Source organism: Quercus lobata, chromosome 6, assembly GCF_001633185.2.
Source record: "Quercus lobata isolate SW786 chromosome 6, ValleyOak3.0 Primary Assembly, whole genome shotgun sequence".
In the NCBI taxonomy this organism is placed as follows: domain Eukaryota; kingdom Viridiplantae; phylum Streptophyta; class Magnoliopsida; order Fagales; family Fagaceae; genus Quercus; species Quercus lobata.
Window position 1 is genome coordinate 1,486,426 of NC_044909.1, and position 60,948 is coordinate 1,547,373.

Genomic DNA, 60,948 nt, shown 5'->3' on the forward strand with positions numbered 1-60,948 from the left:
TTCAATTAGAAGTAAAGTGCATTTTGTCAAAAAATTAGCCAATTCTACATTTACATATGTTCCTAACATGATTCACATATGTTCTAACAATCTCCCATTTTGGCAATCCATGAGAAAATCACAACAAACAAATGAACATATAAGAGAAGTCATAAATCACTCAACTCATACTTGTTGAACACAATAAAATCTATCATAACACAAACTCTTGAAAAACTTTGCAAGAAGAGAGTTCATGACAAAAAAGACTTTGACAACCTGTATTTCTGAAACACTTTAAATAAAATTCATCACGACATCTTAGTGTGAGACAGAAATAAAAGATTGCATACAATAAATAAAAAGTATGTGCATAAAGAGAGAAAAGAAACAACATATGAAGAGATAGGTGAAAGAATGTAATAACAACCTCAATATATATATATATATATATTAAAAAGAATACAAGGTTTGCTATCACAATGTATCTCAAAAGTAAAGAAAAGAAAAGATACAAAGAGTCTTCACTACATCCTTCAAAAAGAAAACACTCCTCCTAACAAATATATCTCCTATAACTAACTCTCCTACTATGTACATGACTACTTTCATATCCAAAACTACTTCCTCTTTTTGTCACGAATGACAAATGGTAAGTCACTGAGAAGTAGTCATCTCATCATCACTGGAAGAGCTAACATCTTCATCCTCATCAGCAGCACCATCAAAGTCACCATCGTCATCCTCGTCCTCAGAAGCCTCGAGAGAAGGAGAGGGAGACTCTATGAAGCCACCAAGGTGAGCCTGTCGTCGTGCAATATGATTGAGAGGGTGTTTACCTGATACAACTCAGTAGTGAGTGTATCAAGGCGAGTATCCATGCGTTAAAACTGTGCCATGATCGCCTTGAGGGTCACATCACTCGCAGAAGTAGAAGGAGCAGATGTGGATGGAGTGGAAAAAACCAAAGGAGTCGACGTCTCAGTCCATGATCGCTTCGGTCGAAGCTGGGCCTTGCTCTGTCTAACGGTAGTAGCGTCTATGGCACACATCACTAAAACGTAAGGAGACTCGAGATAGGAGATAGACGCATGACGGAGAATCCTCGTGATAGCAGAAGAAAAAATGAGCTTATCACGAGTCGCTGTATCCTTATAGGCATCTATAAGGGAGAGTATGAAGTGAGAGGGAAAATCTATAGTGAGTCCCTCAATAAGGGATAACAAAAATCGAGCACAAGGCTCAGTAATTGAATTATAGTGAGATAAGGGATGTAGAACAAATGTCATCACCATATTTAGGAACCTCGAACCTATAGTAAAGCTCGAGGAAGGGGTGTTTTGTCGTTCACCCCAAGATAAAGGTCGCGAAGCTCCTTGGTTACAAAATCCTATAGCGTATAAACGCAGCAGTTTCTTGAAAAGAAAGATAAACTAGGGCATATGTTTCCGGTCACAATATGCTTGCAAAAAAATTTTGCATTGAGGTGCATCAATTGTGACGGCCCTTAAAATAATCCTTATATATGTTTAGGGTTGTGAGAAAAGAAAGCCTAAACATGTATCCATGGATTGGAGTGAAATTAGATCTAAAAAACTGATTTTCATATATCTCGATAGATAGGTTATCTGTTGAGAGCTATCGAGCATTGAGCTTAAACAGCCTTTTAAATCTCGATAGATACTAGTTGTTGAGTTTTAAAATCCAGTACTTTTTCACTTGATTCTTGGACAGATTTGCATGGCTTTAACACTAGAATTTGAAACCTTGTTCCTTGAAGTATTAAGCACATTTTAGATCTACCAAATTATAAGTAAAGTGCGTTTTGTCAAAGGATTAGCCAATTCTACATTTACATATGTTCCTAACATGATTCACATATGTCCCAACAATATATACATAGTCATGGAGAGAGAGAGAGAGAGAGAGAGAGAGAGAGAGAGAGAGAGAGAGAGAGAGAGAGAGAGAGAATTCACGAGTACAGCAGCTATGTGTGGAGGTAGTTGAGCTATAGGTAGAAGTTGTCTCTTTGATTCTCTTTGGTTAGAGTTTTTATTTTAATTGGCAAATTTTTCTTTAACTTGTAATTGGTAAGTTTGTTGTTGGGCTTCCCCCCCTCCCCCCAAAAATGATTTAAGATCGGCAATTATTAAATTTTGTTGTTGGCTTTGCTTTAGAAAAAATTAGATCAATAAATTTTATTGTTGGACTTTTTCTTTTTGTTTAAAAGGGCAAGGATGTAATTAAGAGAGGCCAAATTTAATTATATTGGGCTTACTTCAATTACGTAAAAAAAAATTTAGGGTGTTTACAATTTTTTTTAGGATACACTATTTTAAATATGCTACCACTAGTAGTGGGTTTCCAATAAATATGACACCTCACGAGAGGTGAGTTTTCATGCAACTACTTGCTAAGATTCCAAAAGTAATCTACAAGGCATATTTTTAAAGAGAAAAAAAAAAGATTATGTTAATATTTAGAGAAATGATATATCTGAAATCTACATGTACTTTATTTAAAAACGTGTTAGTTGTATCTTATGACTCACAAAACTAGATATCTTAAATTTCGTTCATCTGCTAATCTAACTCATTATATGTTATGTTTTCTTGTGCTATGTGATTGGCAGCCGCACTACATATAAATCTGAATGTGACTTTATACAAGGAATTGTTAAAGAAATATCAAGTGCTACATTTAATCGGAGACCATTATATGATGCTGAATACCTGGTTGGAATAGATTCTCGTGTAGCGTACATAAAGTCACTTTTAAATATTAAGTCAAATGAAGTTCCCATTTTAGGGATTCATGGACTTCCTGGAGTAGGTAAGACTACAATTGCAAATGCTGTTTATTGCAAAATTGCTTATCAATTTGAAGGAAGCTGTTTTTTGGAGAAGGTTAGAGAAAAGTCTATAAATTGTGGCATGATACAACTACAAGAGAAACTTCTTTCTAAGATCTTACAAGATAACTATTTGAAGGTAGACAGTGAATTCGAAGGAACCAATTTGATAAAGAAGAGAATTTGTTGTAAAAAGGTTCTTTTAGTTCTCGATGATGTGGATAATTCAGTGCAAATAGAAAAATTGCTTGGAAAATGTGACTGGTTTGCTTCAGGGAGTATAGTCATTATAACAACAAGAGACAAACATGTGCTATCCACTCTTCCAAAAGGTCATCTAATTTACAAGGTCAAAGAACTTGGTCCATGTGAAGCTCGTGATCTTTTTAATATGCATGCCTTCCGCACAAATGAGCCCAAGGAAGATTATTCAAAACTTGCAAAGCTGATTCTATCTTATGCTAAAGGACTTCCACTAGCTCTAAAAGTAATGGGTTCTGCTTTGTGTGGAAAAAGTATAGATGAATGGAGTAATGCATTTGAAATGTATAAGAACATTCAACATGAAAAAATTCAAGAGATACTCAAAATAAGTTTTATTGGATTGGATAAAAATGAAAAACATATTTTTCTTGATATTGCATGTTTCTTTAAGGGATTCAGCAAGGATTATGTTGTAAAGATATTAGATGCTTGCGACTTATATCCAAAATTTGGTATTGGAAAGCTTATTGATAAATGTCTCATAATCGATGAAGATGGCACATTGTGGATGCATGACTTGCTACAACAAATGGGTAGAGAAATAGCTCAAGAAGAATTTGAAAGGCTTGAAAATCACAGCAGAATATGGTGTCATGAGGATGCTTATAAATTATTAACTAGAAATAAGGTATAAGTTCTTTTGCTTAACCTTTTATTTTTCATTTATTTTTTCCTTTTCAATATTGAAGAAAAAAAAAAAATATATATATATATATATTGTTTAAAGTTTCTAAAATAATTATACTTTTGTCGGATTTTGTTATGAACTGCAACTAATTCTTTGTCTTATCTAGGGGTCGGATAAAATTCGAGGGATAATGTGGTGCGAACCTGAACCAATAACAGTATCATTAAAAGCTTCAGCTTTCGAAAAGATGGAAAATCTCAAATTTCTTATTGTTGAGAATGTACAAATTTCCCAAGAACTTGAATATCTTTCCAATGAATTAAGATTGTTTAAATGGTCAGGATATAATTTTTCCTTGCCATCCAAATTTTGTCCTAAAAAACTTGTTGGACTGGAGGTGTCGAGTAGTTGCATTGGGTTAGAGAAATTATTCGAGCAGGTATGAGTTTTTTATTTGTGAATCTTCATTTCACTAAATGTTATTTTTAAAATTAGATGAAACGATTTTATTTTATTATTATTATTTTTTTAGGGGTGCAATTACAAATATTTGAAAAGTATCTATTTGGAGGATTGTCAATCCATCACAAGATTACCTGACTTATGCGCTCCAAACTTAGAGACATTGGACATTTCTTATTGTGACAATTTAATTGAGATTCATGACTCTATTGGACTTCTTGATAAGCTTGAATGTTTGTCCCTCTGTTACTGCATGAAACTTCAGATTCTTCCGGGCACCCTCAAGTTGAATAAAAGTTTCTTTCTAGATAACTGCCCAAGGCTTGAGAAGTTTCCCAATGTTCACCCTGAAATGAAATGTTTAGATTTCTGTGTGAATGAAAGTAATATCAGAGAATGGCCTTTATCACTAAGATATCTCACCGAAGGGATTATCCAATTAGAGATACAGCGATGTGAAAACCTTGGGAAGTTTTGGGATAGCACCAATAAATTGCAACTGCTTGAGGAAACAGATACCCCTATTCACAACTGCTTTGTTATTAATCCGGATGAATGTGGAGATCTGACACTCGAATGCTATAGAGAAATTTTAATTGATTTAGATTTTTGTATGAAGAATGATTTCTTCCCGGCATTGAGATATGTAACTATAGAGGACTCCAATATTGTTAGTATCCCCGAAGGCATTTCTAGATTATCTAGATTAGAATATATTCACATACGTAACTGTAAGGAGCTTCGGGAAATTCAAATTCCAAGGCTTCCACAATCTATTAGATGTGTGAGAATAGAAAAATGCCCATCGTTGCTTCCACAATCATCAAGTAGATTATTGAATCAGGTGAGGTCTCTCTCTTTGATAATTAAGTAGTAAAGATACAATTTTTTTGTTAACTTCTTTCACAAACTTCAATTTCTTGTTTTTGTTTAATGCAAGCAGTTTGGAAAAATTCTAGAGATTCTACCGAATAGAGTCCGTGAAGGTGCAAGAAGCGACATATTAATGGATCTCTTTGACGACTCTGAATCTGACTCTGACTCTGATTCTGAAACTAAGAAGTATTACATTTTTCTACCAGGAACTGAGATTCCAAAGTCGCTTAAATTCAACCATCAGAGTTTTGGAAATTCCATATCATTCAAGGTTGGTTGCAAATTTCCAAAATTGGCCGTCTGTGTTGCTCTTCGTTCTAGGGGAGACGCTTGGGTTAGCGTTTTCGTCAATGGTTGTCAGCAGTATAGCTGTTGGACAAGCACAGAAGGAAGCTACGGGGAACTGTGGTTAGGTTATGTATCTCTAGGGCAGTTGAATAAACCAAATCCATCTGAACAGAATCGGGTGGAGGTTAAGGTTGAAATTGGTTTTGGTTTTGTAAAATGGTTGGGGGTGAATGTAGAATGCATCTGCTGTCCTCAGAAATCAGATATTACTTACTTGCCGCTTCCGAGTGACAGGAATGGTTGTGGGTCATCCTCAGTTTTGAATGACACTGAGCTCCCGCCTTTTCAACCTGTTTTCCCCATTTCTAATGGGTTTGAACCTGGTTTGAAGGGCTTTCTTGGTGATTTGAATTTGTCATTAGCGGCCCCTAATAACTCTGAACTCCTTGCATTGTTACCTGGTCCAAATATGGATCATGAGGTTTCCAATACCGTAAATGATTTGGGGCTTTTGAAGGGCATTCATAACGATGGGTGCGATTTGAGTTTGTCACTAAATGATTCAAATGAAAGAGAAAGTGAGCCTCCTGTGTTCCCTGATTTGACAAATGGGTTTGACTTTGGCTTTGCCCAGCCCAATTTGGAGTTAGGCTCAGGTGTTAGTAGTGGGTTTCATTTGGGTTCGTCTTCAATGGCCCATGCCAGTGTAAATGATGACTCTGATTTCTATATGGGTTCGTCTTCAATGGCCCATGACTGTTTAAATGATGACTCTGATTTCAATATGGGTCCACCACCGAAGAAAGCGAGGACATCTTGATCAGACTTCAAGGAATTATGCCTCTCTTTGTTTCCTTGATTCCCATCTGCTCCAACGCCAAGTTAGTCCCCTTCACTAGTAAGTATTACAACTCCAAACCCTCTCTTTTTTTGGTTGTTTGAATGGTAATGTTTTTGATATACAAGGAGTGCTTGCTTTGTTTGTTGGACATATATACATAAATGAAGTGCTGTTATGGTCTTTTGCTTTTATTCAAGTTTTTGTTGTGTTTTGCACGCTTGAATATTCTATTGAGTAATAGCTTACGGCCCTTGTAGTCGTGTGGTATTTGTTTTCCTTAAAAGCGGTTTATAAAGTAAAAGGTGTGATTTTGGAGTGAAAGTTGCTACGTTATTGAGATTGTAGCATGCTATGTCTGTTTTATTAAGTAATCGCAATAGAAAAATTCCAAGAGCAAATTTGCAGTTTAACAAAGAACAATTTGCTTATTCATTGAACTGTTGTGTGACATAATTAAATTCTGCAGCTTGGAAACAATTAAGCATCGGAATTTCTGAGGACTTCATCAAATGATTGGTCTGCATGACAGTGGACTTGCAGCTGTAGCAAGTGATTCTATTCAATGCTTCCGGTCATCATTTCATAATTGGCTCATATAACTTCTTTGCTGGTTAACCTCTACTCAATAATAGTTTGTGATCAACATGTAAATATTTCAAAATTGATTTTGATTTCAGAGTAAACCTGATTATCTTGTACTGCCAGGAACTGAGATTCCGAAGTTGTTAAAATTCAACCATCAGAGTTCTGGAAATTCCATATCATTTGGGTTGGTTGCTATAGATTTTGGAAATTCAACCATCATAATTGGCCATCTGTATTGCTTTTCATTCAGCTGAAGCACATATGTGCAGAATTTTTCATGTTCACTTTTCCATCAATGGTTGTAAATAAAAAAACCAATTATCTAAAGTACAGGAGAAAGCTATGAGGAACTGTGGTTATTTTCTAAATCTCTTGGGCAATTGAATAAACCAAATCTATCTGAACAGAATAAGGTTGAGGTTGAGACTGGGCTAAAGATGAAGCTTCTCTTAACTCTTGCTACCTTCATCATCCTTCTTCAATCTCTTCATCTTCATTTTGCAAACAACACATAATTATGATGTAAAAGAATATCCCTAAAGACATAGTGGCACCATTCTCTACCAAGGTGTGCCTCCTTTAGTTACATATTTGGGTGCCTCTCTCTCTCTCTTCATTCATTAGGGAATCATGAATTTTAATGCAATTATAAATTATAAAATAAGTATTTAATTTCTTTTATTCATTTATTGTAATGCAGTTACCTGGCCTTGTTGCTGTGAAGTAATTGGTGGTGCCCAAGATATCTTTCCACCTTGCAATTTGGTTTTCTTTTATTATGATATTTGTCATTTATTGATCATATTTGTCTGCTTCTGGTGCATAACGTTTGCTTAGCTTAACATCAATCAAGTGCCAAGTAAGGTTACCTTCAATGTTTTGGAATGGCTCAAGACCTCTGTTGTTAACAGTAAGGCCCAATTTCTTCCTTTCTTGATTTTATGTTTGGGTTATGTACCATATCCTTAGATATTCAATTTGGTTTTTTGTTTTTCATGTCCATTTTTTTGTTGCTTTGGTGAAGGCATATTAATATTGGGATATACTAGAATCTATGATGGTTTTTATAACATATATTTGCTATGAATGCTGAATCCGTGTATTATTACTTTTAGACCGAAAAACGAAAATCTTGAGTTCAATTTGAATGAAGATTCAAGATGATATTGAGGTTTCCATAAATAAATTTTTTTTTTTTTTTAAAAAGAGATGATATTAAGGTTATATATAGAAGCTGGGTGACCTGTAAATCAACTTGAAGGAATAGACTTAAATAAGATTCTTATTATTTCCAATCTTCAGGTTTTGATATATGAATGTGGAGTGAAGGTATAGAGAATCACTGTATTATGTCATAAAGAAAGCTACCCTAACTTCATTTATTATTTTCAGTACTACTAGCTTCCAAGCCGTGAACTCTAAGTCTTAGATATCCCAGAATATTTCCTCCCTGCTCACTTACAGTTTTTCAACTAAGGGAGATAAATTTGTAAAATAAAAGCCCACAATTTAAAACCTCCCCTAAACCCACGTTCTCAGTAGTTTACAACCTCATCATCTCTTATCCTTTTTGAAATTGAAATAGACGCAATCTCTTTTCTCTTAGCTCTTATCTTCTTGAAATTGAAACAGATGCAATCCATTATGTGAAACTTTTAAACATCTCATGAATTTTACAAACTCTGGGAGTTTCACAACAGCATGAGAAAATTTTCCACAATCAATGACTCAGACGGTATTTATTTTTTTGGGTTTTTTGGGGGGGGGGGGGGGTTGGTTTGATACTATTGTTTTTGGCTGCTTTCATTTTATACTGGTATTATTTTAACAGTTATTAGCAGCTCAATACTTTTTTTCCCCTTTTTTGCATTAGATACAAACTTTTTTTGGGTTGAATTTGTTTGATACAATTGCATCAGGTACTACATTCCTTTAACATTTATTAAATTATTGTTCTTTTTTAAATAAATTTATGAAAGTATCAGGCAATTTATAATCAAACGGAACACTAATGGGGGTGAGAATTTTTAGGAGGTGGTACACGGTTTTTTAGTGTTGCTACTTCAAGAGTAAGGTGAACAAGGATAGGACCTTGCTCCAAATATTTATCAAGAATGTGGGAAATAGTCAAACTTTATAACATCAGCAAACTCAATTCACTACAGATTTTCAGTGCACAATAGTCAATCCAAAGGTATGTTCCTTGCAATTTAAATTCTTAATACAGAACCTGATTCCATTATGTGAAATTTAAACATCTCACACTTCCTTATTCTTCATATTGAGCAGAGCAATCACCACTGGGAGTTTCAGCAAAAGGTACATTCAACGAAATTTAATGAAAAATACCATGTCATTAGTCAAAAGGTATATTCTATCAAGTTTTCTTCATTCTCTTACATATTTGATTTATGATTGGATTTATTTATTTTTTTAAATGCAACAGAGATACAATCGGGTTACATTTTGTCAACAATGGTTCCACTTTCTGCTCTCTGCCAGATCCCAACGCCAAGAATGTAATTTTGTCATCTTTTTAGGTTTTCAAATAATGTCATTGATTTAAAATATTTATTTGGTTTTCGGTTGTATCTATAGTTGTGCTAAGGTTTTCAGTAGTATCTCAAATTGGAAAGTATGGAAAATTATGACTCTAAATCCAAAAAGAAAAAGCCTTAGAGCATACGTGAAGTACATGTGATGTGGCTACTTATTATTATTCTTTTTTAACAGGAGTCAGTAAGTAATTGCTTAATTTCCTTCAATGTTTGATTTCATTTAAGGTGTAGTTACATTTTCCCTTCTAATTAAAGAATAATAAATAATGAATTGAGCCATGCAATGAGTAGTATGTAATGAGATTAATTCATATTTAGAAGAAAATGCTAAACTTTGCAGTTCTGTTGTAAATCAGATTGGCAGTAAATATGAACTAGATTTCCTAAAGTGAAGTGGTAGAAATTGATCTTGCATTCATATATTAGGTGTCTCAGGTTCAATTCTTAGACACTAATATACCTTAGATCTATAAAGGCAAGCTGAATCAAGTAATGCATACTGTGATAAATTCTTGAAAGGTCCTATTAGTCTAAAGGATTATTTTTGTTGTTTCTTTTTTTGGTTTTAGTTTGTCATGTTCAAGGGAGTTTAAAACCTCTGAGGCATCACTGTACAAGTTGTTTTGCAGATCCCCTGTTTTAGTGATGTTCTGGTGAATATTCAGGAATGGGAGGATCAGCACATACTCTACTTTGAAAATCTCTTTAACCAATTTTGCCTTCCATTTGATAATCACACAACCATGTGACTGGTTTAAATGACTTAATAGATTATGTGATTAAGAATACATGGATAGCCATCTAAATGGCTAGATAATGGATAGGAGGAGATTCCTCCAAACTGGCTTTGTCCCTTAATAATATAGTGCAATTTTTCGGTTCTCTGTATCTGTTTGTACTAATATGATTTTCTCATGCAATTTCAGACATTACTGCAGGATGGGCACCACCGCTGAAAAATGTAAGTTTTTGAATCTTTATGGTTTGTGCCATGTAACATGGCACTGATCTCAATTCTTCACTTGTGCACAAAATTTCATGGTCTTCTTGTTGTATGTAATCTATGTGCAAACGAGATATCTTGGAGCTACCTTTTTCCCAGCACATCTGTCTCATTTACTGTTATGATTGCTTTAGATGAGGAATTTGGGAAATGAAGATTTTTAAGCTTAACCCATGTCAATGGGAGTTAACGGAGAACTCATTCATTTCTGAATGTCCTTCATAGTATACTTGGTGAATTTCATACCTGTCTGGGGGAGAAATGAGTCAAACAATCAAAAAGTGTCAGATTGTCACATCTCATATGGAGGAACTGGGCTCTTAAATACAGTAGATCTCATGATTAAATATATGCATTTGTATACTTTCAGATAAAGACATCAAGTTGTAATTTTATCTCTTTACTCGTATTATGTTATTTATTCTGATAATATGTAGTTTGGCTAGAGGAAGTTTGGATATAACCCAGGGTGTATTGCGATAAAATCAGTTTGATGCACCATATTATCTGTCTGTAATTGACATTTTCATTGATGATCCCTATTAGCCTTTTTACTACTTGTTTACATGGATAATTAGTTTACTCAGTAAATTTACTCCATATCTTCAGTTTGAATGATTTTGGTTCTTGTTAACCCTTTTGCAGGGTGCTTCAAGTTGACAACCTCAAATCCAAAAACGGCAAACCAAAATATTCATTTTTATGGGGTTATGCTTTTTGTAAGTAATTGCCCATCTTGTCTTTAGATAAAAGGTTGAACATTAATTTTTTAGATGGTTCAGTGTGACTTGTTGTTTCTTGAAACAAGAATACATACATACTTATTTGGAGAACAATATTTACAATCTCCTGAGTTTTTATTCAGCATTAACAGTGATCCAAGTATTAACAAATGTATATCTTGTCCTTTAGGGAATTTTATGTGAAAAAATATCTCTCTTTCATCTATTGAGAAAACCCTTAGTTATCTTCATCAAAGATTATTTAGTTGGAATGCTTTTCAACCAATTCATTTGAAGATGTGTTTAAAACTATTTGCTTACCAGTGATTGACAAAATAATATTTTCTTGAATAATCTTGTTCTAATCAAAATTTAGGGGGCAACTTGGCAAGGGATGGGGCTGTAGTTTAAAGCTTTGTACACCCCATTATTCTCTTGGTTGTATAAAAAGCTCAATTAATCCCCAAATGAGTGTTTGTTTGCTCGTCACTTGTTAAATGACTGGCTTAGGTGTTATGACATAGGACAAAACCAAAACTTGATACCACAAAAATTGAAAAATGGAAACAATAAAGATCACCTAGGAGTCAGCGCCTAGTATTGTTTGGAGTCAACACCGAGCGAGATAGAAAACCTAGGAGTTAGCATCTAAGCATTGGTGGGAGTCAACACTAAACCATTGAAAAATTCCCAAGAGAAATTGTTATTAATCAAGCAAATTGTAAATTGTCTCCAAAGGCGTAAAATATAGATTACTATGACAAAAAAATAATTCTATTAGACTTCTGAAACCTGATTCTAGTTGATTTGGGAAATCCCAATGATTGATTCATAAAAATAACCTTGACTCTAGGAAATAAATAAAATAACCCAATTAACTTCTAAGACTTAAAATAAAATACAATTGACTTCCAAAAATAAATAAAAATAAATATTTCTTTGTGCTTTATGCACTATGATCTTTCGTCTTTACCTCAGATTTGGTGCAAGTTATTGTTACCAGTACATATGCATTTATGACTGCTTTGAAAGCCAATGAACAGTAAATTCATTCACTTGGAATTAGCATTTGACTTTGCAATAGAATTTGTAACCAGCACATGGTTTATAATTTGGATTTCTGCTTATTGTTTTTTTCATTGCATCTGAACAGCTTGCAACTTTTTTCTTATAGCTTGTTTATATGTTGGAGAATGTAATTGATCCTTGTAAATGACCAAATTTAACATCATTTTATCATATAATCATATGCTAAATTGTCTTTTCAAGTGCTATTACTATGAGTCATTTATCGGTTTTTGATCCTCTATGCATTAACTATTATTTTGAGGGAATATCACACACATTACAATAATTTAATGGGATCAAGGTGGCTCTATTTAATTGAGGGCATCTATGTGTAAATTTGATTTTAATGTTTGAATCTTTCAGGTACCAAGAGAGTGCAATTAAAGGAGCCAATTGTAGCAGTTCAAAGAGTTTCTTTGCTGATTTTTAGATGGATGGTGGTGTAGGTCTTTTAGCGGTTCAAAGAATTTCTTTGTTGATTAGTTTCATCACAACTTTTCACTTTAGATTTCTTTGGTAATCCTATCCATGACCTTCATTTGGCATCCTGACAAGAGAGTATTGTTTACCATGTCATTTACATGGTGGTGTTGGTTGATATTTTTTGAGAGGATTATGATGTATTTATTTTTGGTGGATCATGTTTCTTCCTTCATTTAAGTTTTTCTTTGTAATGTGTTATGTCTCTCTCTTTTTGTATTTAATCTTTTTTTTCCCTAGGAGGACTTGGTGAGGATCATAAAGCATTTAATTTTGGTGTATCATGTTTTTACTTATAATTTCTTTTCTTCAGTTTTTGGACTTCTCCCTCCCATTTGTATGAAACAAAGTAAGTTGAAGACTATTTGCTCAAGCTGGGAGAAAATTTAATGAGATAATTCCTGATTATCAAAATTTGCATTGTTTATTCTTTAAGTTGAAGAGTAAAGCAGATATCATCTTTATCCCATAATATCCTATCCTTTAAAAAGGTTATTGTTGATGACTTAGTTGGATATTTATCATTATCATTATGATTGATGGACAAGCATATCAGATAGAAGAGAATGAGTGATTAAACCAATCACAAGGGGTACTTTTACAGCTTCATACTGCCATTCATAGGCAAAAAAATTTATTCCCATGTCTAAATATAGCTAACCCTGATATGGATTGCAATGCCTTTCTTCCATGTAGATTTTGAATTTCTATCCAAAACAAAGGTTAGGGAATCTTGATGTTCAATGTTTAGTGCCAATACTGGCCGATTGACATTCTTTATCATACGTTCCCCTACAGGAGAAGGCTATAGGGGATTAGGGCACCGGTCAAATTTACCATCAAAATATACAGTTGCTAGTAGGCTATTGGCAATATTGCCCTTAAGGCCTTCGTCCCTGTCTGTCTTTTGCTGATTACTGGATTTTACGTATTCGTTGATTTTCTCCGCATAGCTTAGCAGTGCCTTGTGGTGGGCGGTAAAAAATATTTGAAATGGCAATGACTTGTGGGATGGAGGCTGTGTTTGATGTTTTTAGCTCAGAATGGGACAGAGGGTATACATCGATTTGATGTGGTGAGTGGTGACATGCACTCACTTCGCTATACTTCATCTTCATGTGCTAATTGAAGTCATTGGTTTTGTATGGGGCGCAATGAAAGGCATTGGTTTTCCATTACCTACATTATCTTCATGTGCTAATATAAGTCATAGGAAAAAGTTCCCTCTTTTTCTTGATATATAAATTGGAATAACTATCAAATTTTTGTGATATTCTGGCATCAACTTTAGTTTAAATTTAATTGTTGGGATAAGCGAAATAAGGACTTAGAGCTCCGGGGCAAAACGTAAAGTACTTTGGTGGGAATAGGTACTTCTAGATCTGGCAAGAAAGCTAATGTGGTTTATGATATACTGTTCATGATTTTTCTGGTACACTATGACACTAGATTTTGGGTTGTAGTCTTCTAGAAGCCAAAAGATTATATATATTTCTTTAATCATTGTATTAAAAATTTTAATTTCTTACTAAATGGTTCATGCATTACATTTACAGTACAAACGTGGGCAACAAAGAAACACTTGTTTAAGAAATTTAGGTTTGTTTTCATATATGTGTTAAAAGCAAATTGATTGATCTTGAATGTATGATTTGTTAAGCATCACCAGGGTGAGATCGGAGAAAGCTGCATTACGTGGTTACTTGGTCATGTGTACAAAAAAAAAAAAAAAAAAAAAATCTACTGGTATTGATTGATTTGGTTGATGAGTGTTAGAAAAAGGTGAATGCTAGGGAAAAAGTGCATTGTGAAATATGCTGAAAAGATTTGGTGTCCTATGACTTGGACAAAAACTTTTGCGCTACATTCGCTTGAACCAGCTTAATAGTTAGTAGGTTACTATCAAAAAAAAAAAAGGTTAGTAGGTTTCATAGTCTTGGTAATTGGGATAAGGCTTTGTCCAGGTTTTGGTGTCTTCGTGCCGGTGTGCTGGTTTTTTTTAATGATATCGGTTTATCTTGTTAAATTTTTCTTGATAAGTAATTGTCTGATCAATGTGTGATGCTTTTTAAGGTTACTAGTCGCATGTCCGTGCATTGCGCGTGATAATTTTTTTTAGGATGATCTCATTAAATATTTTATTAATACTATTATTTTAGTTATTAACTATTGGTTTTTCATTAGTTTTTAAGTTAACAAAAACCTTAAATATACCTTTTTTTACCTTTATACACACACACACACACACACACACACACACACACACACGCACGTATATATAGTGAATTTTTACATATACCTTTAAGAAAACTCTATACATTCCACTTTTTTGAATGCGTAAAATTATAGATTACTACTCCATAATTATAGTCGCTAATTAATTTTATATATATTTTTTAGTAATCTCATTTGTAACGTTTCTTACCATTATCATATATTTACTAACTGATGATTTGCATAACAAAGACAATAAATGAGAGGTAGTATTGTTCATTAGATTTTCAAAAGTAATGGTGTATGAAAATTTTATATATATATATTATAAATAAGGTTAAATGAAATGTCAAAAAATGGATTTTTAAATTTTCTAACTTTATTTCTTTTGTAATTTCTACTACTATCAGAGAACATCTCTTTTTTAGTTATGATTAATATGGTTTCCATAGTTAGAGTTTGATTAGTTTTAAATTTAAATTTAGTACTATGATTGTATTTAATTGTTGATTGTTGATTGTTGATTTAATTTTTTAAGTAAATTTAACAGTTTATGTTACTACACTATAAAGTTTTTAATGTTCTCCACACGGTAATCTCTATTTTATTTTTTACTTCTCCTTACAACCTCTTTGTTTTCCAATCAACGATTACTAATTGACGTTTGGTTTTTTATTTTTCTTTATCTACTCTTTATTACTTTTTATTGGTTTTTTTTCTAAACCATCTCTCTCTCTCTCTCCATTGGCAACTTATCGTTTTCAAAAATTTGACGATGATTCTATGACATTAAATATGCATTATTATTATTATTATTTAATTTAGTGTTTCTAACTTGATTTGTTTTATATTTCATTCTTCCTTTGATGCATTGGGTGTGAGAATGAGTGTTTCCCTAGCATTACTCCACTTAATGTGGACAATTTTATTTATTTAATTTAGGCAAAATATTATATTTTAAATTTTTTAAAATAGTTTCTCAAAACTTTTTTTTTAAAAATAAAAAAGGAGTGGAAATATAAATAATTTAATGATATATATGGGGGATGTGGCTGAATTTAAATGTTAAATAAAATAATATGAGAAAAAAATAAAAATAATATACATAACAATAAACACTAACTTATCCAAATAATTCTATGTAATAATATAATAATAGAACATTCTTATATACTATTTTTAATTATTTATAATGCCATATGATAATATTTAACAATCAAAGTCATAGAAAAAAAATAGAGTTCTAAAGAATACAAAACTTTATCAAGTTAAAATAGATATGCAAGAAAAATAAAAACAAAAATCCACCAAAAAATTGAGGGAGAAAGAGTGGGAAATAACCACTTTTTTGTGAGAGAAAATTATGTAAAAAATGGAAGAGTGAATGACAAATTTATACTAAGAGAATGATAATAAAAAGAAACAAAATAAAGGAAGATAAAAGGAAAGAAGAAGAGTGATATCAAGGTAGAATGTTTGGGGAAATGAAAAGGTAAAGAGAAGGAGAAAGGTTGGAGAAAGTGTAAATGTTAAAAAAAAATGAGTACAATTTGATGAGCACAATTTTATTTTATTTGAATTTAAGTAAAATATTACATTTTTTATTTTTTAAAACAAAAAAGAGAGAGAAAATATAAATAATTTAATGATAAGGGGGATGTGGTTGAATTTCAATATTGAGTAAAATAGAAGAGAAGAAAAAAAAAAATTTTAAAAGATATAACAATAAACACTAAATTATCCAAATTATGCTATGTAATGGAATACTATTTTATTTTTATCTCCTATCTTTAATTTTTTATAATGTAATCGGATAAAATTTAACAATCAAATAAAGATCAAAATAATAATAATAATAATAACTTAAAACACAAAACTAAATCATATCAACCTAAATTAGAGTTCTTAAAAACACAAAAATTTATCAACCTAAAGCAAAAATGCAATAAAAAATAAAAATCCACCAAAATATTGAGAGAGAGAGAGAACCTTTTTGTGAGAGAAAGCTATGCAAAGAATGGAAAAGAGTGACAAATTTATAGTAAGAGGGAAGGGATAAGAAGAGATAAATAAAGGAAGATGAAGGGAAAAATGAATAACAAAATTAAAGTAGAGGATAGTGGGGAGATGAAAGGGTAAGGGAAGAAGAAAGGTTGAAGAAAGAGTAAGTATTTAAAAAATAAGTGAATGTAAAAAAAAAAAAATTATAATAAAAAAGGAAATAAAAAAGAAATATATATAGAAGTTAAAACCGACAAAGATGAATATTTATAAATATATATATATATATATATATATATATATTTGTAAAAAAATAGGAATAAATAATAAATAATAATTATGTGGCGAATGACGTGACGATGAGGTGGCGTAACAAGAGCTCAACAGCAATAAATGCCACGCTTCAGCTTTTAGTAATATATAGATATAGATTGATGTGTTTCTTAGTTCAATGGATATGTTTGGATAGCCTAGTAATGAACCAATTATGAAAAGAAAAAGAAAAACTGGACCTTTTTTATGGTGTCAAGCTTTCCACTCTTCAACTTGAAGTATTTATTTTTCAGATTTTTGTATGAGTGGATGCTTGTGGTTGGCTGCATCCAGTTTTCTCCTTTTCTAAAATTTATAGACCAGCTGAATATATCTATGTATTCTTTGGGTGAGATTTTTTATACATCATTTCTACTTTAGGACTGGCATTTATTCTAACAAAATGTGTTCTTTATTAAAAAGAAGATGAAGAAGATAAGTAATTATCTTATTCTTCTCAATGCACATTATTTTCCAAAATTTTCAGGTTCTATATCATAGATGAAAAGGCACCTTTTTGCTTGGTCAAGGAATTGAGTTTTTGATAAATATTTTTGACACAAATTTTTTTTTTTTTATATTTAAACAAATAATATTTTTTTAGAGCGTTTCAACCTATAGCATCCACTCCTAATAATAGCTCTTTATCATCAGACTAAGACACCAATCAGTTTTTGGTGTAGGCGAGGATTGAACCTCAGATCTCTTATACAACCATAAAAAACTTTACCAATTGAACTAACTGAAACCCACAAGTAACACAAAAAACCAAAGCACAAAGACAATGTGCTAATTAAGGGCAAAAAAAAAAAAAGAAAAAAAAATTGGAAGTGCTTGAAAAAAAAAAAAGGGAGTGGACAACGATGGTGGTGAGATAGAGAAAGAGGGGGAGATAGAGAGAGTGATTTGCCAATTCAAATATGGGGAAAGTGGGAACTAAATTTAGCACAAAGTTTAGAACTATGGGTTTAGCACATCTTTTTATTGGGTTGTATTTTTTAGGACTTTATGTGATGATTTGTTGTTGTTGCAATAGAACCATTTTATTGTATCGAATGGAACAATTTGCCGCTGAACCCACATATTGTGGTAGGTTGAAGTTCTTGGAGGCTTTAGAGCTTGATTTTGGAAGAGCCCCGAGACTTCTAAATGTGTGTGAATATCTCTCCCCAAGAGAGAGGAGGGTCTCTATTTGTAGGGGTCTTGGGGAGATGTGATGACACGTGATTGGCTATCATTAATGACATGTGTCATAATTTAAATGAAGGGACTTTATGTCTTATTCTCCAATGGACACATGGCATTATTTGATTAGTCATAGTGGTTTAATTTAAAATAACATATGACAGCTTTTAATTATAATGCTTATGTCATTTAAATTAACACATGCTAACATTTGATTGATTCTTAGGTTTTCTATATAATCTTTATTCTTTGACACTTGGAATATTGCCATTGGCTTTTAAATAATGACAGTGGAACCCACTAAGTAGCACGTGGTATCTTGTAATTAGCTATTTTAAATGTATTACATGTATTTAGTGGTTTTACATGGCAATTTGTGATTGGTATAAAATTTGACTCTCTACAACTATATTTTCAAAAATAATAAATTAAACATTTAAAATATAAGGTTTTTAAAAAGTGATAACTTAAATTTGAGATTTCAACAAGTCTCGAGTTGAATTTCTCATTTGCATCTATAAGTAATTGGATTTAATTTTATAGGTTTTTATTTTATTTTATTTATAATTTAAGTATATTAGATTTTTGCACTTGTTATTTCTACTTCACTATGTGATTTTGTTAGTAAATTTAGCTTCATTGTGTTATTTCAACATATCTAAACTGAATGTTTGCTCTTTGTTTCAATTTTTATTTATTTATATTTATATTTTGAGTTTTATTTGGTAGTCATGCTTGAAAAGTTAGAATGATGATATAGAGTGTTTTATTTGTTACCTAACATTGAATTACTGGGTTTTAATGTTCTAGACCTATAACCTTATGGAAGCTTTGATGACAAATATACCTTTTGTATCTTGTTCTTCTTTATTTATTTGCTTGCTTAAAATGGTGTTTGATCACTAAAACTAAGTAAACAAAACATCGTAGCTAAACACATAAAATGTATGATGATAAAAAAAAGCAATGTGAATAACAAAGTCTTCGTTATGGATGGTTGCAGGTATTTGATAAAAAACTTCAACTACAGCATATGACAACATTTATTGTGAAAATTAAATATTGTGACAATGTTTTAGTAAAATTCAGTTACTGATTGTTGGAAGATGATATTTGTAAACTCAGTTTTGTGTAATCAAAATTCTTATATGAATGAGATTATAATTTTATGTCAAACATTTTTGGTACATGGTTTCATATTTCTACAAATAAAAAGCACTATCTTAATTTTCTCACTCGGGCAGCACGTGCATGTACCACCCAAACTAGTCTTTTAAAAAGTTTCTTAAAATAAGTGATAATTAGACCATATAAATAAGAATTTTACAAATGTATGCTTTTAGGACATACATTAGTAAACTATTTTAGAAAACTTTTTATTGAAAAATGAAAAAGTGACTAACTTTTTTTACACCTTTTCAATTTCTCATAAATTATTTTTTAAAATGGATGATTAATGTGTGCCCTAATGGGCATACATTAATTGAACTATAAAAATAAAAGGAAAATTTTTCTTTACTATGTAGTTGCAGCAAGGCAAATTTCTGTGATTGATGGAAGAAAAAAGATGTACATTGCATTGCACATTGTAGAAAAGTAAGAAAATTATTATCAGTCTCGTTAATGTATGCTCTTAGAGCATACATTAATTATCTATTTTAGGAAAGGTTTTACAGAGAATTGAGAAAGACATTAAAACAGTTAATCATTTTTTCATAAAAAATTTTCAAAAATGAATTATTAATGTATCCTTTAGGGCATACAATAGTAAAACATATTTTATTATTTCTGTCACCCTATCCAATCTCACAATTTTTGTTTCTAGTTTTCTTTCACTTTTAACTTTTCTTGACTTTTTTTTCTTAACCTTTTTTAATCAATGGTTAAGATAGAAAGTTGTTTTTTGCGACCATCAATATCAACCACTCTTTAGTTTCTTGAAAACTAGAGTATTGCATTTGATATAATTGGTATGGGTGGTCGAGATTTATAGTTGCAGCAAAAAGCAACTTTAAATCTCAATCATTAAATATAAAATATGAATAAAAAAAAGTAAAAGTAAAAAAGTAAAAAAAAAAAAAAAATTGTGAAGTACTGGAGTGAATTGTACGATGCAATTGAATTATCCCAATACAAGAAGTGAATGTACTAAGAAACTGTACCAAAATTTTGCCTAAGAAAATAAGATAATTTGGGAAGGGTGTTTGGAAATCACATAATTGTTTCGGTTTTAATACAAAGTTAAATAGCATAGCAAAATTAGTTAAATTTATATCAATTTTAAATAAAATAAAATCATAATTAGTTTTAGTTAGTATGTAAGTGAACTTCTTAAAAAAAAAAAAAAAAAATCATATTCTGGTGGAAATATGCCTATGAAAACATTTATAATATATGTGTGTGTGTGGAGAGAAATGTATATTTGAAATACCAAATTTAAAGCTGATTTTTTTAAAAAGGGAAATGCATTACAAAATCCTACAGCTCAATTGACACTTCTTAATACTTCTAACGGGGATGTCAATGGGTTAAATCCCTCTACCCTATTATTGTAACTATCGTATAATGAAAAAAGTTTATTTTTTTTAACAAAAAATATATCAAACTAGAAATAGTTTTTTTTCCTCTCTTGTAAATAAGTGGGTGTGAAGAGATTTGAACCAAAGTTCTCCTCACAAAAAACCGAATGGTTGGTGGCAACTCGTATGGTTGGTGGCAACTCATAGATAAAATGGAGAAATAATAAATAGACTCATTAATGCGCACACATCGCTTAAGCATCCACACAATTCACACACACGTCACAACCTGTCTCACTAAGAAACCATCAAGGCATCAAGTGGTTTGGGGTGTTGACCATCTAAATCTGGCATTAACAATCTGAAGGGTATCGAAGATGCTCATGTGGATAAAAGATCATATGAATTCGACAGTTGAATCTTGCGGTCAAGGAAATCAAAGTTTCCAAAGGCTTGTCCATCTTGAGCTAGTTCAGATTAAAAAATGTACTATTGAATTGGAAGATCATTGAAAAACATTCACATTGGTGAAAGAATCATTGAGATTTTACAGTCAAGGAACTCAAAGTTCTTTTAAGGGCAGAGACAATGACATGTGTCTAGAAGTGTACTAGGATTTTTTGTTTTGAGGGGCCAAATTGAAATACCAATATATATATATATATATATAAACTTTAATACTAAAGTAAGTGTTGATTCATAATTAATTGTACCCAAAATGAAAAACTTTGATGTATATATTGAAGAGGATAAAATATGAGCCTGACGGGCCTATGGTAATGGGCCTGACGGATAGGAACTGTTGGGCCAGTGTAAAGATGATCCAACGCTTTTCGAAGGCCCATCGCCGAAGGGCACAGTAAGGGCCCATGATCTAAGATCTCTATCGCTCGTTGCCTAGAAACGCCCTAGAATTCCAATATGGAAATCCGAGCACAAGGGTGATTCTAGAAGACACGCACACTGAAAATAGATCTCCTCAATAAGGAAAACCTTGCTCACCACGCTCAGAAAGACTTGAAGTAGAGTCCCATATGGAAAAGACTTGGACACCAAGAAGGAAAAGCCGACTCTCTACTACTATAAAAGCCCTAATACCCTCGCAAATCAAGGTACGCATAATTTACCCTCTCTAGCACTCTAGAGTTGTGAGAATAGTTCTAACTTGACCTTCGGAGAGTATTTGGCCGGCACTACACCAGTGCTCTCTAAGGTTTTCTTTCGATTATTTTTGTTGTCCAGGTTTGCTTCGAGTTGTGAGTGCTGTGTGACCTACTGATGATATTTTCGGCATCATCAGTTGGCGCCGTCTGTGGGAACGTAGCACATTATCGCTTCCTAGACAAAAGAGTTACATGGTACTCACTCGCTCAATGGTGACCACTAACGACGTTCAAGAAGAAGAAGTCCCTACGACTGCTCTTGAGAGACAGGTCAGGATGCTCGCCACAGCCGTGGAGCGCCTCACCAAACAAAACCACGACCTAGAAGAGCAGCTGAACCAGAAAAATGCGGCGACCAATAACCAAGGAGCGGATCAAGAAGGGACCAGCGCTGAAAGGAGGAATCACGAAGGACCACAGGAGAGCAACGCCCCAAGTAGACTAGAGTGACGGGACACTAGCATTCCTTCTCTGGCAGATACGGCTCTACCACCCATCATCGCGGAGATGCAGGCGATGAAGGAACAGATGGAAGTAATGATGAACGCTCTCAAGGGACGAGTGTCCAGTGATCTTGACGACCTTGTCAACCGGACTGACTCGCCATTTACGACAACCGTCAACTCTTTCCCCCTACCAAATAAGTTCTGTATGCCAAATATGGATAGTTATGACGGGGTCAAGGACCCTCTAGATCACCTAGAGACCTTCAAGACCCTGATGCACCTTCAGGGAGTGGCAGACGCGATTATGTGCAGGGCCTTTCCTATAACCCTAAAAGGCGCAGCAAGGATTTGGTTCAGCCGGCTAGCACCTAACTCCATCAGCATCTTCAAGGAGTTAAGCGCTCAATTTACTACGCACTTCATTGGAGGACATTGGTATAAGAAGTCCACAACTTGTTTAATGAATATCAAGCAGCGAGAGGAGGAGACATTAAGGGCCTACATATCACGCTTCAATAAAGAGGCGCTCTCGATCGACGAAGCCGATGACAAGATACTGGTAGTAGCATTCACGAATGGGCTGAAGGGGGATAAGTTTTTGTTCTCCCTATACAAAAACGACCCAAAGACTATGTCAGAGGTGCTTTACAGGGCCACCAAATATATGAACGCTGAAGACGCGTTATTAGCCCGAGAAGATAGGCCCAAGAAAAGAGACAGACAAGAAGACCCCCTACAGGACTAGGGGCGGAAGAAAGGCAGGATAGGAGACCGAAGGGAGGAGAGACGCCCTAAACCCATGGGCGGAAGGTTCACAAGTTTCACCCCGTTAACAGCCTCGATAGACCAAGTCCTAATGCAGATTAAGGACGAAGGGGCCCTGATGTTTCCAGGAAAGCTGAAGAGTGATCCCAACAAACGATCCAGGGATAAATATTGCCGCTTCCACTGTGACCATGGTCACGACACAGCCGATTGCTATGACTTGAAGCAGCAAATTGAAGCCCTTATTCGACAAGAAAAGCTGCAAAAGTTCGTCAGCAAGGAGAGAACGGATCCACCCCCGCAAGAACAACACCCTCGGTGAGAGAACGAGCGACCAAGACCTCCCATAGGGGACATAAGGATGATAATTGGAGGAACAGTTGCAGCCGGGTCTTCAAAAAAGGCCCGCAAAATGTACCTCTAGATGGTGCAGAGCATCCAGCTGACGGGTACCGTGCCGAAGATAGCAAGAAGAGAAGGCCCCATTATCGGGTTCTCAGAAGAAGATGCACGACGCCTACACCATCCACACGATGATGCCCTCGTCGTCAGCATGCGGGTAGGAGACTACAACATACACCGGGTGTTGATCGACAACGGCAGCTCAGCCGATATCTTGTACTATCCGGCGTTCCAGCAAATGAGGATTGACAAGGAGCGATTGATACCGACGAACGCCCCGCTCGTTGGTTTCGGAGGGAGCTGGTTATTCCCTTTGGGCGCGGTCACGTTATCAGTAACGGTTGGCGATTACCCCCAGCAAATCACCAGGGACGTAACCTTCCTGGTGGTCGATTGCTCGTCCACTTACAACATTATCCTCAGACGACCCACGCTCAACTCGTGGAAGGCGGTGACATCAACTTACCACCTGATGATCAAGTTTCCTACGAATTATGGAGCAGGAGAGCTCCGTGGAAGTCAAATGGCTGCACGGGAATGCTACGTGGCTATGATGGAGATGGAAGACCAAATCCAGGCCTTGAACATAGAAGAGCACCGAACGGTGGCAGAACCAACAGAAGCTAGAGGAGATAACACTCGACAGCTCCAATCCGGACCGAACAACCAAGATCGGAACGCTCACCAAACCCGCAATCCGTTAAGAGCTTATAACTTTCTTGAGGAGCAATCAAGATGTGTTCGCCTGGAGTCATGACGACATGCCAGGAATCAATCCCTCAATCATGGTACATAAATTGAATGTATTGCCCTCCTTTCCACCCGTCCGACAGAAGAAGAGAGTGTTCACCCCGGAACGAGACCAAGCAATAGCGGAAGAAATCCGCAAACTACAAGAGGCAAGCTTTATTAGGGAAGTCTACTATCCCGATTGGCTGGCGAATGTAGTAATGGTGAAAAAAGCGAACGACAAGTGGCAGATGTGCGTGGACTTCACCGATCTTAACAAAGTGTGTCCCAAAGATAGCTATCCACTTCCAAGGGTCGACGTCCTAGTAGACTCGACGACTCAACACCAATTACTAAGCTTCATGGACGCTTTCTCAGGTTATAACCAAATCCGCATGCACGAGGCTGATCAGGAGAAGACTTCGTTCGTGACCAGTCAAGGACTCTTCTACTATAAAGTAATGTCATTCGGCCTAAAAAATGCGGGGGCAACATACCAAAGACTGATGAACAAGATGTTCGCGCAGCAAATCGGGAGGAATGTCCAAGTCTACGTCGATGACATGCTAGTGAAGAGTCGGAAGGAGGAAGACCACTTGGAAGATCTTAGGGAAACATTCGGTACGCTTCGATCCTATAACATGAGGCTCAATCCGGGAAAGTGTGCATTCGGCGTAACGGCAGGAAAATTCCTAGGATTCATGGTATCTCAAAGGGGGATTGAGGCTAACCCGGACAAGATCCGAGCCATAATAGAGATGGCCCCCCCGCGAAATGTGAAGGAAGTACAAAGCCTTAACGGCAAGATAGCGGCATTGAATAGATTCGTGTCGAGAGCCACGGACAAATGTCTGCCCTTCTTTCGCACGTTAAAGAAGTCTTTCGAGTGGACGAACGAGTGTCAGCAAGCATTCGAGGAGTTGAAAGCATATCTATCTTCACCACCCCTATTGAGTCCCTCGCAACCAGGTGAAGAACTCTTCCTCTACTTGGCTGTCTCCCCTGTCGCAGTCAGCACGGCCTTAATTAGAGAAGAGGATAGGGTACAGAAGCCCGTATACTACGCCAGCCGGGCGCTCCGCGATGCCGAAGAAAGATACCCACCTATGGAGAAACTCGCTTTTGCATTAGTCATGGCGGCTCGCAAGCTCAAACCCTACTTTCAAGCCCATACCGTGAACGTAATGACCAACAAGCCCTTGCGAAGGGCATTGAGTAATCCTGAAGCTGCAGGTCGACTGACGTTGTGGGCGATAGAATTGAGCGAGTTTGATATTAAGTACTGTCCACGTGCAGCCATTAAAGGACAGGTCGTAGCCGACTTCATAGCAGAATTTACTCGTGACGAAGACAAGGGGGCAGAAGAGTCCCCTCAGTGGAGCATATATACTGACGGATCATCCAATCGGCGAGCCGGGGGAGCCGGCATCGTATTGCTGTCACCTGAAGGAGACAAGATTGAATGTATGGTCTGTCTCGACTTCCCCACCACCAATAATGAAGCGGAATACGAAGCAGTGGCGGCAGGCCTCGACCTAGCCAAAGCCGCTGGAGCCGAGAGCGTAGTCGTTTACTGCGACTCTCAGGTCGTGACCAATCAAATAAACGGAGATTATGAATGCAAGGGGGAAAGGATGAAGAGATATCATGATCAAGTAAGGGCGAGAATCGACGGGCTAGAAGCCAAGGTCATCCAAATCCCCAGGGGAGAAAATGAGCTCCCCGATCGGCTAGCCAAAACCGCTTCAGCAGAACATATGATAACACCGGGTAATGTACGTTGTTTTGTTCAACTTTCTCCACTAATAGACCCTGGCAACATGCAGGAGATACGCTCCGAAAGTAACTGGACTACACAGATAATTTCATACTTGAAGGATGGGTTACTACCAGATGAGAAGGAGGCAGCAAGAAAGCTAAAGGTCCAAGCAGCAAGGTTCGTCTTGATAAAAGACATCCTGTACAAGAGAGGTTTCTCCCGTCCATATCTAAGATGCCTCGGCGCCGAAGAGGCAGACTACGTAATGAGGGAAGTACACGAAGGGATATGAGGGAACCATTCTGGATCGAGGTCGTTGGTGCACAAACTGGTACGAGCTGGGTATTACTGGCCAACCATGCAGAAGGATGCCGAGTCTTACGTTAAAAGCTGCGACAAATGCTAGAGATTCAGCAATGTTATTGGACAGCCAGTCGAGGAGCTAACCCCTATGACGGCTCCATGGCCGTTCGCTCAGTGGGGACTAGATATCATGGGACCTTTTCTAACGGCGGTAAGGCAGTTGAAGTTCTTGGTAGTGGGTATTGACTACTTCACAAAATGGGTAGAAGCGGAAGCCTTGGCCACCATTACAGAGAAGAACATTAGAAGTTTTGTCTGGAGATGCATCATATGCAGGTTTAGTATTTCTAGAGTCCTTGTCTCAGATAACGGGAGGCAGTTCGACAACGGCTACTTCTGGGATTTCTGCTCACAGCTAGGAAATAAAAAACCACTACTCATCACCCGCCCATCCTCAGGCTAATGGCCAGGTTGAAGTCACGAACCGATCCCTGCTTAAGATTATCAAGACTCGGCTCGAGGGGGCAAAGAGCATATGGCCCGAAGAATTGCCAAGCATACTATGGGCATATAGGACAACAGCGAGGACCCCAACAGGAGAGATGCCGTTCCGACTAACGTACGGGAGCGAGGTGGTCATCCCGGCAGAAGTTGGGCTTACGAGTTACAGGGTTCACAACCATGATGAGAGCAGGAATGACGAAAGAATGAGGCTACAGCTGGACCTGATAGATGAGGTTAGGTCGGCGGCGGAGCAAAGGATCGCTAGATACTAGGATCGCATGGCCAGACAGTACAACTCTCGGGTCCGACACAAAGACTTCCAAGTAGGAGACCTCGTACTCAGGAAGGTCATGGGTGCAACTAGAGACCCTACACAGGGAAAGCTCGGCCCCAATTGGGAAGGACCTTATCGAGTTACGTCATGGAAAAGGAAAGGAACCTACCACCTGGAGATGACAGACGGAGAGAAGCTGCTGCATCCATGGAATGCCGAGCACTTGAGAAAGTACTACCAGTAATAGTAACACGGCGAACGGCAACCAGTTTTTTCTTAAGTTTTTTAATTATTAGTTTTTCTTCAGCTATTTTTTGCTACAATCTAGTCGTGCCTTTTTAAGCCCAAGGGGGCAGGCACTTTTCCCTTACGCATTTCTATTAAGAATAATAATCAGATACGATTTTGATTTTCTACATGGATGTGTTATTATAATTGTCCACAAATGGATGGATACAAAATAAAGTCCACAAGATGGACGGATCATCCTACATGGATGACAGCTTGAAGTCCAAAAATGGACGGATTTAAAATAAGTCCAAAAAGTGGACAGATCATCCTACAAGGATGGCCACTTGAAGTCCACAAATGGACGGATACAAAATAAAGTCCAAAAAGTGGACGGATCATCCTACAAGGATGGCCACTTGAAGTCCACAAATGGACGGATACAAAATAAAGTCCACAAGATGGACGGATCATCCTACATGGATGACAGCTTGAAGTCCAAAAATGGACGGATTTAAAATAAGTCCAAAAAGTGGACAGATCATCCTACAAGGATGGCCACTTGAAGTCCACAAATGGATGGATACAAAATAAAGTCCAAAAAGTGGACGGATCATCCTACAGGGATTGCCACTTGAAGTCCACAAATGGACGGATACAAATAAAATCCAAAAATGGACGGATCATCCCAGAAGGATGACCACTTGAAGTCCTAAATAGACGGATATAAAACATGTCCATAAAATGGACGAATCCAAAATGAGTCCACAAAGTGGACGGATCGTTCTACAAGGGTGGCGAGCCTAGTCCAAAGTGGGCGGATAGACGGATTTCCAAAGAATAAATTCTTAGGATCAAAGATATACCTATACATGTCGGATCCAATAAGTAATTAATAGCTGGACGGATGTAAATAGGTCAAACAATGACAGAATTCAAGAGCAAAATTAGAAAATTCAAAAAATTAAAACATTTAACATATAAAATGAAGTGAACGGATGCATTTGACAAAAAAAGGCCATTAAAAGGCAATGTTTACATATCATCAACAACGGATGAGAATTGTTCCCAAAGTACATGAAAAAGAAAAAATCTAGCTACTGAACTTTGTCCTCATTGACGACGGATTGAGGAACCGTTTCCGTATCGGGCTTAGCTTGTTCAACTTTTGCTGGTGCTGACTTCCCGTCACCAAGGGCATCGTCGTCAGCAAAGAGGTCATCTGTATCCTCTGAAGCAGCAGGCACGACGGATGTCTGAGCTGGGTCTTCAACTTTGAACTTTGAAATGTCCAAGTCCGGATAAGCTTGCTTGACCTGACGGAGGGCATCCATGAAACCTTGATGGAAAGAATCACCTAGCTCAGTAATCAGGGCGTCGGAGTCACGGTACTCACGAACCGCAATGTCCTTAGCCTGACGGACTTCATTTTTCAGATCTTCTATCTCCTTGTCCTTGCTCTCTAGAGCCTTCTTCGCCTCTTCCGTCACCTGTTCAAGGCTTTTCCTTGCCTTCTCTAAAAGTTCAAGCTTCTTCTCCATCTTGGGTTTCCAGTTTCGCAACTGAAGAAGTTCTTCCTCCGTCTGCTCCGCTTTTGCCCGTACACGATCCAGGGCCGTTTCATGGCTGAGGCACCGTCCCATCAACCCCTTCATCATGACCATTGCCTAAAAAATAATAACAATGATAGTTATGAAACGAACTATGGGCAAAGAGGATGTAATTTGCATTTGAATAGTAGACGGGCTGTCTTACCTGTGTAATTGCAAAAAGGCCCGTCTCACCCATGGCCTCCGTCGAATGATTGCCTAGGTCTTCATAATCCTCTGCCGATATGATGGAGGAAATCTGTTCTAAGGCGTGCTTAGAATCCTCTCGAAGAAGGACGGGCGGCTTCTCTTGATCCTTCGACGGTCCCTTCATTAGGCCCTTGCCAACCTCGTGCTTGATTGGAGTTACCGTCTTCGGAGGCTCCGCCATAAGTCCCACGACGGGTTCCAAAGACACTTTGGCCTTCTTGGCCTGATGATCCACTTTGGGTTGAGTTTTCCTCTTGGCAGACGGATTGCTTGGGCTCGTAACAGGGGGAGCATTATCGTCGGTCTTCTTTGCGGCTTTGGCTCTGATCAAAGCTCTTCTTTTGGCGTCATCCATTTCTGAAACGTGGACGGGGTTATTAATTATCAAAATAAGTTAGCTTATCAAGAATAGGGTGACGAACTTATGCCTCCTAATCTGTGCCTCGTATTTGACGGCTGCAGCTGTTGGTTCTGGTCCGTCGCAATACCAATGAATGGTCTTAAGTGTCACAAGCTTTGCCCAAGTCCTTTCCTCCGGCTGGGTCTTGGAGAAGATTTTCTCAAGGAAGGCGAACTCCTTAAAATCGACTTGGGGGCATCATCTAACTGCAAAGAAGAGAGGACGGTTAGATTGTTTCAAACATACATAATGAAATTAAGTTAAAATTTTGAGGACGGTCCATACTAAACGGGTGTAATATGCCCCAAGTAGTGTCGACGGGCATGAAATCCGTGTCCCCTGGACGACACATCCAACCATCACCCTCTAGGAAGAAATAATGGCTCTTCCAATCCCTATTTGAGTCCGGCATATCATAGATGACTCTCAATAATGAACTCCTGGGGACGAAGCTATATATTCCCCAAGACCTATCTATTTCGTCCGGACGGTAGCAATGAAGGAACTCTTTAACCGTCAGCCTCTTGGCTCCGTCGGACATTGCGCCGTACAAGATCTTCATTGCTATGAAGACCCTCCAAGCATTAGGGGAAATCTGGTTCACGGATAATCCTAGATGACGGAGGAGCTCACGGTGAAGCGAACTCAATAGGAACTTGAGTCCGGCCTTCAACATTTGCTCATAAACCCCGACACCATCTATCCCTTCATAATAACATCTCTCTGATTTATAGGGTAGACGAATGGAAATATTTTCTGGAATTTGATAGTTATCCCTAAACGTCTTAAAGTGCTTCTCTTTGATGACAGACGAGAAGTAATTCACCGTCCACTCTGGTAGCATGACGAACTCCCTGAGCCCATCAGCACCAACAACGGATCTAACAATCTGTTCCTCACCGTCATCAGAGCCTTCGTCTTGTTCAACCACCTCCATATCCTCATATGTTGAGGACGAGGAGGAGGTGGACGGACTCCTATCATCACCAGGACTATCTTGTTCTCTATGACCGGACGGATATACTTCCTCGTAATCCAGCCCATCACGAACAACCGACTGATTACTGGACGCATTAAACATTTCCTACATGAAACGACAAGAGCCTAAGACTCTGATGGGGTCTATGTGTCCATAACGAGTGTGGATGGTAAGGAAAATTAAAACAGGATTGACTTTGAGAAGAGCACTTACCAATTTTATAAACGAAATGAGGAAGTATAGCACTGACGATTGAAGCAACTGGACGGTTCAACCTCTGACAAAACGTGACAGGTATGCTCTGACAAGTGTGACGGGTGGGCTTTGACAGGTTAATTTTTGCTGAAACTAGAGAAATGAGAGGGATGACTCCCTTATTTATAAGGGATATGCACGGAAGTCGAAGCGTCGCTTCGATCCGAGATAAAACCCAATCAAATTATGACACGTGTCACCATCATTAATGACTTTCGTACAACCTGTCTGTAGTTGGTATGGTCGACGGACTCCTTGTTTGCACCGTCATCCTAGCTTGCATGAATCCGTCAACCCATTGTCACCATAACCTTTAAACCTCCTTTTTGTTTTATTGGCCTCATTCCGTCATAGAAAATATCCGTCACACCCTTTACCTTAGGATCGTCACCCCATGGTTCCTTTGTCCTAAAAGCGGACGGACCCTTGGGGTGAAGGGGGCAACTGAAGAGGATAAAATATGAGCCTGACGGGCCTATGGTAATGGGCCTGACAGATAGGAATTGTTGGGCCAGTGTAAAGATGATCCAACGCTTTTTGAAGGCCCATCGCCGAAGGGCACAGTAAGGGCCCATGATCTAAGATCTCTATCGCTCATTGCCTAGAAACGCCCTAGAATTCCAATATGGAAATCCGAGCACAAGGGTGATTCTAGAAGACACGCACACTGAAAATAGATCTCCTCAATAAGGAAAACCTTGCTCACCACGCTCAGAAAGACTTGAAGTAGAGTCCCATATGGAAAGGACTTGGACACCAAGAAGGAAAAGCCGACTCTCTACTACTATAAAAGCCCTAATACCTTCGCAAATCAAGGTACGCATAATTTACTCTCTCTAGCACTCTAGAGTTGTGAGAATAGTTCTAACTTGACCTTCGGAGAGTATTTGGCCGGCACCACACCGGTGCTCTCTAAGGTTTTCTTTCGATTATTTTTGTTGTGCAGGTTCGCTTCGAGTCGTGAGTGCTGTGTGACCTACTGGTGATATTTTCGGCATCATCATATATATTTACAAAATAATTCTTAGGAGAACTTATAATTTTTTAAACTCTAATGCCAAAAGTTGTTTAATTTGAACGTTTAATACTAGACTTGTACAAAAATATCATAAAAATGAACTTTTTTTTTTTTTAGGAAATAAAAAGAACTTCGTATGCCCTACAAAATTTATACTCAATGATAATCTTTTTTAGAATAAATTTATACTCAGTGAACTTTTTAAAAATTTCATTTTCAACAAGAATTACAAAATTGTCTACCAAAGTGAATAAAAAAATCAATTTAATAGTCCCCAAGACATGAACGACACAAAACTTTAATAGATACAGCTGCAAAATTCACATTAAAAAATGAAATTTAGAAAACAAAAACATATTGTTTCTATAATTAAGAGGCCAATTGAGAAATTCCTTCATTATTTTAAGAGCACCATTGGACTAAATCAAGTATTTGGAGGGGCTAACTACTATTTTGTTGGCTAAATTTTTAAAGTTTTTGATAATTATAAATACAATAAAAGAAATTTGAAAAATTTTCTTGTGTCCATCTTAAGTTAGTCTCAGATTCAATATCTCACTATTGGATTAGAAGAATGTGGAGAAATATCAATGTTGGTAAAGGACGGTGTATTGGATAGTCAGATTGTGACAACAAAGCAGTCAGAGTGTACAAATGTTGGTCAAACCTTGATCTAACTCAATCAAACTATAGATCTGGTTTCTTGATCACAGTATTTGACCAGATTTGGCCAAGTTGAAAAGTTGGAGAAGAATTGGGGGGGTTGATTTGTGTTTCAAGTGAAATTAGGGTTTTCCCTATTTTTCTTGATTCATGTTTCAGATGGGCAAAACAAGATAGCAAGAAAATCCATGAAACGCAGAGTCCTCTTTATTAAGACCACCACTTCGCCACTGTGAATCACAGCTTCAATTACTTATTAATTTCATTATAACTCTTTTTAAAATTCTTATAGGCAAGATACATAATTACTTTAAAAAAACAAGTCCATCTAACTTAAAATATCATGTTCTATCAGACGTTAAAATTGTTAATATCTCTACCACTGCACACCCTTGGCGCGGTGGTCACTCTACAAGTATAAATGCTTGTGGGTGTGGGGGGTAAGAGTCGGGGTTCAAGTCTTTAGGAGGGAGTTTCACATACACATACACTTAGATTAGACTTGAGTAGAAATTCTATCTTGTATTAAAAAAAAAAAAAATTTGTTAATATCTCTCAAATTAGGGGTATTTCTTCAATACTCCCTTCCTTCTTCTTTTTTTAGGTACGATACCCATTAGTTAGCAACCTGCTATACCAGGTTACCAAAACATCACATTTGACTATTCTATCCTTACACTGTGCAATTCTAACATCACATGTGACAGTTATTTTATTACATTTGGCGGATCCCTTATTTTTTTCTCACATTTAACGGTTCTATCCTCATATTGTGCAGTTTCAACATCACATGTAATAGTTCTTTTGTCACATTTGATGGTTCCATTATGTTTTTCTCACATTTTACGGTTTCATCCTCACATTGTGCAATTCCAACATCACATGTAATAGTTTTTTTTTTGGTCATATTTGGCAGTTTCCTTATTTTTTTTCTCACATTTGACAAGGGGCGTGCACGGTTCGGTTGGCTCGATTTTTTTCCAAATTTGTTACCTAACCGATGGGGATCGGTTTTGTAATAATTAAAACCGATGCATTCAGATTAGGGTCGGTTTTCCGACCTATAGCGGTGCAGTTTGATCTGCTTGATTTAATCGATTTAGTCGGTTTAATTTGAAACATTAACAATCTGTTTTTGTTTTTTGTTTTTAATAAAAAAAATATGTTCAACCTATGAAAAACATATTAGAGTATAGCATTTTTTTAAAGACAGTAAGACATATTAGAGTATAGCATTTTTTATTTTATTATTTTTTTGGGGGCTAACCGGCTAAGTATTAGACTATATAATATAATAGTCTTTTTAGTTTCCACTATTAAAATCTTATATAAAAATCATTAAATCACAACCTTAACTTAATCAAACCAACTTCATAAAAAAATAAAAAAATAAAAAAAAAACCCTGAAGACATTCATGCTTTCCCAAACTCAATCAAACCAACTTAATCATTCATGCTTTCCCAAACAAATGAAAACCAACTTCATAAAAAATAAAAAATAAAAAAAACCCGAAGACATTCATGCTTTCCCAAACTCAATCAAACCAACTTAATCATTCATGCTTTCCCTAACAAATGAAAACCAACTTCAAAAAAAAAAAAAAAAACACACACACACACACACATGAAGACAAAAAAAACACCAAAATCAAACCAATGAAATCACGAAGACAAAAGTCACAAAACATGAAAAAGAGAGTTAAAGCCTTAAAGGATTCTGTAGAGGCTCAGGCTTACCATTAGTTTGCCGTGACTGGTGAGTGACAGCAAGAGCTCAGGCCAGGCGTCGTTGCGACAGGCGACGACTGGAGCTCAGGCGAGTGTCACTTTGTCAAGCGAGAGGCGAGGCCGAGAGAGAGAGAGAGAGTTAAAGAATCTGAAAACCCTTAAGAATGAATTTATACCCCTTAAGAATCTGAAAACCTAAATTAAAACGCACCGTTTTGCTTTTTTTTATTTTAATAACATCCAGACGTCGTCGTTTCATTAAAAAAAATTAAAATCAAAACCTGTGAAATGACGCCGTATCGAAATTGGGGGAGAACTGGTAAACTGGGATCGGTTCGGTTCAGTTTGGTGTAGATCGGTGAAGGATTCTTTGATCTGGTGATCGCATCACACCGTCATCGGAACAGGCTTCGCCCTCCGAACGCCAGCCTCGACTCAATTGGTCAGCGCTGGTTTCAGGACGGAGTCGTTGGCGTTGGTCGGTTAGGTTGGCACCGGCAACGTTTTGCTCACCCCTACATTTGACAGTTCCATTTTCACATTGTGCAGTTTCAACATCACGTGTGACAATTCTTTTGTTACATTTGGCAGTTCTCTTATTTTTTTTTCCTCACATCGTACGGTTCCATCCTCACATTGCCAACCAATGTCATCATTCAAAAACTTTAAAATTGTTTCATTTATTTATTTTTGAGCAAATTAAAACTTTAAAATTGTTTCTTTGATATTATATACTACGATTTGTGGTTCATTCAGCCTTACACATTTACTTGATATTTATTGTACTCTTAGGAGCATATATGACTTTTGTGAGAAAAATCAGTTGTTAACATAAAAACATATTTTAAATGTTTTGACCCTAGCCAAACAACATTATTGAAAGTGTAAATCACATAACTTTAGATTGCTTATACTACAAAATCCAAACTTATTAGAAAATACTTAGGTTGCTTATATGCATTATTGTCTTTTCATAAATGAATAATTTGGAATTCATATACTCTAATATGTATGATGCTTTGCTAACCAATATCATCATACAAAAATTTTAAAATAGTTTCTTTGATATTATATATTACGATTTGTGGTTCATTCATTCTCACATGTTTACTTGATATTTATTGCACTCTTAGGAGCATATGTAGCCTTTGTGTGAAAAATCACTTATTGACCCTATCCAAACGACATTACTGAAAGTGTGAGTCACATAACTTTAAATTGCTTATACATTCCAAAAGTCAAAATTATTATTAAAAAAAAAAAAAAACTTATTTGAACAAAAATATTTTATGACTAAATAGTTTTATTTTTATAGCTGTTTCAAAAATGTCTAATCTTCAATGGTCTATAAGATATAAGAACTAAAGGGTTAGTTATGATTCTAAATTTAGCTTTTAAATAAAAATACATCTTAAGTGGAAGCAAATCTATGAATAAGAAATTTATGAGTAAACTTTTGTTAGGAATAATGGTGTTTGTTATTCTTAATCTCTTTGAAATGCAAGCTACCGACCTTGGCTCTTCCTTTTTTCATCCATTTTCAGCTCCAATCTCACTCTCTCATTTCTCAAAACTTGATTATGTTTATTACTCAATTCATAATTGTATTGAGAATGAATTTATAATATGTATGCAGACATTTGAAAAGTTTGAAAAATCAAAATTTTAAACATGGAGTATGTGTTTCAAGAAGTTTTTTAGTCGCTGCGTTTTGAACAATATATACAACCCAAATTTGGATCTCGTTTTTCGATGCTTGGATGAATGCAAAAACAAAGAATCATAAGGTATCCGTGTTCAGGGACCTTGCTTAGAAGAATGTTACACAATGCACGTTGGGGAAGCACCATTAGATTTAGCAGTACTCTCTCTCTCTCTCATAGAAACTAAATTTGACCCTACTGGAAAAATTCCATAATTATCTCAATTGTGCTTGATTTTACTCTATGGTAATGTGTGAAGGTGGTAGGTAAAAAAAAAAAAAGAAAAAAAAGTCACAGAGAGTAACAAATCCCCCCAAAAAAAAGCACCTAAATCTAGGAAACTAGTCGCTAACCCGTGCGATGCACGGAAAATGTATTGAGTACAATATATAATTTAATCTTTGTTTATTTTACTACAACACCAAAATTGAATTTGTAAAATAAAATCATATAGCTAAAAAATTTGTTAACAGCTATACGTTTCAGACATTTATTAAATTATATTATTATTATTATTATTATTATTATTATTATTATCAACTTAACAGTATTTTAATATATGATACCAACATGCTTCAAGAAAATGTCCAACACTAAAAACAATTTCGAAAACAAACTCAACTAAACAGTTTGATGAATAAATATATTACAATCTATAATATAAGCCAAGAAACAAACTTTGAAACCAATATGAACAAAATCCACGTCAAACAAAACCATTTCGATCATTAAGAACATGACTCACTAAAGTCATGAAAAACACAGATTCATTACCAAAAAAAAAAAAAAAAAAGCATCTTTAGTCTTTATAGATTTTGCCTAAGTACCCAGATACGATGACACATACTCACACAAAAAGAGACATAAACACGGACAATTAAAGAAAAAATAAGAAAAACAAAAGAGACGTAAACACGGACAATTAAAGAAAAAATATAGGAAAAAAAAGTTAGGAATAGAAATATAAGATAAAGATGGGTTACCCTCAAAAAGAATAATCCATGGATATTCATTGAAATCTTCTAGATAATTTCTGATAATAGAAAAAATAAAACCCAAAAGTTATGATGTTAAAACTTCCAAAAGGCCAAAAAAAAAAAAATTTTAAAAAAAAATCAGAAGATTCAAAGCTTCAAAAGTATTGAAATAAAACAATATATATATATATATATATATATAATTACGCAATAGAGAAATACAATAGAAAGAAGGGAATCCATGATTATAGCTTTTCCACTTATGTATTGGACTCCTCTCCTTCTTCGGTCAATGCATCAAGGTTAGGGTTATTTGATTTGTTCAATAAAAATTTGAAGATTTAATTAAAAGATTCAGGCCCAGCAATTAAATAAACAAAACAACAATTGACAAACTTATAAGAAAAAGCAACAAATCTATAATTTTTATTGAACAAATCAAATAACCCTAACCTTGATGCATTGACCGAAGAAGGAGAGGAGTTCAATACATAAGTGGAATATGTGAATTGTGAAGCATGAGCCGCCCTAAAAAAAATCTTGAAGAAAAATAAGTTTTAAGGAGAAAATTGTGTTGCGGCAAAAATAAACTTTTGGGGCTTAGGTTTTCTATGCAAGCAATTCTTAAATATGAGAGAGTAGAGGCGGTGAGAGAGTGTCCTTATTTGGCTAGAAGTCTAATTTGCATTGAAAAAGGAAAACAGTGATGAGGTGGAAAATTTAATTTAATTTAAATATTGTGCTGACGTGGAAAATTGTGAAATATTGTGCTGACGTGGAAAATTGTGGGAGTTTCAAAAGTTTCGGTTATATATATATAGATGATAATAAAATAAGGAGTTACTTAAGTGCCACAAGGTCCACAACGATTTCTACTACTTTTACCACAATTTGCTTACATGGAGAGTTGTAAGTAGTAGAAATAAAATAGTGGGTTCATGATTCCACCACTCACGAGTTACCATACGGTAAAGTTGTGGAATTAATTATGGTACCAGACTTACTCTAAAATAAGGATAGTGTTAATGAGTACACGGTACCAGTTAATAAATAACTTTATGTCAATAAAGTTAACTTTTTGATAGATTTTTGATCAATTTTATAGGGCGTAGAGCCAATAAAGCCAACTTTTCAAGTTTTATTTGTCACTACAGTATTATTTTCAGTCATTTTATCAATTTATACAAATTTTTTATTAAGTGAACCGACAATAATTCATCTTTAATGGCCACGGTGTCAGGCCACTAAGATTGTGTATGTACCTTTTGACCACCATGCTAGGTACCCACTCTTCACTCGTGTTACCTTAGATGGTACAATGAACCCATACTTCAAAAGCATAAAAGAAAATAAATTATATCGAAACTTTATCTCCCTAATATTTAAAACGCGAAAAAATTATGTTAAAAGAATAATAACATCAACAGAAAAAAAAGCAGCAAAGATTCAATACAAAAATATATATATATATATATATATAAATCTAAAATTCCTCTCTTTAATATGCAAAACATAAACTACATAGTTAAAAAAAATAACATCGATGAAAAGGAAAATGAGATGAATAAGAACTTTTTGTTTGTAAGTTCAACATATATTAAACACAATCTACATTTTGTATTATACAATATTTTTTTCTTCTTTTGGCTTTTTTTTTTTTAATAAAATAATTAGTTTCAATCATGATGGTTTGTAAGTACTATGAACTCCTTTTATTTTGCACAATCGAGAAAAATAATAATTATGACATGTAGGAGAAATCAAAATTTTGTAAGCAATCTCGATGCACCTGCAATTCAAGAAAAAGTAAGGCCATTACATTTCGACAAAAGACCCACACCCAAGTTTCATAGTTTTGGGTCGGTTATCCTGGTCATAATTTTCCTACCCCAAAGGTAAAAAGCCCTTCACTTTTTGGCCGGTTGTGGGTGAAGAGGGATTCGAACCCCCGACACTGTGGCTCATAGCCACGTGCTCTAATCCTTTGAGCTACAGGCCCCACCCTGTCTCCACTAGATCTGTTCCTAAGAGTACCCTTAAAAAAAAGAACCTTTCCTCTCCCTAGCCATTTTGGGTATTTTTGCTAACTTGGAGTTGAAAAGGGGTAGTGTGTTGGATAGGGAAAATTATTGAATACTCCAGAGTACCATAAATGCGTACTCCCCCTTCTTATATGAATTGTGGGTCCTATTATAAATTTAATTAGCGGGACTCAGTTATGTAAGAGGAGGGAGTATGTATTTATGGTACTCTGAAAGTACCCAATAATTACCCATTGGATAGAGACATGAATATGAGTTATTGAGCATACAATAGAAGTAATTTACTACTAAATAACTTTAACAATTAATGTTGATAATTTTCAAAGAGAGGCCTTTGTAGAAAGAGGAGTTGTTTTATTGACAATTGTGCCATCTTTTTAGTGTAATGTTAGTAAGTTTTTGATAAAGTTACATTTTTCTTATATTAATAAAGTATTGTGTGTCTATGTGTGTGTATTCATAATATAAGTGAAGAATTTACTTATATCTGCTTCATCTTTAAGCCATTCAAAACATATAGAAGATACCACCATATACCATTGGTGAGATGGTCACTCCACAAGTATAGGTGCTTGTGGGGTGTGGGGGGCAAGGGTCGGGGTTCAAGTCTTCAAGAGGGAGTTTCGCACACATATACACTTAGATTAGACTAGAGTAGAAATTCTATCTTATATTAAAAAAAAAAAAAAAAACATATAGAAGATGAATCGTTTGTAAGGAGCACTGAAAACAAATTCCAATCACACTTTTAATTATTTACAAAATATTTATATAATAATTGAATATAAAAGCATTATGTTTCCTTAAAAAAATTATATAAAAATTACAAAATTTAAAACACTTTCAAATACTAAATATAGATAACTTAATTTAGAAAATCTAATATACCAATTATATTTTGTTAGAAAATAATCACTTCATTTTGAGATTTGTTTGGGACTAACACTTATAAGTCTGATATTCTATTTTCATTTTTCACTTAATAAAACAAACAAATTGTCAAATTTTTCAGTGCATCGCATAAGTCTGTAACTAGTAATATATAAAAATTAAAGTATAGCATTAAATGTTGTTATGTTCTTGTTGTGCCGCATTATCATCCATATCCATATCATCATTTTTCCTATCAATTTATGTTGCAAAATGCTAATGGATTCTTAGGGTAATGGTTAATAATCAATTTAAATAAAGTTTTTATAAATAAAAAAAAAAAAAACAGTTAATGTTTTAACAATTTTTTCCATTTCTCATCAAAGTAGTATCAAAATTTTCATAAAATGAATTATAATTATTACCCTAAAGCACCTATTAGCAGGATCAATTTATGTTTACAATATTTATTATATTCGAACAACTATTCGGCTACTTTTGCCCACATTTAAAAATCTATACATACAATTGCCGTTTCTTTCTTGGTTGACTCTCGGTATGCGGGCCATCTCTCAAAGTTTGTTTGTCTTCTTCAATTAATTAGATGTTTTCACATTGGAGGCCTTCAATTAATAGTTTAATGGTTCTTATGGTATCTCCCCAAATTCGATTATCAACGTACAATGTTGTCTCTTCTTTTATTGAGTCGCTAACCTGTGCATTACATCAGACAGTTAGCAAATGTTAAATATATTCATTTTGTTTGTTAGAGATATATTAGCCCATTAGTATAGGCCCAAGCCTAATTCTATACTTTATGCTATCGCTTCCGCATCCATACTAGCATATTCAACATGGTGTATCAATGCTAATATTTAACTTGGTATCAGAGCCACCTTCTTGTGGACATGGTTTTCTGTCCTTGAATGCTAATATTTAACATGGTATCAGAGCCACCTTCTTGTGGACATGGTTTTCTGTCCTTGCGGTATTTTTAAGAGCAATCTTTGTCTTCCTCGGTGTTTTTTTTCGTTGCGTTCATCTTCTTTGGCTTCCTACTGCTGCCGTCAAAACTCTCCGGTATAGTCAAGCCACCGTTAGAAGTCGCATCAACACTGCAAGACCATTGCCTTCCTCAAACTACCGTCACAGAGCCAAACTTCATTCAAGGGATCTTCTCAACCTTATCAAATCTCAAGATTTCATCAAACTTCCATCTTGAGTTTGAGAGGGGGTGTTAGAGATATATTAGCCCATTAGTATAGGCCCAAGCCTAATTCTACTTTGTGTGCAAGTCAAGTCTCCTACTTGTACTAGAAGTCTATTAGTCTAAGGTTTAGTCTACTATATATACACATGTTATGATTCATTGTAACACAGGATTTGTACTACACTCTAATATATTATTGATATAGCCCTTTAGGGTTTCCTCCGTGGATGTAGGCCGTTAGGCTGAACCACGTAACTCTCATGTGTCACTGTGTTCTATACTTTTTTATTAGCCCATTAGCAGGTCTACTACAGGTTACTGTTTTCTCCTTGGTTCTTCTTTGATTTCTTGGCGAAGCAAGAAACAAACTTTTGTGGCCCGCTCCAGTACTGAGAGTTATAAAAAAACAATATCTTATAAAAAAGTATAGAACACAGTGAATCTTGAGGAAAAAAAATTTCTTTTTTATAAGATGAAACAAAAACACATCATTTATGTTTCTACCATGCTATTCACATTAGTGCTCTAGTTGTTCTTTCAGGAAACCTAGAGTTTCAATGGGAAGTTTGGGCGATTTAACACCAAAGTTTCTATCTTTCCTTCTATTCACTTCAATTCCATCTCTTCCATTTAATCTTTAGAAGACTACCTAAACTACCATCTTCTTTCTCTAACAGACAATGATATAATTCTTTGTATTTTGATATGAATTTTGGATTTGAATTGATCAATCCATACAGGAGGAAGCCGCGTTAAATAGCACCAAAATAGGGAGGTTAACATCAATCATTACTATTGTACCATGTAATTAATGATTATAAATCTTCTGTACCATTTTTTATGTATTACTTTATATTCCACCAATTGTAGCTTGTCATGTATTGATTTTTTTCTTTTTTTCTTTTTTTCATTTTAAACTTCAGTTATTTTATAAGGAAAGTAAAATCAATACATGACAAGTTGTGATTGGTGGAACATAGAGTAATACACAACAAATGGTATAGAAGATATGTATTCGTAATTAATAGTAGCCAAAATAACATGGATAATTGATGGAATATGATATATATACATAGAAGTGAAATACAAATCTCAAATTTCTAAATGGTGGAAGAAAATATTGATGTTTGGATTTTATTGCATATATACAGCATCAAAAGAACTCTGCCAGTGGTTGGAGATGTGTGGTTCGCATTCTGATGGTTCCTTGAATTCCCATTTATGGCACGTATCAGATGCAACCCTCCCCCATCAACCTGTTGAAACCATTTCAACCAAGCCCATATACATCATAAGCATTCTATACCTTAGCTTTTTATATATCTCTACTGCCCATGGTACAAAATTTTCATCTGTGAGTGACAGAAATGGAACCACAAAAAAAAAAAAAAAAACAACACCTATACTATTTTGGACAAAAAAAAAAAAAAAATTATATATGATAAAATTTCAATCTATAACACTCACATAGAGGTTGTAAAGGCGTGGCCTCTAATACCATAAAATAATATAAAATATTATTGAATTGTTGTACGTAAAACTAGGTTAGGTATAAGGCTCAATGTTTATAATGAGAATAATTCTAAATTAACCTTGGCTACATGTATTAAAGTTAAGATCATAGAATAACTGGGATTTAAGACAATATAATAATTCAACTGGCTTTTGGACCTTGGGCTGTATTTCCAATGCTATCAAATAAATAAAACGTCGTTCTCTTGTTTCTTAAAAAAAAAAAAATCGTTCTCGCATCTATTGATTAAAAATTGTTTCAGCCTGTGATCATAAGAGTTAGTGAGAGTTAGTGCTTACTTTGGACTCAAAAAAAGAGAGAGTTAGTGCTTACTGGTTGGAAGTAAAAAAAAAAAAATTCTGAGGATATTTCTTCATATCAAATGATTAAATGATGTTGAAAGTTATTATAGTTATATAACTCAATGGTATTAAGTCTATTGACTAGTCGATTTTATGAGGATAAATAAAATTCAAATCTTCCTTTTTACTTGTTGAAACAATTGAATTATTGGTTTTAAGTAATTCCCTTTATAATTCAATTGTTTGAATCATTTCCCTTCTAAACCTCCAAACATTTTGTACATGAGGAGATGTTGATTAAGCTATAAGGCTTTTGGCACCATTTCACTTATTGTAACAATTGAATTATATAAGGTTCCTAGCCTTAAAATATTTAGTATTTTTTTTAAAAAAAAACTATATAAAAACAATTAAATTAAAACAGCAAAAAATAAAAAAATTCAGCAGATGTGTTATTTTTTTATTTTTTTGAGAAAAATGTAAGGAAGTTTTATTAGCGTAAATCGATTTGGAATACATTCTCGAAATCAAATGTTAGTTCTTATATCCAAACATCTAACCCTATTACAGATGAAACTGCCCTTCTTACGTGAGTATAGACTAAACAATTGCCCTCCGTTTTAACATGGTTAAAAATAAACCAAAAACCAAAAGTTTAGGTAGAAGTGTTGTTTGGTACAAAGGAAAATAATAATCCTATAAAAACAACTACAGAGGATTTGTTAGGCAAGAAGATTAGTGGATCAAATAAACCTGGGTATTGTACAGTAGGATTCACTTTGGTTGTTCTAAGAATAAACTAGAACTAGATTGATTGATTAAGAATCAATTAGAACTAGCTTGATTGATTTCCCTCAAAAGAAACATGTCCCACTACTCCACAATTGGAAAAACAAAATAAAATTGCATTTAATTGTCGTCCCTTACAAAAATGCCATCTGGACTTTGCCGTTGACTGGGTCTTAGCTCTTAAGTCATAACTCGTAAGCAACATGCCAAATTAGGCAAAGTGGACTATAATATATATTAACAAACACCATAATCCTTTTTTATTGGGGTAATTACACATCATAATCCACTTGAGAAGGTGTCAAACATACTTGTATCAATAATTCACTTTTGGTCAAATTAAGCAACTCAGGCAAAACTTCCTTATATAATGGACTACTTTTCTAAATTTTGCACACTTGTTCTCCTTTTTCTTCAAAACAATTATGCTTTTTTTTTTTTTTTATCCTAATCTTCTGGATCTTTTGATAGATTGATGTCCACAAAACACCCGTAAAAGTACACATACAGAAGACCTTATATCTATCTACTAAATCTAAAATTTAAAAAATGTTAGAAAAATTATACAAAAATTAATACACTTTAATACAAAATAAAAAATATATATATAACGGAAAAAAATAGTGATAGAAAGGGACACAATGGTCCATAAAAGAAGTACAAATAGATTGGTTAAAAGAGACAATCAAACAATGTTAGGGACAATTTTTTTTTTTAATTTTAATTTTTTTTTGGTTGAGATAACAAGTTATAATTAATGGAACGTTATTTTTACATAGATTAATCATAAAAATGTTTTTTTTTTAATTATACACAAATTATAATATAAAACCTTATATGATGAATTGGTGTCAATGAACCTATCACTCTAGTTAATCCACTCCTCACCATCACATGTATATATAAAAATAAACTGTAACTCTTTTTTTTTTTAAGGGGAAAATAAACAGTAACTAATGTAACACCACTCTTATATCGACTTACCATATAGTATTATTTTAATGGATCATGCTAACGAGTGTTCTTAGGGCATTAATTAACAATTTATTTTTAAAAAGTTTTTACACTACCTTTATGAGAAATGAAAAAAACTGTCAAAATATTATATATATATTTTTTTCCTTTAAAAATTTTCTTTAAATGGATTATTAACTAATGTCCTAAGGGTATTCATTAGCATTTTCCTATTTTAATTCACCTAATATAACATAGTAGACCATTAAATATTATTATGCACTGATTAATAAATGTGTACAGGGGGTTTAAAAAAAATTGTGCCTTGTAAAAGAAAAGACCCACATACATTGTGGTGTTTTGTATACTCCTCACTCTTTAGTACCCTTTTCCATCATTCTTATCCTCCTTTAAATGCCACAAAAGTTGTCAAGTGTTTCTTGATGTTCTTTGGGGAATTTTAAAAAATAAAAAATAAAAAATTATTTGTTTGTTTGTTTTAGTTTAAAAAGGATGAATATGTCGTATGCAAATAGTAGATGCATTATTAGGGTACTACATTTACAAATTTCCAATTCTTGGATATCCCCTTGTGCTACCAAATCTAGCAACATGCATGAAATGAAGATTTTCCACTTCTTGGATATCCCTTAGTTTGTCCAGATCTAGCTACATACATTATACATAATAGAAGTATAGAACCGAACTCTGGATTAAGATCATGTGTAATATCCTTTTTTTTTTTGGAGAAACAAGCACACACACACAAGAGGGTACTACATTTACAAATTTCCAATTCTTGGATATCCCCTTGTGCTACCAAATCTAGCAACATGCATGATATGAAGATTTTCCACTTCTTGGATATCCCTTAGTTTTTCCAGATCTAGCTACATACATAATAGAAGTATAGAACCGAACTCTGGATTGAGATCATGTGTAATATCTTTTTTTTTTTTGGGAGAAACAAACACACACACACAAGGGAAAGAGAAATGGGTTCTAACACAAAAGCACACCACAACTCCACTTAAAAGCCACGGTAACTTTTAAGGTAAGGTGTGCCAAGTTATACTACATACAACACACTCTTTTAAACAACGTGGGACAATTACCTATTTTATTTATTTATTTATTTTTAGAAACAAACACACACACACACACAAGGGAGAGAGAAATGAGTTCTAACACAAAAGTACACTACAATTACACTCAAAAGCCATGATAACTTTTAAGGAAGGACATGTGTAATATCCTAAGTATTGCACCTGATGCAATTGCTATGAGTGGCTGAGATTTAAATCTTACCTATTGAATAAAATAAAAAAAGAGAAAAAGTAAAAAACTAAGATTAATAAATAATTATTGTGAGATGGAAGGGGTTAATTGCATCAAATCTCAATTCCTAAACATTTACACATACGACAAATAGATATGAAAAATTCCAGTACTTTTGGATATTAAAAAATACTCCGTAATAAGTTTACAAAATAATAATTATATATTATATTATTAATGATGTAATTAATATAATACCACTTTTATATAGATTTTTCAGATATTTTTTAATACACCAAATATAAAATAATATGGTACCTTATTAAATTCTATTATTATTATCCACCAATTATCACATATGCGTTTTTATCCAGAAATAAAATAAAAAGAAAATCACATATATATGTAGTTGTAAGTTGTGTTCCTGGCAAAAAGAAAAAGACCCGTACGAGGAACAAACATATACACATACATGTTTTGTACGCTCCTTTAGTACCTTTGTCCTTCATTTTGAATTTAATTTGAAACAGTCTCTCTCGCTCTCCCTCTCTCTCTCTATCTTTATCTGTCTTTCTGTCTTGTCTTTCTTTCTCTCTCTGCCCTCAAATATCAGAAGCCCCGCGCTTCTCTCTCTCTCTCTCTCTCTATATATATATATAAAACACGCTTTCCTTGGTTTTCTGGCCTTGGGTTTTTGCGTTGGACTTTTACCTTCTTTCAATTCTCTCCAAGACCCACCACGCAAAAACCCTAGTTTGGTCCCTCTCGCCGCGTACCCATGTCGTGTTTTTTCGTTTACCAAACGAGCCCTCTTCGACAATTCGCTTTCTTGGAATAGTTGAGCCCCTGCCTGATGACCACGATGATGATAATGGACTCATGGGACCCTGATGACTTTCTTATTTGCTTTCAAATTCAATGCCTTTGGGTTTGATTTTTCGTATTCCCTGCCGACCCTTTTGTTCCCTTCCTTTCGCTTTCCATCTTTCAAAGTCAACTTTTTTTTTGGTGGGTTTTGTAGTTTGTACTTGAAAGTTCATTTTTTTATTTAAAAATCTGGGTCTTCGGTCTTGGCTGTGGAATGGTGGGAAATGGGTCGTTTTCTTTAGCTTTCTAGCATAATGGTTTACTTTTATTTTATTTGTTTTTGTTTTTGTTAGTTATGCATATAGATATATAAATATTTTTAATGGAGAAAAAATGAAAGATGGTTGGTGATGAGGAAATTTGGGGTTTTGAACTAGTAAGGTCAGTTGTTTTTTAATTTAAATACTAATTAAGAGCGTTTCTCTTTCTCTTTCTTTGATTTTCTTATTGGTGGGCTTTTTACAAATATTGATTTTTAGGTTGTCAGGTCAATATTGGAGGGAATTGGAATAGGAATTGGGTTGTTGAGGTTGGGTTTTGATTGGATAATTTTTTTCTTTGGTTGGTGTTCTTTCATCTGAGAAAAGCTTTGTTGCATAAAGTTTATTGTTGATTGGAGGAGGGTTTGTAAATTTTAGAGCATTATAGTTTTTCATGATGATGATGAAGATTTAATAGGTATTTTGATTTTTTAAGATAACAAATAGATAAATTTGTGTCTGGGTTTTGCTATTTCTTTGTTTTTCTTTGGAATTTGAGGCTTCTGATTGGGTAGTTGAGGTTTTCAATTTGGGTTCTTTATGATGGATTTGAGAGCAAGTGAGGATATTGGAGGTATTAAGACACTAAAGAAGATGGATAATGAAGAGGCAGGCATGAATTCAAAAGTGAAGGGTACAGGAGGTGTTAGTAGCAAAGAAATGATATTCAGAGCAGATAAAATTGATTTGAAAAGCTTGGATTTGCAGCTGGAGAGGCACCTGAGCAAGGTCTGGTCTTCGACAAACGCTAATTCCCAAAGGCCCAAAGAAGAGTGGGAGATTGATTTATCTAAAATGGATATCAGATATGTTATAGCTCATGGGACCTATGGTACTGTATACAGGGGTACTTATGATAACCAAGATGTTGCAGGTGATCTTTCTATTGTCTTTTCTTCTCATTTGTATTTTTTCTTTTTCTTGGTGCAGAAAAGATTAGGATGTCTGGAATTTATAGCTTTTTTGGATTTTTATAATGTTCCCCGCCTTTGCCTTCCATACTTATGATCAATCAGAGACGTGATTTTTGGAGCTTGAACATCCTGGTATAATTGCCTGTTAAAGGCAAACATAGGTGCTGTACCTTAGTTTTCTCACAACCATGTGGTTGCATTGGTCAATAATCACACGATTGAATTTAATTTTATTTGGGAAAAATGACACTGTTTGCATTGCATTGATCAATGTGGCTATGCGTTTGAATTTATTTAGGGAATCTAAGGTACATCACCTAAGGAATTGTAGCTAAATTTTGCCCACCTATTAATATATTTTGTATTTTCCTGTCATCATGTTCTAGCTTTACATGCATATGTATGGGAAAAAATATGTGGACTTGTAGAAAGATCTTCTATGTAACACTGGTATCAGTTTGATATGACTAGCCCTTAGGATGAGCTTTCGGAGTTGTTTTAGCCTCCTCTGGTGGTAAATTGAGATTTATCAAAGAAACGTGAGAACAAAATTTAAAACATGTGTACCAATTTATTTTGATTTTCTTTTGAAATGGAGAGTGCTTTAATTGATAGACATCATCTTATTGTCTGGGGTTTTTAGTTTAAATTTGAATTTAAGCTGGAGTGAGTTCTAGCTTCTAACTAATACTAATCATGTGCTTTTGGGTTTTGTGGTTGAGATTGATATAAATGATTTAAGGCTGTGTTATTTTCTTTTTATGTGATTGGAAGTTGATGAGAACCTGAGTGGGTTTAATTCGCTATTGAATTAGTTTATGCAGACTTGTAAATATCCAAACCATTTCTCTAGAAACCGACATCTTGTCACTTATGGTTATTACAATGGACACCAAGCTGCAGTTTAATAATCTTGTTACTCTTGTAGCTTGTAAAAAGTTCTGTTCTTGCCTATTTTGAACCAGTTTTGCTCTGCTTTTTGTTAAATTGATTTTCTCAGTAATTTTCATTGATTATTTAAATATTCTACTCTGAATTTTTTTTTCTTGTTATACTTTATAGTGTGTGTGCCATGGGGAAGTAATTTTCTGGTAATTTTTTTGTCTTGCGTTTACGAAAAAGATTTGGTAATTTTATGGGGAAGTGACTTTTTGTTTGTTATGTAGAGAAGTATTTTTTTTTGGCATTGTATGTTTGTTAATTGTGCTCCACATGATTTTACTCATGGCACTTTCCATCTTGATGCAAATGTAGAATAACTTGTGTACCATAGGTATTTTGTTATCTACTAAGCATTTTGCAACCATAGAAATGACGCTCCCCATCATTTGCAGTTGTGAGCAAATTTGAGTCTCCAATGATATTAAATTTTTGTTAGAATTCCTATAACACTAGCATAGATATCTTACTTCTTGAAAATTTAGGTGGTAGGTAGTAATTGTGAATAAATTGGTTTGATTTTAAAATGATTAAGGGTAAATTTTGATCTTGGGTTTTTACTTTGTTGGGGCAAGGAAGGGGGTGTTGTGAGTTGTTGAAAGAAGACTTGTTAGTTATCATATTGTGTTTGTGACATTTATGAACCGCTAAGTTATATCATTGTGGTATTTATGCATTAAGTTGTACTTATCAAAAAAAAAAAAATTTATGCATTAAGTTGTGTTTAATTTAGGATACAATATTGATTAAAAATTTGGGGAAATTACAAAAAAAAAAGAAGGAATTTTATCCTTGTTTTAGATTAAGTTTTGGGTTCTTAATTTTTTCAATTAAAGTCCTAATCTTTTTAAACAATTACAAAATGAGGTCTCCCGTCATCTCTATAAAGATGGCACTAATGGAGGGAAAAAAAACTTCAAAATTTTTCTGTGTCTCACCTTTTACCAAATAAGTAACAAACTAGATTTTTAAAAATAAGCTGACTTTATCTTTTTGTCTCACCTTTAGCAGATAAGCTACCTGAAAATTATAGGATGCCACTCGCCCTCTCTCTCTCCTTTGAATGACCCATCTCTATTTCTCTCTTTGATGCTCCCATGAAATACAGAAATAGTGATGGTTTGGCTACTGTCGTGGCCTAAGGGAAATGATTGGGTGAGTGAGTTTGTGTACAGGCTCGGTGATGGCTTTAGGATGGATAGTGGCTACAAAAATGTTCTTTTCTATTGCTTTTTCTTAGGCAACACTGCAAGTCAGTGACAATCTTGATTCCTCAACACTTGTGTGATAGCAATGAATGGGTCTTGGCTTTTGGTGGGATCATGAGTGACCTAAGAAGCTTGGTCACTTCAAAAGCTCTGGTCATTCCGTATAGGACATGGACACGCCAAGGACTCCACTACATGTGTCCTCACTGTGTGGGTGGAAAAAATATATACTATTTTGAAAAATTCATATGATTTTTGATGTTAATATTTTGATAGTTGTTATTTATTTTGAAAACTTTAAAATAAACATAAAATATGCATAAAATAAATGAAATATACCTAAGGATATATGTTACCTATTTAAAGGTCATACCCAATGCACAAATCTCTTACTTTTGCAGGGTTTGGGAGAGGTCATGGTAGGCAGCATTAACCTCTCCTAAACCTCCCAAAAGTGGGAGCTTTGTGCACTAGGTAGGATCTTTTATAGTGGTAATACAACAATTAAAAAAGTAATATATGTATGTGTGTGTGTATATATATAGTTGTATTACTACCATTTTGTGTCCTAATTTTTCAAGAATTGTTGTGTTGTCATGTCTCGTGTACTGTGTTGTGTTGGTGTCTATTTTTGTGTCCATGCCTCTTTAGGTCACGATGGTAGGTTTGGGTGGTGGTGTAGGTGTGGTTTCTTGGATAGCCAGTGAAATGGTTTCAAGTGAGGGTTGATTGGTCTTCTGCAGTCACCTGGGTTTCTTGGTTTTTATTTTGGGAATTTTGGGTTGTCAATGTGAGTGGTGGATTTCGCTTATGGGGATTTGGGGGTTGTATGGGTCTTGGCAGTTTTGGCCGTGGACTAGTGGGATGGGGTGGTGTCTGGTGGTTGTTTTGATTATGAGTGACAAAAAGGTCATTTTGGGTATGGGCATATGATTGGGTGATGGGATATATAGTTTTGGCTGCCATGGAATTGTTATGGAGGTTGTTTGATTGTGGGTTTTGAGTGGTGCGAAGTGGGTTTGCCGAGTTTTTAAAAATGTATGGATAGAGGCAGTTGAGCCTTGGTTGAGTTGGGTTTTAAATGGAAGGATGAGCAGACTTTTCAAGGAGGCAGCAGGGCTTTGACTTCCCGTGGGGTTAGGGTGCTATGAAAGAAAGTTTGGGTGATGAGAAGGCTGCGGGTGGTGGTTTCTGGTGTGATATGGGTGATTTGAGAGGGAGTGTTGTGTTTGGCTTTGAAGATTTTGGGTGTTGATTAAATGACATCAGTGTCAAATGGATGGAGGGCTATCACTGACATATCTTGTAAATCATAAAGATCTAAACTGGAAAAATTAAAAATCTATGACTTAATCTGAAAGGAGGTCAAACTATTATTATTATTTTTTTTTTGGGGTGGGGGAGGCGGGATTGGTTCCATTTCTTTCTGCTAGCTTAGAGTAGTAGCTCTTTAACACTAGATTTATTTTGATGTCAATTTCTCACCACATTCTCATGCTTGATATTATAGTGAAGCTGTTGGACTGGGGGGAGGATGGTATTAATACAGGTGCTCAAAATGCTGCTCTGCGGGCATCGTTTAAGCAAGAGGTTGCTGTTTGGCACAAGCTTGACCATCCTAATGTTACAAAAGTAAAACTCATATCTTCAATGTCTTATGTTCAATTTATTGACATCTACGTGATTAATTAAATTAGCGTTAATTGTGGCTGCTCCAGACTTCACTACTTCCATTTTGTATTACTTGTGAAAGTTTACATTGTTGTCTTTATGGTGTTTTCCTTACCTACTTTATAAGATATAATACAAAATTGTATTACACATTAGTTTTTCAATGTGGTAGGACCTAAATTTTTAGTTCATTGTGTGTCATAATCTTTTCAGTTATAATAGTTTTATTTTATAATTTTTTATTACAGTTTGTTGGAGCTTCAATGGGAACTTCAAATCTTAAGATTCCTTCTAAAAACCCTTCAATTGATGGTCACAATTCCCTTCCTTCTAGGGCATGTTGTGTTGTTGTGGAGTATCTCCCTGGTGGGACACTAAAACAGTTCTTGATAAGAAATAGGCGCAAGAAACTTGCTTTTAAGGTTGTGGTCCAACTTGCTTTGGATCTCTCTAGAGGGTGAGCTCCAATTTTTCTGACATTCTTATTATCAAAAAATATTTCTGACATTCTTATATAAGAGTTCATATATATATATATATTGGTTTTCAGTCGGCAAGAAATGTGAATAAAATTGACAAACTGATGATGAATCTTTCTGATTTGCAGTCTTAGCTATCTACATTCAAAGAAGATTGTACATCGTGATGTCAAAACAGAAAATATGTTAATTGATGCTAACAGAACTCTAAAAATTGCTGATTTTGGCGTTGCCCGGGTTGAAGCTCAGAATCCAGGGGACATGACTGGAGAAACTGGTACCCTTGGATACATGGCACCAGAGGTATCATGCCAAAACCTTATATGTTATCTTTAAATGTTTTTGTGGGGGCAGAAATAGTCAACAGCTGAAACTTTTATATGTTATGATGAACATCAACATGTGAGAAAATAGAAATGTCATTCTACTAAAATGATTTTTATGAGCCAAGGAGACTATAAAATTTTAGGAGTACTTTGAATGACCTGTTTTCAATTTTGATTTGGATGATGTTTTCCAACTTTTATTGTTGTTAAAGATATTCCTCTATTATGGGGTAGAATTTATTTGGTTGGACCCTCAGAATTTGTGTCCCCATGTGAACTATCATAAAGATAAGTGAATAAAAACTTGAATCAAACTTGAAAAGAAGTAGAAAAATAAATTATTTGCATTCTTACGTTATTGGGCTCCAGTTGAATTACAAATTCTTTTTGTTTGTTTGTTTGTTCTCTCTCTCTCTCTCTCGCGTGCGCACGCACACACACAACCCTCTAATAAATAATTGATGAGATAACATGTTTAAGTTCTCATGGTATACTATATAAAACTAACAAGAACTTTATGTAGGTTCTTGATGGTAAACCTTACAATCGAAGATGTGATGTCTACAGCTTTGGCATATGCTTATGGGAAATCTATTGCTGTGATATGCCTTACCCAGATCTTAGCTTCGCTGATGTGTCATCTGCAGTAGTTCGACAGGTCAGTTCATCTAATGAATAAATTATCTCTATAGAAATTTTTTCCTGGTATCTGCTATCAGTTTTGTATCAATATTTAAATTGTGAAAGCTTTGCCATTGCATTGAGTTAGTGGGTTTCAGACAACACCTGGGAATGGTACCGTTTTGCTTGTTTCTAATAGCATTAGAACTGATATCAATGAGCTCTAGTTCAAATGACACCTCTTTCCCTTGTAAGAGAAAGGTGGAGGGTGAGCTCATGGATTCAAGATCCACTAGGTGCGCGTGTAACTTACTAATCAGGGAAAAAAGAAGCAGCATTAGAACTGCCAGTTGATGGAGGAGCACTTATACATTTTTAGGATATCATCTTTGGAATTTAAGAATAAAATGATGAACATGTTCCTGTAACTAATCCATTTTAAAGCATGTAGTAGTGCCTTTGAATGCTACTGATGTTAATAGGAGTTATATGATTTACGTGTGATTTTTAACTAGCTTCAGCATATTATATCACTGGTGCAAGTTCTTTTTGCTTTCAACTTTGAAGAAAGCTTGTTAGCCAAAAAAAGAAAAAAAGAAAAGAAAAACGATATGAAAGCTCATTATAGTTGCTAGTTCTGGCCATTTGAAACATTGATCTTATGGTTTTATTTTTTGTTTCTGTTTTTAATCCTATTATTTAAAACTTATAGGAGAGTCTATCTACTCAGCCCATGCTAACTAGAGGAATCACAAGACTGAATGTGTGTTTTATATTTATTGATTTATGCATGTTTTTAGAAGTTCCTTTAACTTTAATCATAGAAGTGATTCATTAACTTTTCATTAACTATAAATTGTCAGCTTGCATATGATGCTAGTTACATTGAGTCTGTGATTACTTTCTTTGTTTATTTCTCAAATAATTCTTACAGAAAATAAAAGTTTTAAATGGCAAAATGAATTCTGTTATACAGTAAATGTTTGACATCTAAATCTTCTGAGGGAGTTTCACACTCTGTGGTTTTATTGACAGAACTTGCGACCAGAAATCCCCAGATGTTGTCCGAGTGGTTTAGCAAGTATAATGCGAAAATGCTGGGATGCAAATGCAGATAAACGTCCGGAAATGGATGAGGTGGTGAGAATGTTAGAAGCAATTGATACAAGCAAAGGAGGAGGGATGATACCGGATGACCAGGCTTCAGGCTGTTTTTGTTTTGCTACGGCTCGTGGTCCCTGATCATTTTATCTTCCATTTGCAAGCATTGTTGAATTGATGGTGCGAGGAAAACAATAAGAAATTGATGGAGCTGTTCATTGGATTTATTGCTCTGGCAGTTTTGTCTTAGGTCTGCAAAATTGTTTTTAGTGCATCAATAGAGAAAGGTTTATTGAAATTTAAATTAAATTATTTTCCAACTTGAATGTGTTTGTGCTATGGGTTTTCTCTTGGTGATTGAAGAGTCATGCTATAGCATGTAATGGTTGTCACTCAATACTTATAAGAGGGGATGATTCATGGTCTGGAGGTCGAGGTAGAGATTGGGGCACATGTTGGAACTTGGAAGTAATCAAGAGCTTAGGCAATCCCTGCCTAGGAAATTTAGGTTGTCTATTGTATAGACAGAAAGGAGCAATATTATATGTAATATAATAAAAGTTGGGTTTTTAGTTTTTACATTTGCTTATGTTATACAGTACATTATACATATTAGAAACGTAGTTTTGTTTTGGAGTCTCACATTCTCTGATGCCTCAATCAAATAAAATCAAGTATGAAAATTTCACTTTTTTCTTATCTTGAGCCTCACATTGCAGTACTAGGAACAAATTCAATTTTCTATAAATCAAAATTTAGTGGTGCCTCTTAGTGTTTCCAATAATTCCTCTCTCCTAGGTGTCCATATAATTGATAGAAAATACATGTAGTTAATAAAGACGTCCATGTTTAATAAAAAATACATGCAATACAAAAAAACCTTGGGCAAAGACACTATTTATTTATTTTTAATTTATACTCACCTAAAAAAATCTCATTCAACCACTGTATTCCAAATAAAATTAAGTGGGAAAATTTCACTTTTTTCTTATTTTGAACATCACATTGTAGTACTAGAAACAAAATCAATTTTCTATAAATAAAAATTAAATCAAAATCTAATGGTGCTTCTTGGTGTTTTCAATAAAGACATCCATGTTCAATTCCTTTCTCTTGGGTGTCCATATAATTGATAAAAAATACATGTAGTTTAATAAAGACATCCATGTTTAATAGAAAATACATGTAATACGAAAACCTTGGATGGGGACATCATTTATTTATTTTTAGTTTATACTCACCCAAAAAAATCTCATTCCACTAGTACTGTATTCATAAAAAGGTAGAAAAGCAAATGTATTCATAAAGATAAAATGTTATGTCATTAACTAAATGTTTAAATTCCAAATTTTTGTGATATAAAATTATACATAAAAAATAAGTTTATTGATCGAAAAGAAAATAATATTTGATTTAAACAAAATTTGATATGCATATTAAGAACATAAAAAAATAATATATGAGATAAAAAATTTGGACTTGTAAATTATGACAAAATGTTTGATTATAGGAACCGTATCTCTTAAGATTGGAAAATTCTCTCATTGATCTTTTAAAAAAAAAAATTCTATTTTTTTTAATTCAAAAGCACTCTCATATGTTACTTTTATTTTTCAAATTAAAACATAATAAACATTTAACATACATTCTTTTATATATATATATATATATATATATCTAAAAAAACTATCATTCTCTCACCCCATTGGCAATGCTAGCCAGGAGGGAACTCTTCGAGCTCCAGAAGCGTAAGGAGCTCGTGCATTCCGTTACTCTTCATGAAATCGATGTCATCAACACCAGCTACTATCGCTCTCTCTATTTCATGTTGCTTGCTTCTATCTGCTGCTGCTGTTGTTGTTGTTTTTTTGGCTGCATGCATTCATACTAGATAGAAAAGGTTTGAGCTTCTTTTATGTTACCTACTCTTTTGATTGCAGACTCTCTGTTCTAAGTTCTTAGCCAATAGCCACAGTATTTCATCTTTTTATGTTCGGTTTTTCATTAGGTGAAAATTATCTTCAACTAGGATTCTTTGAGAATATGATATTCTCAAAGAATCCATTACGATTGACACCATATTCTGAATATGGTGTCAATCATAATGGATATCTCCTTGGAGTTTGTCAACGTAAACATTTGTCATGGTTTCTAACATGAGTTTTGCAAAACGTGAGGCAAAAGAGAGATGGTGATTTAATTAAAAAAACATAGACCAGTTGGAGGCTACTGTGTGTTTGCAATGATCACTGATCTTTCTAAATTCTAATGTCATCATCTCAATTTTGTACCTAGGTTTTGGTTGGTATGAATACTGGGAATATTAGGACTTGCACCAGTAAATATGTCTTCCTAGTCATGACATGGGTTTTAGCAACTTAAGTCTTTTCAGAAAATAGAATAAGTGAATACAAAAGATTGCCATTAATGCTTATCCTCTGGTGGGTCTTTTCCTTCATCTTTGATTCAATTTCTCTCCATTTACACTATAACCCATTTAAATCCATAGATTTTCCAAATCCTTTGCAGAGCCTAAGATGGTTGCTTTTGCTTCTTTCCTTTGGCAACATTGCTTTGTTTCAGACTTTCAGCGCTTTACCTATAGTTGTACTTGCAAAGAATATCAATTCCCTACACAAATTACAGATATAGTTAGTGACATATGAAGAATTTTCCCATGCGTGTGTAGAGAAATCCTGACAAGTTTTCCTGGCTCATTGGTCACCATGAGCACAATCAGCATTCTCTGTTCTTCATTGCACACATCTAACAACTTCTGCACAAGGTAATTGCCAAATGGATACATCATAAGTTCAACAACGTGACCAATAATTTCGTCAAATATGATTTCCACATCTTGACGTGTTCCCTCATCAAACACCTTCCGTAAGAAGCGACAACCATATTGATCCTTCGCCATGAAGTATATACAAACACCCTGGACCTCAGCCAAAGAACTAAAAGTTGGTGGCAAGGGCAAAGGATAATCACTACTCCAACCATTTTCACAAATTCTTCCAATACTAGTGAATGTGTGAATTCTTCTTATGGCTCCTTGAGTGTTTGATTTCTTGTTGATGGCATAATTCTGTTAAAAACAAATAATTGAAATTGTTTCCAAGCCTTACCATTCACGGTTCAAGGCATTTTCATATATAGCAGAGTTTGTTACAGATTCAAAATTTAAATACATTTCGGCCTTGACTCATCTATACACAATCAGATATGCTTCTCCATATAATTCGGCCTTGAAATCATCTCATTTCTTCTAGCCGGTCTGGGATCTGAATGTGATTCCTTTGTTACATCTGTGACCACGAGAGTTGATCCTCTCTCCATTGATGAATTATATGGGCATCTGTTAGCTCATATAATTCATCAATGGAGAGAGGATCAACTCTCGTGGTCACAGATGTAACAAAGGAATCACATTCAGATCCCAGACCAGCTAGAAGAAATGAGATGATTTCAAAATCATTCAAGGCATGAGCAGTAGCAGCAAGTGTATCAACCAATGTTGTAAACTGGTGAAAATAATCAGCAATTGAGGAATTGCTTTTCTTCAAAGTGGCGAGCTGATAGTGGATTTGCATTGTTCGAGCCCTTGACTGAGAGGTAAACATTCTCTCTAAGGCTTGCCACACATCCCTTGATGTGTTGAATTTGACCACATGAGCCAGAATACGCTCAGAGAGGGAGGATATTATGGCACTTCATCTGGTCAATAATTGAAATTGTTTCCAAGCCTTACCATTCACGGTTCAAGGCATTTTCACATATAGCAGAGTTTGTTACAGATTCAAAATTTAAATACAATTCAGCCTTGACTCATCTATACACAATCAGATATGCTTCTCCATATAATTCGGCCTTGACTCATCTATACAAATCAGATATGCTTCTTCCTTATCACTTAGATACAAAATTAAATACAATTCTATCTTATCCTAATCCTATCTCAACACAATCCAAGATTTGTATTTTGAATACTACAGCTGTGATACATCAGTAACACAGCTGCATATGACTTAGCTGCTATCCTTGACAACTAGAGCTGTATCCTTAACAAATTCAAACTGTATCCCTTGTATGATGTAATCATCCTCACAAGTAAATGCCTCAATACCACTTGCACCTTTCTTTCATGGATATAAATAATAGATTGAGGAACCATGCTGTTTGGAATTGCTCTAGTCATTCAGAAACATTGGATGCATCCTCCACAAGCTTCCTCAACAGTCAACACCTGTGCAGATATCAATCACATCAATTGTTTAATCCTATATATAATGTAGTAGTAGTCAAATGATTAAATTTACTGTGACTTTAAAATATCAAAACATGTCATGGTATCAAACAAGCAATCCTATATTCCCATCTCCAATTAGTCTAGTAATGTTAGAAGACATACTCATTTTTCTGTCCATTGTTTGGCTAAGTGGGCTTTTTGTTGTAACAAGTTTTGGGCTCCTTTAAACTCTCAGAGCTCCCTGATAGTGTTATTGTAGAAGAAGCTTGAGTCGTTTAAGAGTCTTTTTTTTCTAATAAAAATTTTCATTTAGGAAAAAAAAAAAAAAAAGGTTCCATTGGAATCCTTTTACTGCTAAAGAAAAACCACTCCACCACTATGAAATAGAAATTTGACTTTTGATCTCACATTCCCTGCTAGCTGGGGTTGGGGTTTGCAAAAACAATTTGGAAATTTCAGCTTTGCTTTGAGGAAGGGAAAAATGAGGGTTTTGTTTTGTTAGGTTAAGTTGTGATTTTATTGGTTTTTTTTTTTTTTTAATTAAAAATATTACTTAAATATTTCTTCTTCTTCTAATTGATATTTTGGTATTAACATCAAGAAGAAATTTTCGTGTTAGAGAGAGAGAGAGAGAGAGAGAGAGAGAGAGAGAGAGAGAGAGAGAGGTATTTGTAACACATAAAATAATACAACTTTTGCCAAAATTATCCTACATGGTAGATTGTGATTGGCTACCTGTCACTTTCACATGGACTTATTACTTTTTCTCCACTACTCACAATTTATCACGTGGTTGTGAATAGCTGTGGCACAATTTATCACATAGACTTATTACTTTTTCTCCACTACTCACAATTTATCACGTGGTTGTGAATAGCTGTGGCACAAATTGTGGTGTTTTATATAGTCTTAGAATTTTTGTTAGTTTAGAAACAAGCATGCATGTGATTTTAGAAACCCAATTTAGTTTAGTTTAAAAAAAAAAAAAAAAAAATTAAGACAACGTGACATCCCACATGACATCGAAATTAATATTTTAATATCACCATCAACCACATCAAATGTTTCATCAACTACTTATTATTTAAATACTTAACCATAGAGACTATTCAAAAAAAAAAAAAAAAAGGTTAAAAACTAACTTTACTCAGTGACACATTTAAGACGTTAGAAACCATTCTGAAAAATGATACTAAAGTAATAAGTAGTGGATGAAAATATTTGATGTGGTTAATGGTGATATTAAATAATTGATGAGACAACATGTTTAGGTTCTCATGGTACACTACATAAAACTAACAAGAACTTCATGTGGGTTCTTGATGGTAAACCTTATGACAGAAGATGTGATATTTACAGCGTTGAAATTTAAATTAAATTTTATTCCAGCTTGAATGTATTTGTGCTATGGGTTTTCTCTTGGTGATTGAGTGATGCCATAGCCTATGTGTAATGGTTCACTCAATACATATAAGAGGGGATGATTCATGGTCTGGAGGGCCACGTAGAGATTGGGGCACAAGTAATCAAGAGCTTTGGCAATCCCAGCCTAGGACAGCTAGGTTGTCTATTGTATAGACAGAAAGCCACAATATTATATGTAATACATGTGCTTATTATGTTATGTCTCAATAGAGTTTCTCATTATTTAGCAAAAAGAAAAAAAGGGTATGTAGTTTAGCTTAAAATTTATTAATAAGTTTCAAGAAGTATAAAATACTATTCAAATTATAACAACATTATCATTAAAAATTTTACTATTTATTTTTTAATCATTTACTGTAATTTTTATTATGATAAAACTTGGTCTTATAAGATGTGTTCCTTTTGTGTAATTTGAGGTAGCTTTTTCTTTTAGTTTTTTTATCCATTTTAGTATTGGTTTCAATGATATTAGTAGATATATTCTCGTTTAAATTTATATACAACTTTTAATTAATCTATGCATTCCATAAATTTTATGCCGAGTTTTTTTTTTTTTTTTTTTTTAAATAATGTGATAGTTCAGAAGGGGGGTTTGAATAATTATAAAGCACTAATTGAACTATAAAGCTCTGTTGTTATTCCAGAATTTAGTTACAGGTAGAGTATTATATGTATATTTGTAAGGATTTCTTAAAGAAATCCCAACCCAGCTCCATACAGGTTTGCACACCACAAAGAGGTCATCTTTTTAAGGGCCATTTTGTTTTGGGTCCAGTGGACCAGACTTATTATTAGTCCTTTGGACTTACTTAAGAGAAAGTATACGTAGTAGCAGCATGGAGATGCATTTGTGTGCGAGGCTTTTTTTAGATCTCATTTTAGACTACCCTCTCATTAATAAGTTGTTCCAAAAAGCCTTAACAAGTTGATTTCTAGTAGGATCACATTGGTATGGGACTCGGGGTGAGATCTCACATATCTGCCATTTTCGTCAATGTG

General features: G+C 34.6%; 2 protein-coding genes and 1 non-coding gene across 10 annotated transcripts in view; 2 read left to right on the forward strand and 1 right to left on the reverse strand.

Annotated features, from left to right (window-relative positions):
• LOC115994256 (TMV resistance protein N-like) overlaps positions 1-12,886 on the forward strand; it is a 17,631-nt gene extending 4,745 nt beyond the window's left edge. Inside the window, exons 3-15 of one of the 8 annotated variants that reach the window (XM_031118318.1) lie at positions 2,612-3,722; positions 3,889-4,161; positions 4,255-5,028; positions 5,128-6,246; positions 6,656-6,799; positions 6,895-7,342; positions 7,475-7,684; positions 8,806-8,968; positions 9,064-9,141; positions 9,221-9,293; positions 10,259-10,293; positions 10,981-11,054; positions 12,489-12,886. In XM_031118318.1, coding sequence (XP_030974178.1) covers positions 2,612-3,722; positions 3,889-4,161; positions 4,255-5,028; positions 5,128-6,168 — 3,199 coding nt within the window. In that variant the 3' untranslated portion in view covers positions 6,169-6,246; positions 6,656-6,799; positions 6,895-7,342; ... (5 more) ...; positions 10,981-11,054; positions 12,489-12,886. The other 7 variants (XM_031118322.1, XM_031118320.1, XM_031118316.1 and 4 more) reach the window with 7 other exon arrangements.
• Positions 12,887-46,460: 33,574 nt separating this feature from the next.
• On the forward strand, positions 46,461-54,856 carry LOC115994575 (serine/threonine-protein kinase STY13-like). Its single transcript, XM_031118778.1, has 6 exons — positions 46,461-47,890; positions 51,588-51,709; positions 51,997-52,205; positions 52,356-52,530; positions 53,077-53,211; positions 54,210-54,856. Exons 1-6 carry the CDS (start codon positions 47,557-47,559, stop codon positions 54,414-54,416), a joined length of 1,182 nt encoding a protein of 393 aa, XP_030974638.1. The 5' UTR covers positions 46,461-47,556; the 3' UTR covers positions 54,417-54,856.
• A 2,764-nt stretch (positions 54,857-57,620) lies between these two features.
• LOC115951048 lies at positions 57,621-57,760 on the reverse strand. Its single transcript, XR_004083186.1, has one exon. It is a non-coding gene; the product is annotated as a small nucleolar RNA Z247 (small nucleolar RNA).
• Between the last annotated feature and the right edge of the window lie 3,188 nt (positions 57,761-60,948).

Bases quoted from the DNA above. Each gene is read 5' to 3' on its own strand.
- LOC115994575 (XM_031118778.1), top strand. From the start codon at position 47,557: ATGATGGATTTGAGAGCAAGTGAGGATATTGGAGGTATTAAGACACTA. The intron at 52,531-53,076 runs GTATCATGCCAA...AACTTTATGTAG, and splicing joins TTGGATACATGGCACCAGAG to GTTCTTGATGGTAAACCTTA. The intron at 53,212-54,209 runs GTCAGTTCATCT...TTTTATTGACAG, and splicing joins CATCTGCAGTAGTTCGACAG to AACTTGCGACCAGAAATCCC.